This window comes from Lagopus muta, chromosome 1, assembly GCF_023343835.1.
Source record: "Lagopus muta isolate bLagMut1 chromosome 1, bLagMut1 primary, whole genome shotgun sequence".
NCBI classification, from domain to species: Eukaryota; Metazoa; Chordata; class Aves; order Galliformes; family Phasianidae; genus Lagopus; species Lagopus muta.
Genome location: NC_064433.1, coordinates 19,603,771 through 19,664,718, shown reverse-complemented (window position 1 = coordinate 19,664,718; position 60,948 = coordinate 19,603,771). Strand labels below are relative to the sequence as shown.

Genomic DNA, 60,948 nt, shown 5'->3' with positions numbered 1-60,948 from the left:
CATAGACATGGCTTTCAGTTCAGGAAATTCATAAGCTATGGATCACTGGAGCTTGGAAGTGTTTATGCTAAAAGTATTCATAAAAGTAGCACATTATATTTAATTACTTTCTTATTTTGTGCAAGTATGTGCTATGGATCTTGCTTGTCATGGGAGAGTAGACTGGGTGGATCTTTGACGAAGTGCATTTTTACATTTACAAGTGATGACATTTACTTGTTATTTTTTATCCAAAATAATTTAATGACAATTTGCGCAGTACTGTGGCTGTTACCACTTTTCGTCTTAAAAAAATAATAAATAAAATAAAATAAAATAAATGGAAAATTGACAAACTGAACTCATGAGACAGTATGTAAAGTACTGAAATACAAACACAGCAGATATACTGGCAGAGTAGACATGATCTCTAGCCAAAAGAATTATTGGTAGAGCTTCATCCTATCAGATGGAGTTAGTTGTGCATCTCCTACATAACAAAAATAACAATAATAAAATAACAATGTAAAAGTTTTAATTAAGAGTGTGGAAGGTGTGGGTTCTAGCACTGTTCTGCTGGGAGAAATCTCTAAGTTGTAAGCAAACCCTCTGTGAAGTAATACTTCTCTATTCCACCTACAGGCATAACATACCACATATCCTCCATATGAACCAGAAAGTGTGTTTTATGGAATACACATTCCCTGTGGTTGATACTTTGTAGGACAGCAGCAAGAAATGCATTCCTAAGCCATGTACTATTGAGGTGTTGTAGCTCTCTCACACACAGCTTTCAGAGCTGGTGGTGTTCATCTTCTTCAGCAAAGCCTACTTCCCAAATGTGATGAAAATCCACAAACTGGAGGTGAGGCTTCTGTTGATGCAATTATATAATATACAAAATAAATCAGATTCCTAGGATAAAAGACGCTGTTTCTCTTTCTGACGAGAAGCATGAAATCAGTCTTCCAAGACTACTTATCTCAACACAACTGTTCTTTTTTTTTTAAAGATACATTTTTATTTTGGTGCATTAGAAAACCAAGAGAAGAAGTAGACATAATAATGCATAATAATGCATTTTGATTTCAGTGAAGCTGCCTGCTAGAAACAAAATTCCCATGAATATACAGAATTACAGAAAAGAAGCACACTAAACCTCATTCAAATCTGACATGGTGAAATCCAGAAGAAAAAGGCTTTTACTGCAACTGCCAGAAATTCAAGTTTCCCATTTTTCACTGAGGCACACAATAAGTGCACTGAGCATGCTTTATACTTCCCACAACTAGCAATTTTCTGTCTTTGGAAACTTTTAGTGGGAGGAGTTGAAAGGTGCTGTGGGAGGGACTAAAATTCATGCTGAAGTTTTGGCTTGAGAGAGAGAATTGTCAGAGTAGAAGATTTCTTCTGAGGTTTTTCTTTTTCTTTTTCCCTTCTTCTTTTTTGTTTAGTATTATTTTGTTTTGTTTTCAGGTTAGGATGATAAGTATTCATATTCTGATCCTTCTTATAATTCTATTTTGGAATTATGATTGTCATATTATTCCCAGGATTGAAGAATGTGGACTTTCATGTTCTCAGGTAACCTCTTACTTGTTCTTTGCTATCTCTTAATATAGTAGTTGTATGCTGATATAATAATTGTAAACAAAGCAATAAAGGAAAAATAAAAAATATTTCAGCTGTCCTGACCATTCACTTTATGTTCCTGTTATTTCACATTAAGTATTTAAAGTGGCAATGATGACTGTTATGAGAAAATAAGAAATTGCTCTCTTTCCAGCTATTGTTGTTGTTCTTACCTTTAAAAAATTGACTTTTGTGTTTGGAAGGCAGCAATAAAACAGATTTAATTTATATTAATTACTTTGGAAATTCGATTTTTACAACAGCAGTGGTGTCAGAGGTGACAGGAGGAGGAATGGGAAGTTGCAGAAATTGCTAATTATGTTAAGAATATTGGAAACACGGATTTTCCTGTGAATAAATGGATTAAACTTAAGAAACAGTAAAAACCTGTTTTTCATTCTGTGGAATGAATATGACCGGACTATTGCATTTAATGACTTATGTATGTGTACAAAATTGGAGTGTGGATTATACCATCACTTCAAAAGCTTTGAATTCTGAATGCTTCCAAATATCTCCACAAAGGGGCAGTATGGGGACATTCTGCTTCAGCTGGCTGTCTGAAAGTTGAAGAATACAGTATACGGAAAGATATACCAGAAAATAAAATAATAGGGTATGAATAATAGGCTATCTCACATTTTCAGTCTGAATAGGCCGGGATAACTATGAAGTTGCTATGGAAAAGCAGAATTAATAGCATAAAAGAATTTGGCTGAATGTGGACTTCTGCTTGAAAATATGACTGTAGTCTGCAGTCCTTGGGACATACTAAGCATTGTCTGAACGTGATAGCAGTAGCTGGATATTGTCAGTATGTTACAGCAGTTAACTCTGTATTTTATATATGTATGCTAGGATGTATATAGAGAGATGTATGCTAGATGTATGCTAGGATGTATATGGAGATGCTTATAAAACACTGGAATTGAGGGGAAATAAACTCTCTATTTCAAATGCTGCTTTATATTCCTGAATTTAAATTTTGTGCAGTCTTACCACATTTAGATATTGTTTTTAAAATAACAAAATGTAGAGATTCATTTAGATGTAGAGATCCATCAGAGATTCATTTCTGGATGTACCTGAGCACTTTCCAGCAAATTATAATTTCCAGCAAATTATGTACTTTTGAATGTAAAAGTGCATGCATTTAAAAGAATTTACTCTCCATGGTCTGCAACAATGAGTATTTAAAAAAGACCCAATCTGAATTTCAAATTTATTTCTCTAGAGAGTGGTTTGCTCCAAGTCTCAGAACTCCGGGGCCCTTGGAAGACATCCTTCTCTGTCGTATTTTAGGTATCTATTTTAGGAAGGCTGATTCACTAGCTGCCTAAGATGTTGACATAAAGAAAGGATCCCTTTCTTTGCCTTCCAGTTATTGTCTTGCAACTTTTCCAGTGCTGAAGGTTGGATAAATGAGAAAGCTCTTTTTTTTTCTCTTTAATTTTCAAGGAAAACACTTTCTTTCCAGTGTAACAGAATCAAGTATAAACACCATTTGTGATGCTAAAGGATAGAATTCAGTTCATGTTCAGTATGTTATGTTTTTGCTAGTTGTATTCAGTAGAATCTTGAATGCATTAATGACTTTTTAAGACAAAAATGTTTTCTTACTGGAAACAACAATGATCTCAACAGGACAAATTACTGCCAGCTTAGCGTTTGCAATCCAGTGCAAAGCATTTCGAGCATTTTGAACTCAAGAGTCTCGTGACTGGGTTGTTACAGAAAACTCCTTCTTCCATTGAAACTAACATCAGTTTTTCTACATAAACCGTTACAGTTCCATGGCTTCAATCTTATTCCTACCTGAGTTACTGTAAAAAGCTGCGGTTTATCTTCTCTGTAATTCACAACTCATGGTCTTTGTCAGAGCACCAACCAGGGGTTACAGTTAATCTTTCAATGGATATCCAGTACATACCTGTTGTCTTCTGCTATAGCACACAGGTTTTAAGGTAGAGAATTAATTGTAGTTAATTGAATTAACTTCACTAGCAATTTACTTAATGAGATAATAAGAAAGTGTAATTTTAAAGGTATAAGATGCTTTCTATTGCTGTTATAAATGTCTATTATAGACTTTTTTGTCCTTTACAGAATCTTCCCATAAATCTGCGTAGTGATTTTCTCTTCTGCAGAGTCATCCTTGCGGTTGTACGGTTCCTCGTAAAGCAACAGGGAAACAGAAAGCTTTTTCATTTTTTCTGCATTTTTCAAGCTGTGGCTATTGTCAGAGAGATTTTGGGCAAGTTCAGGAGCTAAAAATGTTGATTTTGACCAGCAGTCTAGACTTCAGAGTGACAGTGTCTCACAGTGACAGTATTTATAAGCAGTTTTGCCATCCTTGGATCCTCGTTAGCAAAGTAAGGCATTGGTTACACTTAGGAGGAAAACAGCGACTTAACTGTTTTGAGGTATGTTACCTAATAAAACCTTTGCACTCAACTGTTTAGATTTTGAATCCTACTGCAACTTAACGAATCATTCTTAGCTTACTAGGAGCATTCAGCAAGGCATTTTTGCATGGCCATATACAATATCCAGGTACCATTACTATAGCACAAATTACTTCATCCCGTATAGGAAAGAGAAAACAAAAGAGCACTTCATATTAATGCAAGTATTATGCAAGCATGAAAATATACAATTGTGGTTGAATGATGGCAAAGGAACATACAAGTTTTTATTATGCATTGTGATTTTTTTTCCTTCTTCCTTATTTTAATGGCTTGCCTTTAAAGCTTGCATTATATTCTGGTATTCAAGTTAACTACCATGAGCTTGGTCTTCAGACCTCACCCAAAAGCAAATATAATTATCAACCAGGATTCCCTGTAAAAGCACAGGGGAATCCCAGCCTGCAATTGATACTGTGTTTGTGCTCTACTTGCTTTACAATCCACATTGTTTGCAGGCTGTACACAAAGGAACAAGCTTATGCCAAATTTGACTCAACAGCTGGTAAAGATCATGAGCACTACATTTAAAAAAAAAACTTTCCAGAAAACTATGAAATAGTATGTGTATTGTCTGCCTTTAAATGTAGCAGCATTTCCAAAGTTCACAAATGAAGAAGAAATGAATGAAGAAACTGAATGTGGGATTTTCCTGCAACTATAAAGCTTATTGGCAATAAATTTTTGATATAGCTGTTGCCCGTTCATGCTACTCATAGTAAAAATATGTAGTGTTTCTTGTCTGGATATTTACATAATGGATCAGACTGTTCTGACTGAATACTACATACTGCAAAACCAATGATATAATACAGCTCTCAGGCTACTAACTCAGCTGACATAAGTAGACATTCATTGTTTTTTGTCAAGGTAAGCAATTTATACCTTAAAAGTAATCTTAAGACTCTCACCATTGTACTTGAGTATCTAGTATCTGGTTTTCTCAGACTGAGATGTATCAGCATGAAGACACAAGAATGGAAGAATCACCACAGGTGTTCTTGTGTGCAAAGGTATACCCAGTGATTGGAGGACACGTGAAAAATATGAAACATATCCTCTGCTAAAATCTGCTGTTGTGCAGTGCAACCCATGAGAGCTCCCAGGCTTTCCATTGATGGAAAGCCTGGGTTTTACATCCCTGCCTGTCATTGACTTACTTGTTTGGGCCTGGTCCATTGACTTATTCGTGTGGCCCTGGTCAAGTAATTTTACCTCTACAGTTTTCACAAGTACAAAATAGTGCTGACTTTCCTGTCTGATGTGTCTTAATTGCATTTTTTAAATTTGCTGCCTTGAATACTATAATTAAATATTAAGTTTTCATTAGTCAAAGCCATACTTAAGCAGGTCTTGAATCACTGTATTAGAGTGTTATTAACCAATTTTCTTGCCTGTTCTGCTTGTAGTCAGGAGAGCTGCTGTTTAGCAAGTTTATGTGATTTGTGGTCTGTATTTTGCAGGATCAAAAATAGCTTAACAATGACAGGAATGTATTGGCTTTCATATTTCCTGCTGTTTCCTTGCCATTGGTTATCATACTATTTCCTCACCCTAGAAGAGAGTCAGATTCTCATACAAACAGGGACTTAAACTCTCAAATGTTCCTCATAGTTAGAGGATCTATTACCACTTCTTTCAGAAGAGGTGAAGAAAGGTTTGCAGTTCAAGACTTGCAAAAAATGTAGCAGTAGCTCTTATTTTTTTCTTTCTCACTTCTCCTTCCTCAAGAACTCTGGGAAAAGTTTACAAGGTCTGGAAGGAGATGAGCTACTGGAGTAGCAAAAGCAAAGGCACTACAGACAGTCATGAAAGTCTGGGACACAACTAGCTGATTTTGAAACAGGACCTGACAAGGTGTCCTGAACTTCTAATACAGGGCACTGCTACTTGTAATTCAGTATGAATTGTGACTTCTAATCATAAAATCATGGATGGTTGAAGTTGGAAGGGACTTCTAGAGATCATCTTGTCCAACTCCTCTGACACTGAAAGGAGATTGCCAGGACTGTGTTCATCTGACTTTTAAATATCTCCAAGGAAGCAGATAATTTTGCAGAGGTAGGTAGTAACTTGTTCTGGACAAGGTGGTATGACCTAGCTGGAATTCTTGCGGTGAAATCAATAATTTGGTTTAATTTGTGAATTCGCTGGAGCTGGTAGTACTGTACCTACTACTTTGTCATGTTGAGTTATACAGTTTTGTTCTGTGCTGGTGAGAGAATCAGGAGTGATCCAAAATGAGAAGAACTAAGAAGCGGTTTTAAATAATTCCTTTCTGAAAATAAGCTTTGATAGTATCCTGGCTTTTTGGTGTTTTCCCCAGCATTGAGAAGCTCCCAAATAGGTAGGTAACTTGGACCAAGGGAAGGAGGTCAAAGTTTTTTATTAGTGATTGAAAATCATTTTGGGTGCCATGAATTCCCAGGTTCCTGTAAAAACCAGGAACCCACATTTGAAGTTGTATGTGTCATGTTAACATCATCCCCAGAAGAGATGCCTGTTTTATACATCGGCACAGATCAGTCATAAAGCTATAAAACAGCCAGCCCAGATCCAGCTTTTTTGAGCAAGGGAGCCTGAATGAGATTCTAGTACCCTGTCCAATTTCATCTTGAAAACTTCCAATGCTGAGGACTCCATCCTGTTCCTGAGTAGGTTGTTGTAGTGATTCATTGTTCTCTCTGTGAAAAATTTCTTTCTTATATAAAGAATAAACCTTTCCCCATAAAACTTATACCTGTTGTTCTTTGGCTTCTCCATGTGGCGTTTTGTGAGGAAAGAGCCTCTGTCCTCTTTATAGCCATCATTTAAGTACTGGGAAACTATGAAAATGTCACTCCTGAGACTTCTTTTCTCCAACTAACTCCTTTAGTGTTTCCTTGTAGGATAAGTTCTCCAGCCGTTTAATCATCTTTGAAATGTTTCTATAGCACTTTCCTACTTTCAAGAAAACTTATTTATTTGTAAAACTTTTTTCCTTCAATTTTGATAATATCTATTGGATGGTTTTTGAAGAACAATACAGTTATTTGTCTTCTTAAAAGTTTAGATAAAACACAAACCAGAAAATCTTCCTAAACAGTAGCATGTGGCAGAGAAGGTTCCAGGGTAGCTCTGAACTACTTGTGCAGGAATGATCACAGAACCAGTAAATTCAAGTATACTCAGTTGGCTCATCATATCCCTGGCTCTGCCTTCACAGCTATCTGATTTTGCTGGGCTTGGATTTTGTGAAGTTGTGAATGATCTGGGAAGTCACAGTGGCTAATAATACTGAGCACTCTAACAGATTGCCTACGGAGCTTGTAGAGATCTCCATACATGCTAGGCAAATATCTCTCAGATAAAGGTTATTCTTCCTAAAGCAGAAGTACTTAATCCACTTAATCTAGTACTTAATCCAGTAGAGCAGATGACATCTTGAATTCTTTTCTAATCATAGTATCTCTACCTTTATGTGCAATTTTGTCTTTTGGGGGATCTAAAGATAGTCGTATTCAATTCATAATTAACTTACTGCCTTGAAACAGTCAAAGACCAGAAAGAGCCAAAGACCTGGTTTCTTGTACGTGAAGTCCTTTCAGTATGAAAAATATGGAACTCGCAATTTCACTCAGGAAATGTCTGTACAAAAATGAACAAAGATTCATTTCATCAAGTGAAAGCTAAGTTTCACTTAGCTAATGATCAGTGGCTCTTTCTCCTGCAGGAAAGTGTTTCGGATTAGTTACTTTGAATATGAGGTAAGTTTCAATACCTTCTGGAAAACTGATTGTCTTGAAGTTGTCTCTACTTGCCTACATATTTTCAGAAAGTATGAATCATGTAAACACCACTGTACAATACTAGATGTGCATTCATTGTCTTTTCTTGGAAAACGTTGAGGAAATAGAATTTATTAAAACTGTCCCTAATTTTGTTTTTTCCTTTCATTCCTATGTATGAAAACTTCATTGATCATTTTCCCACTTCCTCATCTCCCTGACCTGCTGTTCTTCCTTCTGTGACAGTGATGAATGACAGATTTATCAATTTCTTTTAAGATATTAATATTTTGTATAATGATTTTCCTTCTACTTTTTAAAAATTATTATTTTTTTTGATTTTAGCAGTTCTCACTGGAGTGTCTAGCTTAATACTGAATTTTGATCAGCAGTGTATGCTCTTTTAATTTTGTCACCTTGATTTTCATATATTATCTTTTGTAGGATATCATAGAATCATAGAATCATAGAGTCATAGAATGGCTTGGGTTGGAAGGGACCTCAAGGATCAACAAGCTCCAGCTCTTGTGCCGCATGCATGGCCACCAACCTCCATATCTAATACTAGACCAGGCTACATAGGATATAGAATATTGTTTTAGATCTTGGTTACATCTGTGTTAGCATCTAGTCTGCTTCTGTAACTTATTTTCTCATCCACCTTGGAGAAAAAGTAATGCATACACTTTAGGAAAATGTGTAGTATAGGTTGTTTTTAGTGAATAAAAGCTATCATTAAAAATGAGATGCAGGGTGAAGAAGCACAGGAAGATACTGAGCATTAGTGGGTTCACTAAGCTAAGACCGTGCCCAGGAATCATTGCTGCCTCTAGGGACAACTGCATGATCAGGAGAGTCAAGTGAAACAATGCTGCTGTTGTAAAGCTGGTGGAATCCTTCCTCTTTGGAATCATTTCTTTTGGACTTCTGCCACCTTTAATTGGGCCTGTGCTAACTTTAGCAACTACTGATCCACAAGATAAAGTTGTACTAGATTATTAGTCCTTAGTTGTCTTTTTTTTTTTAAAACCTCTTCTCCACACGATGAGTTAACTGTATAAAAGTGAAATAGACTAGGTAGTGACTTTTTAAGTGATTATTATTTTAAAAAGTTTTTTTATGTGATTTATTCTTCCTTAGAATTTCCATTTTCATTTCTTTGTTAATTATCTCAAATTGCAGATTTTTCAACTGAAATCCCTATTATAGATACTTTCTTTAGGGTTTTTCAACAGAGCTAATGCTTTCAGGGGAAGATTGCTTTGGCTCTTGTTACTTCTGGCAATACACGCAGGGAATCTGGTATGAATTTTTTGACATGGATGAAGACTTTCAGGTGCCATAAAAATATAAGTTACTCTTTAGAGTATAAGTCATCTCTCTCCAAAACTTTCAAGCGTACAACAGCAAAAAGGTTTTCATCTACTTATGCTAAGACAACTTTCTTTTCTCTGCTATGGTTAGAGTGTTTCTGTAACTCAAGCAAGCACAATAGAGCTAGTCAGATATCTTTATCATGAATTCTGTAATGGAAACATTTCATTAACTGATAATGGCACCAAGGAGGAATGCGGAGACCTCTCAGGATTGCCATCTGAGACTAATCTGCTGCGTTTAGCATGGCTTGAGGGATCATTTACATGACCTTATCTCCTTATACAACAACATAACAAGCTAAGGCTCCCTCCCTCCCTCCCTCCCTCCCTCCTCCCTCCCTCCCTCCCTCCCTCCCTCCCTCCCTCCCTCCCTCCCTCCCTCCCTCCCTTCCTCCCTTCCTTCCTTCCTTCCTTCCTTCCTTCCTTCCTTCCTTCCTTCCTTCCTTCCTTCCTTCCTTCCTTCCTTCCTTCCTTCCTTCCTTCCTTCCTTCCTTCCTTCCTTCCTTCCTTCCTTCCTTCCTTCCTTCCTTCCTTCCTTCCTTCCTTCCTTCCTTCCTTCCTTCCTTCCTTCCTTCCTTCCTTCCTTCCTTCCTTCCTTCCTTCCTTCCTTCCTTCCCCCCTTCCCCCCTTCCCCCCTTCCCCCCTTCCCCCCTTCCCCCCTTCCCCCCTTCCCCCCTTCCCCCCTTCCCCCCTCCCTCCCTCCCTCCCTCCCTCCCTCCCTCCCTCCTTCCCTCCCTCCCTCCCTCCCTCCCTCCCTCCCTCCCTCTGTGTGGCAATCTTACTGCCCACTGGTTTCATGCACTTCTCAGTGCTGTTTGTGATGCTGAGGGATCTGCTCTAAACTTTTCTTGTAGCTTCCTCTGGGCTACAGAGGTCATTATGCCATCCAGACCTTAAAGTACTGGACAGCAGTGGATGTCTAAAGAGGTTGTAGAACCTACATCCTTGAGTTTTTCAAGAAATGGTCAAATTCATGTCTGACTTGTTCTGGTATTGGTCATAGTACTGCTTCTAGCAGGAGGCTGGTCTTGGTGACCTACAGAGACCCCTTCCGCCCAAAATTTCTTTGAGTCCATTTTATCATCCTCTGTATGCGAAATCCAGTCATTCACTGAAATAACCATTAATGCAGCGTTAGATTGTTCCTGTCTCATTGTTAGACTAGAAGTGCTGATTTGGTAGATTAGTTGTTCTTTCAAGTAGCTGAGTGGTCTGAAATTTTTGACACCCTGTGTATGGGACGGTGCTGATTTACACCAGCTGAGAGTATGGCATTCAAAGTGTATTGTAATTTTACTTTGTCTATTGTATGCAATTCTGTTTTGTTAACAACTTGTTTAAAAGTTTTAGGAAACATGACATCAAAATGATTGACTTTATTTATTTATTTATTGTTGGATTTTATTTAAAAAAAAAAAAAAAAAAGAAGAAGAAGTTAGAGCACGATGTTGCTCCAAGCAAATTCCATTTCCAGTCCTGGAGCTCAAGCTCACAATAGATCAGGCAGCTTTTATTTCAGACTGTCATAGCTCCCTTTGGTCCAGTAATTTTAAATGCAAGTGTTTTCTTTGTAAGTCCTTTCTGTATCACAGGATGATTTTTATGTACAGTTCACTTAAACAAAGTACAAGTTGGGAATATTCTTCCCAGTAGTGAGACCTCAATATATGGTGGTTTTGACTGGACACTCGGTTGTAGGATGAAAGCATGGCTCTGCAAGGAGTTCCCAGAGATACAATTACTGTGCTGCTAAATTCTTCCGCTTGTTCTGTCCTGCAAAAGGGAAACAGCTGAAGGTCATGGAAGTTATTTGCACATGGCCATCCATGTGGCAGATATACGAATGGGATTCCTCTGCATCTGTACAATGCTTGAGGAAGCACATGCTGTCTTGACACGAATTTCTGTTGTACTTGAATAGTAGCAAGTAAACAAAAATCTTAGAATCCTGAAGAACTTGTGTTAGTCATATTACATTATCGAAACACTCCAAGATTGTAAGGGAAACACTGACTTTCAGTTTTGACAAGCACCAGGTTGTGGAGGATGGAGTTCATACGTTTGCATCACTGAAGTTTTACTGAGAATTATCCAGTAATCTTCAGTAAACCCAATATTCTTTTTCCTGTTTGTTCATTGTCAGCTAAATGAACAGGGAAATGTGAACATAGCATTAATACAGGCAAGAAGTTGGGCTGTTGGACATGGGACAACTCTTACCAAAAGGTGTGTAGCCTCATTAGCCCTGAGCTTAATATCCTACATTTCAGCTGTGCTTATCCTCTCAGTTTCTACACTACATTAATGTGATTGGCCTCTTCATTTTGGAATGCATGTAAAGAGAGTAAATTCTGCTCAGAGCTGGATGATACATACTCATGACTCAGAAATGCTTTGTTTTTAGCATTCTATAATAAAATCCATCTATCAGATGCTCTTGTAGAAATAGTAGTGCAAAGTAGTCAAAAACAGTGCTTTGCTGTAAGTTCTAATGCCTATTTCTTTTCTGCTTGGACATCAGTCCAATTGTTTTCTTCAATGATTGCATAGCTGCTCCCATTATATGACATTCATGTGTATCTGGTTACCACACTGTCAGTAAAAGTTGAAGAACAACCTTGCGGTTTGCCAAAAAGATAGTTTTACCTTGGCAATGAATGTAATTACAGATGACACTGAAACAAACACAGATGCTCCTTTAGAGAAAAGGTCTCTTGGGGACAATACATCAGTAGAACTAACTAAATCCATAGCAGTTATAAATGTCCATATTATGTGTATTAATTGTTATAATCCCTCTAGTTCTCAGTAAGCATTATAATTGATTCAATTGCTAAGTTCTGTAGGTAAATTATTTTTCATTTTCACTTGTTAAGTAACATACTCCTTTGCATAAGTACGCGTCCTTGATGTAATTAAGATTTTGTTTAGTGGCACAGGAATCATTATGTTATGCTTTCTCTTACTGTAAAGGATTCTCTTTCCTACATTTGGTAAGATAATACAGGTATTATTTTATACCTGTCTTAAAATGAAATAAAATAGCGTGAGAAAAATTCCCCGAGGTTTCAGTTCTCATCATCATGAAGGATATGTAAAATGCAAAGTTATTATCGCCTTCATATATGAAAACAGCTCTGGGAAATGCTACAGTATATGCAGTTGTTTCTATCCGTGAAATTTTCCCTAGATGATTTGGATATGAACATTTTGGTAAGAAATTATTGTAATGCGTTGAAAGTCTAAGATCATGATACAGCTCTTAATTTTCTCTTTTTTTTTAATCCATGGTCTGTCCACCCCTCAAAGACCTTTTTCCTCATGAAAGTGACTGAAATTGCATTAGCGTTCTCAGGTTTTTCATTAGAGACCTTGACAAATCATTTAGAACCTTTAAAAGTCCAGCATCTGTAGGCTCTGTCCAGCATCTGTAGGCTCTTTCCTCCACAAACTGAATGGGATAAGCAGATGGAAAAAGGAAAGGCTGGCAGTGGATTGCTTACATGGGAAGTGGTAAATAGATCCCTCTCTGTATTGCAGGATAGCCACCAATACAACATGGCTGAGACAATGAATATTACCACTTTATAAGGCATCAAATAAATCCTTGTTGAAAACTCTTTTCAGAACTGTACATAGCTCTGCTCACCCCATTGGGAATAGAGTAAAACAGAACAGAACAGAACATAATTAGAATAGAATAGAATAGAATAGAATAGAATAGAATAGAATAGAATAGAATAGAATAGAATAGAATAGAATAATTCTTCAAAGGTCATCTAGTCCAACCTTCTGATCTCAGGAAAGATGCGTTCACATAGGCATGAAAAGAAGGAAAAGCTATTTTATTAGAGGAGGATAAAAGGCTCTCATAGCCTTGCAAAACAAAATCCGAAAAAAGTGAAATTACTGGCTGCAGATAAGTGGAAAGTAAATTACAGGATGGAAAGCGTCTATTTAAATGAAATGCCAGCAAACACAATCAGAAATCAATGCAAACTAACCATTATTGTATTTACCTTAGAAAATAAAAGTTTTGTTGCTTCTGGAGTAACAGAGCTTCTGGAAAAGCCTTAGCATTGGAGCGGTAAAGGCCAAAACTTGAGTTTAAATGCTTTTGAAAGGGATTAGATGACTTGGCACTTGTGGTTATCAAGGGACTAGACCCAGTGGTCTGTAACATCCCTTCTAATTCTACATAGAATAAGCTGAATTTGTGTAGAGCAACCCCTCTTGACTGGAAATCAAAAAGAACTTGTTTGGATTCATCAACCTCATGAGCTTTTTGCTTTCAACTTGAGCACCAGTTTTTTCAAGACCCTGTGCTGTAAGACTACATACAGCCTCATGCTTGCTTTTTATGGCAATTAAAGAATAGAAATGACTGAATTAGAGGAAAACTTCATAAAATGGTCACGTTCCTTTTCCTCTTTTCTCTGATAGTTTGGCTTTAGGTAGGAGTATAGGTAATAGCTTTGCCACTGAGAATCTCTCAAAAGATTTACTTTACTTTCCCTGACATTAATGCAGACATCTTGAAGGACTGAATGTTGAATGTCTGACAGCCTGGCCCGAATTATGTTCAAAATATATTTTAAAGTATTTTCAGGCATCTTACTGCTCTTTTTAGAATTGTGGAAGATCTGCCATGAGCTCTTCTATGAACGAGGTATAGCAGTTAGTGAACACACTAGGAAACAAAATTTACCCCAGACTCTTTCCTGTGTTGACAGATCATTCAAGGAAGAATTTCTACAGTTCTGCTTTAGCTTCAGTGCCTGGAGGTATAAAAGGAAGTGGGAAATAGTGGGAAATCTTTGTTTCTTTTCCTCAGCAATTTTATTTCATGAAAGAACTCCTTGAGCCCTCAAATCCAAATCTTCCTCTGCCAATCTTACTTTCTGCTCTACAGTCTTTAAAAGCAAAGAATGCTATTACAGTTGAATTAGATTGAGAAGTTGCTGTGCTAGCTAAAAAAATTGGCACCACACCTCCTATTCAGAATGATGCATATTGGTGGTGTCTGTTCAGATAACCTCTAGCTACAGTTGAGTAATACCACAAGTGGGGAAAACCCTAGAGAAATAGGAAAATCCCTAACTGTTTGTACATTGTGTAAGTGTATTTTGCTTAGGCTCTTTGCCAAAACAGATATGAATCAGAGATGCTCTCTGTATTGCACTAAATTGTACCATCATGTTCAAGATTTCATTTTTGCATAAAAGACACCCACAGCATTTATGAAAGGAGAAGAAAATTTCCATTCTGGTTTTACTGTGTTATGTTTTTTTTTTTTTTTATTGCATTCATCACTGAAAATTCCTGAAAACAAAAGATATAGAAAGTGGGAAAGGAACTTGGTTCATTTATTTGAGTTCTTCTTTGAGACAAATGGTCTCTCTTTTGACTATTTTGCAAAATGATTATAAAAGAGGAAAAAAAACACCCTATGGCATTGTGCAATAAAAATAATCACTTATTAAAAAAAAGAATTGAACTGTGACCGAATGCTTGCTTTAACTGGCAAGTGTTTGAGCAAATGCTTGATTATTTATGTAAACCTTCCCAACAGCTCCTCATCCAGAACAAACCTAAGCACCCAAGAACTACAAAATATCTCCTTACAAGAACAAAAATCACTACTGGATGTATTACTTTTTCCCCATGGAGTAGATGAGCAAATAGATACAAGATGTTACTAAAAAGCAATCGGAGATTAGGATTCATGTAAACAATAGTGAAAAAGAAGAATTAATTGGGATAGAAGATGTATTCCTGCATCATCCGGCAGCCCCAGGGAAGTTGGTGATTTGTTTTCTCATTTGTAACTTACTTTATTTGCATACAATTTGCTTTTTTCAGATGTGAGAACAGGGGATCTTAAACATTGGTCTTTGAGTGTAGACTAGATGCTCTGAGTTTTTTCAGATTTTTTGGTTAGTTCAATGGAAATGTTTTTTTATTCAATGAATTTTTGTACTGAGACTATAAAGAGAGGACAGAAGGCAACTAGATTCTTCTGAGAATTTTTTACTTGCAGTTGGGATCTCTCTCAAACCACCTGACTAGAACATTTTCATACAGTTGGGCTGTAAAATGGGAAGTTAAAAGTACAAAGGTAATTTACTAAATTTTCAACCTCATTAGAGATTAATTCCTTCCAGTGAGCTGTAGTTCATCAATTTGCTGTTCCAACAGTTAGATTTTCTTAACAAAAAGCTAGCTCCCTAGCTTGCTCACTCATTGAATTTCTTGCAGTTTGTTTATTTGTCTGTTCCATTTCCTAAGGCTGTCAAGTACCTCGAGCAAAAGAGGCTGAATTCAAGTTGTCCTTCTGATTAGAAATTAATTCAAAATCAGGGCTTTGAAACTGCAGTTAAAATTCCAGTGGAGTTTTCTATGAGTCGGCATGTTCCACTGCTATTAGATTAGTGTTACATTGAGTAAGTGAGAAAGCTATAGTCTTCTTTCTATTGATGAATCTGCATTGTGAAAATCAGCAAACTACAAACAGAGTCTTTCTTCAGAACTTGTAAGTGACAAATATATCAATGAACACATTGCAGCAGAAATAAGGTTACATCAGTTACATTTTTTACTCCTTCAGGGATTCTGAGGAATTTATGAAACCATTGAAATAGAAGCACCCCACTTTTAGAACAGTTATACAAAGAAGTTTGATTTCCTTGGGGGTCCTGATGGATGAAAAGCTGGACATGAGCCCCCTGACTTGGTGTCATCTGTAAACTTACTGAGAGTGCACTCAATTCCTTCATCCAAGTCATCAATAAAGATATTAAACAGGATGGGCCCCAGCAGTGACTGCTGGGGAACACCACTAGTCACCAGCTGGTCACCAGCTGCATTTAACTCCACTCACCACTGCTCTCTGGGCCTGGCCCTCCAGACAGTTCTTCACCCAGCACAGTGTATACCTGTTCAAGCCACGGGATGCCAGCTTCTCCAGGAGAATACCATGGGAGACAGTGTCAAAGGCTTTACCCAAGTGGAGGTAGACTATTTTGAAGGCTTTCCCTCATCCACCAGGAGGGTCACTGAATCGTACAAGGAGATTAGGTTGGTTAAGCCTGGACCTGGAACTGGACCTGTCTTCTGTACTCTAGACCTGATTCCCTGGTTGTCCTGCGCATGCTGTGTGATCTCACTCAAGATTATCTGTTCTATAACCTTCCCTGACACTGAGGTCAGGTGACATTACAACTCTTGTTGTAAATAGGAGCCACATTGGCAAGCCTCCAGTCCTTTGGGACCTCTCAGGTTTACCAGGAACTCTGATAGATGATGGAAAGAGGCTTGGCAGTCACCTCCACCAGCTCCCTCAGCAGCCTTGGGTGGATCCCGTGGTCCATCCTCATGGACTTGTGATGATCCACGTTTAGTAGTAGGTCTCTGACTGTTTCCACCTGAATTGTGGGGAGGTTTATTCTGTTCCTCATCCAAGATTTCCAGGTCAGTGAGTAGAGTACCCTGAAGATAACTGGTCTGACTTTTAAAGGTGGATGAAAAGAAGGCCCTGAGAACCTCAGCCTTTTCCTTATTGCCAGTGGTCATGTATCCCAACGCATTCAGTAAAGAACGGAGATTGTCCTTAGCCCTCCTCTTACTGTTAATATATTTATAAAAAAAATTTTTGTCCCCTTTTACTGCAAATGTGTAGTGGCCAAATGTAGCCATGAAGGACAGAAACAATTCTCAGCAACTATGGGGTAAGAGCATACACATGTACAGCTACCACAGTGCTGTCATTTCACACTTTCAGAAATAAGATTTTACAGCTGTATTTATGAGGTGGACAGAAGGACCTGTGGGTGGCAGCCACATAGAAGACCAAGTAATAGTTCTTTTTATGACATGCTAGTACTCACCCAGGCTGTCAACTGTATTTGTATACAAATTGAGAACTTCCAAATGTCTACGGAGAGACTTTTGCTGGCTCTAAATCTCACAGATTGTTGGTTTACTGACAGGATCCTGAAATGCTTTAAAAGGACTAAAAGCTGCCAGTCCATCTGAGAGCAGAGGAGACAAGGTGATGCCTGCTTCTTTTGCAATTGTGACAAAAGCATCTCTGTGAATAATGCACTGATTTTAAAAGAAAGTGTAGAGGAATATACTTTATACCATACACCAGAAATGAACACTAGTAGAAGTGTTGTGTCAGAAGCTTGAATGCCAGAACAGCAGGAAAACATATTTTTTGGTGTAGTAGTAGCCTGTATTTAGAAAATGATACATAGTATTCAAAATAATATTTGTTATTTTTATATTCTACAGAATTTTGATGTGTGGTTGAGTGTTTATTTTACTTGGAAAAAGGGTGTAGTCTGGCTGAAAGGCAGCTGGAAACCTGCTCAAATCTCAATGTCAAGTTCACTTTGTCTCTTACAAAAAAACTTACTTGACATGGTAAGTATTGTGCCTGAGTAATTTCAATTTCAGGATTATGAGCCAGATAGTTCTCAGAATTAAAATGGCAAGCCCTGTTCCTCAACTTCATTTGCAGTTGATTGTAATATGTCCTGTTGGCCTGATGTGACCTTCCTAAAACTCATCTAATATTCAGAAGTGCTACAGATATCTTGCATTAAAAAATAACTTGGTTTCTTTGCCTGATTTATTTATACCTGAGTCAATAAATAAACTATTGATAATTTTTTATTTTTTATTTTTTTGATCGGGCAGTGTCTGATTGAGGTCTCTATTTGATGGAACTTTGGACTTGTCATGGTTACAACTCAGTAGAAAATACATGAAAATATGGATAACACTGATCTTGTGCCCTCAAACTTATCTGGATATCATATGAATTAGTGATGTGCATTTTCTCTGTATTTGAAAATGTGCTTTAATTTCAAAATCTATTTGTGTTAGAATGTGCTTACTTTTAAAAAAAGTATGTTTACACTTGTGTATAATGACTAAGTAATATTTATTTTTATCATCACCTCAGAAAACCTGTCATAATGTATATATTTTTTTCTGTTTGCAGGGGATTCATTGTAAAAGCAAACCTTCCAGTGAGTATACATCATTCACTTTTTACTACATTTATTTTTGAAAAATAAAGATAATTTGTTGCAGATAATAGATGCACTTTCCTGGTCACTTCAGATCACTGTGTCATAGAGTCAAAGAATCATAGAATTATAGAATGGCTTGGGTTGGAAGGGACTTCAAAGATTATATAGTTCCAACTCCCCTGTCATGAGCAAAGTTGCCTACCACTGGATCAGTCTGCTCGGTATCCCCATCAAGCCTGGTCTTGAATGCTTCCAGGAATGGGGCACATACAACTTCTCTGGATGCCTTTGAGTAATGAATTTCTTCCTAACATCTAACCTAAACCTCCCCTCTTTCGATTTGAATCCAAGTTTCCCTGTATACAACATAGGAAATTGGTGGCTGTACTAAATAATAGGTTAATAATTGTGCATTATTGGTTTTCTTAGCCATAGATAGTCATTGGGAGAATTTGCTTTGACATTTCGCTCATGTTTACATTGCTTTTATTTATTATTTTTGGCTACAGTAGCAATACAGGCTCTTTAATTTTCTAAACTCTGAAGCCTCCATCAGTCACTCCTCCAGTGTGCATACTTGCTTGACAAGGAAGTACAACACAACTGCCTTGCAGGCTGTCCCCTTTCAGGGGATGGTTGTACCTGAAAGCTCAGCTCTGAATGCTGCTTATCTTCAGCAAGCCTTTCCTGATTCTCATGGCAGAATACCCATGGGCAGAGAGAAGTTCTGTTAGTGAACCATAAGCATGTGAGGTCCTGGTGCTATGAGGTGGGGCATTGAGCTGGATGACAGTTGTCCTGAGTCCTATTCTGAAAGGATGATGTCTACCAGACACATACTGTTGAAGTGATGGCTTTGGAAGGGATGCAATTAAAAGGCCCTCTTGAAAAAGTCATTAGCCTTCTACTACTAAAGAGGCTGAACCATCAGAGACTGGATCAGGGCTCTGAATGAGCCTTATTTGGATTAGACAGCTGACCTGCTAGTTGTACAAACTGCATGGAAGGAGTCACAGAATAAGAGAGAAATTGGGATATTGAACTTTGCCGAGCTGAAGCATGCCTTCATTTCTTTGGGTAGCACAGGAGTAAACCAAACCCTATAACTATGGCCTCTAAAGGGAGGACCTTTGCAATACTGTTGATTATGAGCTAAAATAATTGCTAGGTATTACACAAATGCAAATCTAGATAGTGGTGACACTACTGGTAACAGAAGGTGGTGATTCATTCTTAGGACAAAGTGAGTTATATGCTGGGAGGAAAGCAAGAGGAGTTCTTCCTCTCCTTTGCCTGCCAAAGGTATCACCTTATGATGTGTATGAGCTTAAACTAGTTATTTAACTCTGAGCTGGATATATTCTTTGGGCCTGAAGAGCTTGTAAGCTGAAGATCCTTATCTTGCAATACAGTGTACATCAAGCAGAGCTGGTTGTAGGTTTTCAGTGCTGCCTGAAAATGGCTTATCAGGTATCTTTAATACAACTAACGTGTAGGATGACTCAGCCTTACTGGGGTGATAAAAAAACATTTTTTTCAGTCTTCATCCTAGTTGTCTTGTGCAACACTGGGTGTATACTTATTTCCATACTTCCTTTTCCGTAGTCATACTTTGTATTAATTATTTTTTGAGGTAAAATTACCTCAAAAGACCTTCAATGTGTAATACTGTGCAGTAGTCATTGCTTTTAGCAGCACCAAAAAGATGACTTTATTCTGCAGAATTTATGGATATCACCTCTGTAGTGTTTGGCAGTAGAGCTTTTGCCTTCTCCCTCCCCTTCCTATGAACTATTAGAAGTACATTAAGGCTACTGCAGTATTTAAAATTAACTGTACTTTTTCAAGATCCTTTAATTTTAAAATCACTCAGAAAATATATTTGACATAGTGTAAGACCATGCCATTCATTATTCTTGCAAGTCTGAAATACTTCCTGAACATACAACTGTGGAACTCTTCTTAATTTACTCTGCATTGAAATCTATTGTAAAAGAGAAAACTGAATTGTAATGAATTTCATAACTGGTTCAAGTACTTTTAAGTTGCAGATTTTGATATTTGTTAACATAAATGCATCACGTTGTTATCTTAGGTGAGTGTACCTAGTTTGTTTATGAAGGCTGTTGAATCATCACCATGCACAGATGCAGCAGATACTGTGGTAAATCATATGCAAATTGGTTTGAAATGTTACTGCAATTTTTACTCGTGGAATGATGCCCCTGTGAAGCAATTTCAGTGCACAGTAGATAAGCTATCAGATTTATCCGTGTCAATATCCTAAGTAGTTGAGATTCTTACCATTCTTGTAGGGAAGAAATACCAACAAAAAAGAAAAAGAAAACAGGAATTTCTTTTGGGAGCTGCCCAGGGCCTATTCTTAATGAGTTTTCTCTGCATTTTTTTTCCCTGTTATTCAATTTCATCTTCTTGCCTGGGGCTTCAAATTATCCATCCAATCATTTCTATTGCGCATTCATTGCTCAGCTCTGACTTCTATTATCCAAGGATACATAAGGTGTGTTTTGCTGTCATGACTGTTCTAGGTTGATTGCTGCATCAACAGATAAAAACATAATCTGCTGTGGTTTAGCTGATGGCAAAAGTACAAGGAAAGTGTCTACATGCTGAATAATAAGTCTTGGCTTCTTTATGCCTCCGTTTGTATCCGTCCATAATTTAGGATTTTTTTATTACAACAACAGTCCTTCTCTCATGTAGGGCTAATTACAGTTATAATTCACAAACATAAAGTTTAGGCAAAATTTACTCAGAATATGGTTTGTGTAGCCAGGTGTACCTTAATGTCTTTTGGGGTGTAGATCAAACTACTCATGAGGAAGAGGTGTGTGTCCCAGAGGAAGCTATTTAAGGGGGGAGGAGGATTAAAATATGATAAGGGAAGAGTTTACTGAAGAATTAGTCAGAAGTGAGTCTCCTTTTGTGATTACTGAAATGTGTGTGATGATTTGTGGCAAGGAAATTCTTTTCTGTAAGCTCTTTCTTGTATTATGCATTTATTGAGATTCAAGTTAGTGTCTTCATGCACTATATGATCCATTTAAATGATTTTTGACGAGTTTCATGACATCTTTTGCAATTCCCAAAATTAATGGGAAAAGATTCAAAAAAATTAAAGAAGAAAAAAATCCGAAGTGAAAGAGTATTTTCATTTTATCCAGTGTATTACTTTCTTGTTTTCAGTTTGAGTGCAAAAATCATGTCCAAGAAAAGCAGTGTTCCAGCTTACTGATGCAGTAGTTCTAAAACTGCTTGTACTGATCCACTGTTGGTAATGCACCTAAGTATAACCTGGGATTCTCCTTAGAGAGGCAAAGGCTCTGGCATCTGATAATACTATACCTCAAGCAGTAATAACTAAGGATAAAAATCAATTGTCTCAAAACAATCTCCCCTAAAAATATATAGGATCAAATAATATGGTCAAATTCACTCGGATTCACTTTGTCAAGAAGTATCACATTCCTCTTCCCTTGAATCATTTCTACAGTCATAAAAGTAGGCAAGGTAAAGCCTTGATCAAGGAATTTACACTGACAACTGAGGAACTAAATAAAATAATTTATTGGCTTATTTCAAATACTGCTTATTTTCTTATGAAAATAACATAGACTGGTTATTTAGGGTTGGTGCACATAACTGCATGTCATTCAGTGTATTCAATGTAGGTGAATCTGGCAGCCCTGATCTGAAATGGGTAGACCTGGTGGCTGAAGAAGTCCAAGAAAATATGTTTTGAGCAAACATCTGGAAAAAACTAGTCATTACATTTTTAGCACATGAGTAATAATAACTATTATCAAGTAGTTCTGCAGTTTAATTAACTGGGTGGATTGATTGGGTGTTGTAGAATAACTCTTCATCCTGAGACACCTTCAGGATTATTACACAACCCATTCTTGGAAGATGGAATAGAATGTTCACATCTGGCTGCTATGCAGAGTACTTCTTAAATCTGCTTAATCTCTGTTGAAACACATTTAAAAATGCTCCAGAAGTCCATGTACTCTTCTTATGGCCTCATTTGTGTATTTTGAATCATTGGTGCTTGTTCTTTGTTTTGCTTCTCTCACTGCTGGACAATTACCTTGGATAACTGAGAGTTGGCTTAACTGTCAGTTGAGGTAAAGTGTCATTGTTTTCTTACTTTTTCACTTACTTGAGGTTAGAGTAACCTGTTACCTCCTCAGTGTGCTCAATGGCAAGAAAACCACAGGCTAATGGAGCGGAGATTCAGGTGTTTAGTATTTTCTGACTTGTGATAATTCCTGACACCAAGTGTGAGGGCACTTTAAGGCCTGACAGAGTCAAGCCAAAGTGTGACGTTTATATCAGTCTGTCTTCATGTTCTGCAGATATCAGAATTTCGTCCCTGACAATAGGCTCCTTCTTGAAATGGGAAGTGGAAGTGCTAGAAGTGCTCTTGTACAGGTTATTATTCTTTTAGTCTCGCACTTAAAGAACTTTTCTTCACAACTGAAGGACTAAATAAGAATATGCTTTGTCCTTCCATCCTACGTTTCCTCCAAGAGAACAATGGATGCATCTTCCATCCATGCCTTGACAATAATTATTGGCTAGGCACTGAAGATTGCACACTTTTCTAATAATTTGAGGTAGAATTGTTTGAATGTGAGAAAATTGTCTCAAGCTGTGGGAGAGGAGGGACCATGACAGGTCAGGTTCACAATTGGCCTTCATGATCTCAAAGGTCAACCTAGACAACTCTATGATTCTATGCTATTCTGTGTTTTTATGGCAAGCACAGCATCATGCCATTGCACTTACATACTATGCTTTTCTCCATGGACGCCTTCTAGGAGTATGCTTAGCAGTATGACTAACAAGAATCAAAAAAGTTTGAAAATGAGAATGAGCTGTGAAATACTTTGTTTTACTTGAGTGTTTTTAACTTTCACGCTGAAGTTAGGAAGATTATAAATATTTCAAAGAAACTGCTGGCATGTAGCTGCAGATAAAACGAGGTGCGCTGCATTGTAAACCACAAAGCCAAGGAACAAAACCGAATTCCTTAGCTATTCATTTTGACAATCTCTTGAACTCTGGTTTTTGAGACTACAAACAGCGCATTTGAGATGGAGAAGCCTCAGGAATGCACTGGGGATTACATCCACTGTACTAACATAAACTCGTAAATGAATGACCAATTTCTTTGTTGATCAGCCTGGGAAGTAGAAAGAGATGAAATATGGTGATATATGGCTAACTGGTGAGACATGGGACCTTAAGTCTAGTTCTTCTTTTACATTAGAAGGCTGATGTGCAAACACATGTCCAAAGGATTTGAGGCAGGACTAAATTGGCATAAGAAAATGAGTTGAGGCATATTAGTTCTATTTAGAGGCTTCTGTTTTGTTTTGCTTTATTTTTGTTTTTCACCTCTTACTGGAAAGAAATCTTGTAGGTGTGGGTTTTTTTTTCATCACTAGGAATGCAATGGTGCCCTCTTGTGTGAAAATCGTGTTTAACATCAGCTGAGACTATCCACCAATGACTCTGAAAGTGAACTACTACCTATGAGGGTACTCACAACATGCAGGCAAAGTTTTTTGAGAAAAAAAAAAAAAAAAAAGCTTATATTATTAGTCTAGCCAAGATCTGTAGACTAGTAACTAGAAAGGTCTAGTTACTTAAAAGTGCTATTAGTCTAGCTGCACTCTGCTAACCTTAACTGTTAGAAATATGATTTCCTTTTTTGAGTTCATACTTTCCTAAGCCGGGAAATTTATTATCAAACCTCATCTGTAATGTAGTTCTTTCCCACTGCATTTCTAGCGAAGTCAATCAGCCAAGAGCTTGCTGTGGTCACGTGAATATCTTAGGTAAAGTATTGGTTTTACTGAAGACAGTGGTGACTTCCCTACCGATCTCTGAAGAGCTGGATTTTCATCTTTGGTGCTTCCTTCCCCAGAAATATCCTGTGCACACCATGACTTCTCTTTCTGTTTTATATTTGCAGGTGGCATTTTTAACAGTTTCTGCCACAGTGCTCCTGCATCTTTGTCTTCTATGGTACTGAAGAGCATGAAGATCTCAACAGTTATTAAATGTGTCCAAGGAAGCCCATGCACTCTTCATTTAAACATTAAAGGAACTCTGAGTCTGGATGGTAGGAAGCAGATTTGCTACTGAATCATTTCTGTTCACTTCTTGCTATTTTTCTGCCTATTTTTGTTCTGTAGTGTAATTCTTGTGTCCATGCTGTTTTCATGTGGTTGTATCAGATTTTTTAATTGAACTTTTTAACTACAAACCAGGATAAAGCCCTGGAATTTCTCAAAGGAATGAGAACTTAATTTTTTATATCCAACGTATTACAGTTTCCTCTGCCAGTGCCCCTGTAGTACTGCTGCTCTTTCTTTCTTGCTCTCTCACATGTGAGTATTTACACGCACACATAAGGACACAGATACCATTTGCCCTGTCAACATGGGCATGAGTGACTGCACCAACAGAAGAAACTGTATTTTGTTCTGAAGTTCCAATTCTAAGCCAAAATAAAATGAAAGCACTCAATTTTTTGGGGCATAGTTTATTTTTACCAACATCCTGCCACTCATGTACTTTGTGTGTTATTGTTTAGATATTTCCTGGTGTGCTTCACTCATTGTGTGATTTGTACTTAATCATTTGCATGACAGTTTGCATAATTAAAGCCTTAATTCATAGCAGTCTGTATTAAATCCATGGAGGCTTCCTACTCCATGTGCGTGTTATTACATGCTGTCCCCCTTTTTTTACAGAGATAAAATACTTGTACTTTTCACTTGGAAAGATTAGAATATGGTCTATCTTATTTTTCTGTTAAAGATGTTCAAATCACATTTTTGAAATGTATTCCTAACTTATTTCAGAAAATATTCGTGGGCTGGAAATATGTTCTTTTTCACTGGACACACAGCAGTCTCAGTGCACAAATGTGAGATTTGCCAGGAAGAAAAGCAAGACACTTAATGGAAAGAAGGTAGACTCATTTTTACGGGGTTGTTTTTCATTTAAATGTTTATAAACCTTTGGAAAAACATAGTTTTTGTATTTCTCTTTACTGTCTTAATGATTCTGTGGAAAACAGCAATGAAATATATGGTTCAGTAGTGTCAAATGAAGCTTCGTAACAAAAGTGTTCTGTATGTGATTCTCCACCATTTTTAGACTTCTTCCACTTAACTTTTATCAAGAGAAGATGCCTCTATAAATTCTACTTTTCAAATTGATCTTGTTTTCTTTCTTATTGTACCCACCAAATTGTGGGTAAGCTTTTGTTACTCCAATTGCTAGGAAGCACAATGTCACAGGGACCATTAAGCATTTTCTCACGTCCCACTCATATTTATTTAGATCCAGCCATGTCAATAGAATTTACACTTCTAGAAGAAAGCCAAATGCCTAAACACTTGTACACATCTGTTCTAAACTCATAATAATATTTGCAGTGGCAGAGTATGATTCTGTACTAAACTATACCCAGAAGTATTTGTTATTAAAATCTGCAGCAGGAAAAAAAAAAAGCAATCCTTGACCTACTGTTTAAAAGAGGAATTTTTGCTTTCAGCTAGTGGTGAATAACTGTTATTAATCCCATACAAAACATGTTACTTCATGTGCTCTGTTATATTGATTGCATGTGTGAAAGCAATTTCTACTCCCAAACTGCAATTGCAGTCTACACTCAGTATCATCAGTTGATGATCAAAAGTCCCTGCAGGCAGTGCAGGGCTGGCAATCAACAATTATTGGCTTTCAGACAAAGGTGAATTTTATAGCTGTGACTCAACAAATGCACTTAGAAATGTAGATGTATTTAGATTTTCATACTTTCAGTTCTGTGAGTAATCTTTTACCCTCCAAAGGCATTTGTGTCAAATAGGAGTTATATACATTTGGAAGTCTATATGGAATACAGTAGTTATTGCTACAGTTACTCCCTACAGTGAGAGAATGACTTGCTGTAATTGGATCTCAACTTTTGCCTCCTAAAATACTTTCCCAGAACCTTACTGCAATGAATAAATTTGACAAAGTTGATGCTAAATGTTTTAACAGACATATTTTCCTATTCTGCAATTGTTTGTGCTTGTAAAATGCTTACAACTCAGGACTTCTGGTAGTACAAAATACATTTTATCCTTTTTTTCAGTTCAGTGAGTTCTGTGCTTTTAATATTCTTTGATAGTTCACGGATCTTTGGTTTTCTGGAAGTAAAGGTGATGGCCAGCTCCTAGATTAGAAGAAATGACATTTTTGGAAATCCTTTAGCTAAATGGCATCTGATTCCTCTACATTCTTAATGCTACAGTATCTCAAAATGCTTAATGCTCCTGGCAAATGTAAATCAATTTAAACAAAAATATTGCTTGCATAACTCTCATAAGTAGTGGTTTTCATGCATTCTGGAAGTCACACACAAACTTTATTTTATAAACCTTTTAAACAGGTGCAGGTTCAATTCAATTGCTTTGAAGTCAACGTAGCACAACACATCTATGTCACCATGAAAACAGTACCAAATTACTGTGAAGTTAAGATGAGTCAGGAATACTATGTTGAAGGTAGGAAAACATCTTCAAACTAATGTTTTTCAAAAGACATCTTTTCAAAGAGAAAAACAAGGCCAAACAAAACAGAACAAAAAATTCCAAACAAAACCAAAATCTGAATGCAAAGGCAAGTTACATTCTGGGGTACGCTGATCTAAATGGTGCTATTTTATGTCTGACATAATCAGTATTATTCTACATTTTGGCGATTTATTTGGTGCGTGCAAATGTCTGACTTGCCAAAAACAAAACAAAACAAGATTGAACAACAACAGATACCAGAGTTTGTATTTCAAAATATTTGGAAAACTACATTATGTGTTTCTCCCAGATTGCATTCCTGTGATTGGAATGTGATCGATCTCTGCCAGCAGGCTCAGTCCTGCATGATCTCTGTGCATGAGATGGAAATGTTGCTGTCTTCTGTTAGGCTCCATGTGGTTTCAGACCTTTTGGCAAGTTTAATAGGAAAGTGTAAAGAAATAGCTTCTTTTCACTAGCTATCTGTTCTGTCACCTGTTTTTATATAAGTGAGTGAGATAAGATACCACTGGTCCTTGTTTTGGGCATAAGTTGCCTACTACATGCATATCGAAGTAGATTCAGTACAGGTGGTCCAGTGGTTCAGTGTGGCAAATGGTGGTGCAAAAAATGAACTGAGACCCCTTACTCAGCCCATTGCCTGTGCTTGCCCTGCCATCCCATTGCCACAGTCTGTGGGCTGCTGCCCTCGCCCATGGCCATTGGTGCAGTACCATCCCTTGCATACTGTATCAGACATGTTGTGTCTGCTCAAGTAAAGCTTTGGTCTATTTAAAAAGCATTTCATTTTCTTGCTAAAGCCTCTACTCCAGTTCACTACCAAAGGAGACAAGGGGAAAAAAATAAGGCTTTAAAAAGCCTAGTTTTAAACAAAGTGAAATGAAAACAAAGGAAAATGTTTTCCTATGGAAAATCACAATGTGAGGGCAATTAAAGCAAAATACTGCTCTAATGTACATTTAAGCAAAATATTTTAAAATCAAGATTTAGATTGTGAATATACAAGTATTAGATATTAGTTCTGAAGGTGTTGGTTGGCCTCTAGTTCTGGCAGGCTTCCTGGGAACTAAATGAAGGTAATTCTTTGCAAGTCTAGAGGAAAACCAGAATTGAAAAAATACAGTTGTTTTTAGCAGAGGAATGCATCTAGTAAACAACTGGAGTGAGTTTCAAGGAAAGTATAACTTGAATTGTTATTACTTATATTATTATTAACTACTGGATAAAGAAGTGCACTGTTGTATCCTAGTTTACCACCTTAAATTGCTGAAGAGGTTTAACAGTAGAAACCCCACACTGGTGAGATAGCTCCCTAATGCAAGTTAAGACACAGTCAGTGTGTGTGTGGTACCTTCCTTCACTTCCTTCACTATCTAGAAGAGGATCAAAATCTACCTTTAAAAGGGATGAATGAGATTGTTTTACTGTTGGGAAACTACTGGATAATTTGGAAGTCTGATAGGCTACATGCCTATATAAATAACACAATACTGAAGAAAATTCTGGTCTATATTTTGCAGATTGCAGAAACAGTGATGTGGGAAAGCACATTCCAGCTTGTTTGGGTGAGCTAATTGTCTGTATAACTTGAAGTTGTGGGGTATTTCTTGTGACTTCTACAGTGATATGTTTTCATAGCTGAATAAGCAGAAAAAATATTTACAACTGCTACTTAAAATTATACTTTGGGTATGTTGCAAAAATTCAGTGTTTCTCTATATTGACTTGTAAATGCTAGATAGCAGATAAAGATGTTGACAACCTATTCAATACTTAAACATTTGGAAGCAGGTTTGTGTCTTTTTCACGAACTACAGATTACAAGTTTCATATTTTGTCTATAAACAGATCTCACAAGTAGATTAAAGCGAATTGGCCGAATTGCTGTCCTGATCTTGAGATACCTGTGAATAAGAATAATAAAGAAAAAGTCCCCACATATTGCATTTGTCCAACATAGTTGCACATATTCTCAAAGAAATGAGATTTCAACCTCAGGATAATCAGCTTTTGAAGTAGCATTAGTGTGTATATTTCAGGTATTTGTACATGAACTACTTAAGATTTCAAGTAATGAGGTTGAGGTTCAATCTGTAGGTGTCTTGGCCTCTCATTATTGACAATGTTAATTAAAAATTAGTAATGTTGAAATTCATTCTTTTGAAAAATAATATATGTCATAAAGTAAGATTACATATAGGAATATCAGGATATAAAAGAATGATTTCAAATATTCTAGGTAAGAAATGTTAATTTATCTCTACACAGTTTTTAAATACATTCTGTATTTTTATAAAGCGGCAATGAAGTCAGAAATATACAAACTAATAAAGAACTAGAGACAATAATTTAATGTTTGAGTTTTGTTTTTCAGCTGGAAAGTTAGACTATAATGTAGACAGAACAAGAAAAATCATATCAGTGAATGTATCCAACTTTCTTCGAGATCAAGATTATTACATTCGTTTGTGTCACAAATGGTTTACCTGTGAGGATGTGGGACAATTTGCTGTGGTGAGTTAAGGCTTAAAGCATTGCTTTCTTGAGGTGTCTGGGGGAGAAATGCTAATTGAGATCATACTTACATGAAATGGTCTTCTGTGTCTTTGTTAACTTTATTAAATTGGCCTGGATCAGTGATCATCTTTTTCATTTCAGATAAGAGGGAAGGATTCTTTAAAATCAGTTTCTCTGAAGTACTCTCAGCTACTTCCTTGTCTTTGCATTGAGGTAACAGTTTGGATTTTATATATGCTTCTGATTAAATAAATTTTATATGAGTATGTGCTAAAAAAGGTGGGAAGATCTGTAGGAAAAGGCTCTACTGCTATGTTTTTGACTAAAGCATGTTTGACCTCATGAAATAGTTGAAGAGATTTTTCAGAAAACACTAATTAAAGATGGAGATAAAAGGAAATTAATTTATACAAGGTTAATTTAACTGAGTTTTTATAAGTAATGAAAATACAGCATGTTTAATTTGAATTTCAGCATAGCACTTGAGGTAGTTTCACATTCAAAGCTAAGAGATGATTTGAGGAAGCTGGGGTAGATAATACTTCTACTAATAGTAGAGAACTAATTCAGCTGCTTCTATTGAATGGTGCAGAGATAATGGGAAGGTAATTTAAGGATCACTGTCAGGTCTTATATAAATGTTTTCATCAGCCACAAGGGCACAAAAGGAAGGAACGTGTTAATGAGATTTGCTAGTAATGCAGTTGAATGGTATAATCAAAATAGAAGAGAATCTGAATAATCGGAAGAGAATAGAGTTCTTCATATAGGAAATAACTAAATGGGGATAAAAGTGCACTGGTGTGAAGTACAAGTTCATGCATTTGCTCTAATAAAAGCACTTCTTATTGTAAAATATGAGTCCTTGTTTGGAAAAAACACTGAAGAAAAAATATCAGAGTGTAATATTTCATCATAGAATGATTGATTAAAGGAACGTGCTTACATGATGTAAATGTGAAAAAAGATTTAGGTGGCAAGATTATCACAAGTGAGCAGGAAAATATAGGTAAGACTTTCTATGAAATAATGTAGGCAATTATTGCATCCTTATTTAATAAACATTAATAAAATGAAAGATGTACATAAGAAATCTAGAATGGTTGGGGAGTAGAAAGGCTGTCTTAAAAAGGAGATTTAAAGAAGATGTTTTCTTTAGCCTGTTAAAATATATGTAAAGAGAAACTATGGTTTTTTATTAAATACTAATCAGAATGGTTTTTTATACGAACACATTTTTTAAGCTAAAGCCATTTTTGACACAGACATGAAGGATGATATGCTCCATTCCTGTAATCACAGTATCTACACTCTTCACTGATAATTTGATAAGCAAGAAGTAAAAAGTCACCAAACTAATTTAAAATAAGCTTGATAAAATACAAAAATACTAATTTTTCACTGAATACTGGAGTAGTATTTTACTTGTGGATTAACATAATAAATGTAGATATCCATATGTAAATGCTTACCTTTTAATTAAATGTCCAAACTCTTTAGTCATTGATAATCTAGTTAATGCAGTTAGTGAAGCCTGTAAAGTTACTCAGTGGATCAAATGTAATTGCTTATTTTTGAATGAACTGATTAGTCACTGGAAAATATTCCACTTAGTATATATACAGAGAAACAATATGATTGCTGAGCAAACAAATGAGAGCTGTGAGCAATAAAAATATTTGCACATTAGTCTAAACAGTTAGGTTATACTAAAAGTCATGCATAGATTCCTGCAAGATTGAGTTTAATGTTAGTCCTCAGACTTCAAGTCTGCATCCTTAGCCATAACAAAGTTCAGAGATCTGGCATTATGATTCTTAAATGTCTTTTGTCATCCCTAGAATATAATGACACTGTAAGAAACAATGAATATCAAGTTAGAAGTCTTTTTAAATGCAATATGGTTCAAATATACAACTCAGAAATAGTAGGCATGTAGGGCTGGAAGGGGTCTCATCATCAGGTCATCAGCAGCATGTCATCAGCTTCCAGCTAGGCTGGTTCATCACCTCCAGTCCCAATAGTGTTGAATAGATATCCAGTGCAAAAAAGCCTTTTAAAAAAATACTTCCCCAAATACCATAACAGACATAACATATGTGCCTTTAGTGGGAAGGCTGGTCTTCCACATCCTTTCTGAAGTGTTAAAAACTGTTGTATCTGAAGATCTCTTGTTAATCGCTAATTTTTGGGTTTTAGGGTTGGCTGGCAATACCAGATGCCAGGAGGTTACAACTTTGTCCCTTTGAAAATGGCAAGTATTTTTTGATTACTCTTTATCTGAGTGTTTTTTGTCACAATTTGAAATTCATCTGAAATGAAAACCGTGCGTTGCAAAACTGCAAGGAAATCATTATACTAACTTGTTATATTGTGGTAGATGAAATAACTTATTTTCAGGTCTTAATATTAAAGTGTCTTTCCCTGATTACATTTTTTTGACATATTGAATAATATTTCCACTTTTTTGGTGCACAGATACAATGGCATTATGGGATAATATTGTTTATAATCCAGTGACACAAACCCTTGCTTGGGAACCAGCCTGCCCTGTGCTTGTCATTGTTAACCTGTGCAGATTAATGAAGTCTAATGACCACTGTGAAGATATACAAGATTCTTCCAAACGTTTTCCTGAGAAGGTAAGAACTATTGGGCTCTTCATTCAACTACTGAGATTGGCCATGACCAGAGCAATACAAAAAGCGAAGCTAGACTTTGGAATAAGAACAGTTGCAAATTCCTCTTTTCTTCTGTGATACTTTGAACTGTTCATAACCACAGTCTGTTCTTGTGCACTAACCACATAATTTATTCAGAAAGTTCAATATTGGTTGACTCACTATTAAGAAATAAAAAGACGGACATGACTGTGAAGCTAGTAATGTTTACTGAATTCTTTGGGGTCAATAGATTCTGCTTTTCATTTATAGTAAAGGCATGATTCATCTGCTCAGACTTAGCTGTCTAAAAATTATGTGTTCAAGTTAAAACTGTTCATCTCAGATGCCCTTTAAAGTAAGGAAATAAAGCAGACACATTCAGAGGACAATTCTTTTCATCTGACAGTAGATATTTAAGAAAGTTTGGAGGGCTGTATCTCTGATGTTTTGCATTATGACAAGTCTATTATGACTGGATATCATAACATCATAACCTGGATTTTTAACTTTAGATATCTAAAATGGAATTCAGATAAATCTAAATCTCTTCAGATCTTATTGGAGATGTAAAAATACCTTGATGGTAGTTTTATACTCCATTATGTTCTCTTTGAAGTGCCTTCCTCAAGCTGGATTCAAGTTGCCTTGAAGTTGTGGGTGTTGAGATACTGTGTTTCTCAGTTCTTTCAGCATTTATATTCCTAATCTGAAAAGGATTTTTAATACATGTATTTTGAACTGCTACATACTTCAGCCTGAAGTATCATGGGACTGAATGCATTGGATGTATGAAATTGCATAGAGTTTGAGCTTGCATTTTGAAAAGTAAATTTCAGACTTTATTGTGGAGAGAAGACAGTAAAATCCCTGTAACATCTCAAAAGGTAGATAAAATCATAAACAGATTCTTTTTTTTTGAAACATTATGAGACTTATTCTGATTACATTATGGCAAGGGGGAAGAGGATTAGAATGTTTATTTTTGTTTAGGAACTCTGGGCCAAGTGTTCAGTGATTGTTCAGATTCACCATGTTATGTGCCTCAACAAAGATTTGATCTTGGAAAAACACATAAGCTTAATTTTACACACGTGAATGGGCCTGGTGGGATTCATCATCTGCTGACAACAAGAACAACTCATTTCTTGCAGGAAAGAAAAAAACAAAGGGGAAAAAAAAGGAATCCTAAAATGAGATTTGTCTAGTAATGGTCATGTCTATTACCCAAAACATTGTCCAGAGTTGTTTTATTACAGACAATGAGTGTTTTCTTGTTGATTTCTTACTCATTGCTTTCAATGGCTGAATTCATGGACAGGATGTTTTTTTTTTTTTTTCTTTTTCCAATTTAATTGTGAAAGGTATTGAATTTTGACCATTTCTTGAAGAACATCTTTATAGTGTACTGCAGAGATTACTCAGATAATGCCAGTTTTGCCAGTAAGCACACACAGTGCCACACACTGCAATACTATGTACATGTATTGACTTAGGCCCAGATGATATGCAACTCTTCTCTTTAATCAGGCTGTGTCTTTCTTTGTCAAAGATTATGATGTCTCCATTTCTGAACAGATAGCTCCCATGGCACTATTTTCTGCAATCCTACTGCAATCCTACTGTGCTTAAGGATATTCACTGTGTGGTTATCAAAAAAGGTACAATAATGAGGTGTTACTTTGGTCATGATAGTGTGTTTTCTGTATTGGAGCCGCTGTGCTCAGGCGCTTGAGCAATGCTCTTTGTCTTAGTAAGAACACTTACATGGGTAGCAGCTGTTTATATGAGATGAGGCTTTTTATCTCCATGGGAAGATGAACTGTTGTTAATCAAGAAAGAAAAATTTTGTAGATCACTTAAGTGGGTTTCTGAAGTTCATTCTGTGTTTAAGTATTTTCTTGCATAGGGATACTGAAAACTGAGAATTATCTTAAGGCAAAAGTGATAAACCAAACTTGGAGTGAATATTCAAACATTCTGCAACATTGCTGATGAATAAGGGACTGGAAGAAAACTTCTGTGTAATCAGAATTTTGTACCCAAATCATGACAAAATCAATTAAACTCTAATGGGTTAGACAGACTACAAAAATGCTACATGTTATGGATAAATATAAGAAAATTATTCAGGAATCCAAAATAGCAGTTGTTTCTATTTTGAATATTTCATGCCAATAAGTAAACCAGTTCCTTTCTCTGTTATCAAACCAAGAACATGTGGGGTAACTAATTTTCTGAAACTACTCATTGAAACCAGCTAATGCTGAGTACTCTCTTTTCAAGCAGGTTAAGTATTCTCGTGTGGACACTCACCCAAGACTTTGCATGAAGGTAAACTAGTTTCTTATAAAAAACCTCTTTCCTGTCCTCTTTCTGAATTGGCATTATTGTTCAGGATTAATTTTTTTTTTCATAGATCTGATGAATAGGAAGTAGAAATGAAGGAAATGTGAAAGATTAAATTAAAATGAGGTTCTTTGGAAGTGCAGCAGCAACGATCTGACAAATGTCAGATCATGCCCAGATTTTTCTACTTAAGAAAAGCAGTGAAAATGTTTTAGGTCATACACTCAAACTCTGAAGTATACATTAAAATTAATGTGGAAAATTTTCCATATTAAATATATGATAATAAAAGTGATTGAAATGCTGCATTTACTGGAGCGCTGTTTATTATTGGTGAGGAAAAAATGCCATGTAAATTAATGTTGGCACATTATTATTTCATCGTAGACTACTTTTAAGTCAGTGGAACTACATGTTTCTGTAAAATTGAGCATGTGGGGATCTAATTTAAATCAAATGCTTGAAGATAGGATAGAGCAGAAAAGCTGTGTATTCATCTTCCTTTTCTGGAATGCAGTGATTATGTATACTTGAATCTGTACCCACAGACTGAAATAAAAAAATCAGTTTTCCTAACTGATTTCTCTGGTTTCAGTTTACAACCAAGCAAGGCTCTTGGGTTAAGTGTCCATTTGCTCATGGAGAATTTCCAGGTAAATATATATTTTTAGAATTACATAATATTAAATTGTGCATTGCTTTCTCCAGTAAGCAAGTTCTCTCTTCACTAATGTATTCACATAATTGTAGCCTGTAAATTATAGCAAAGAGATTCAACAGTTTGCTACTTCTGTATATAAACTTCCCAATAGGTCCAGTGTTGATCAGTATGAAAAAGTAATTATTTTCCCCTATTGTCAGCTTGGAAGATGAGAACAGCTGCAGTTGCAGATCGAATACAAGTTTTCTTCACATCTCAAACCAAAGCACACTTCTCAGTGCTGGTGTGTAACAGGACACAGCTGGCCTCATGTGAATCTGTTGGGATGCGCCATTCAGTCTCTGTGGTTTGTATACATTATTTCTTCAAATTCTGTAATACTTTCACCAAATCTAACTGCATTTGTTTATTATTTCATTTATTGCCATGCAGCTTGAAAGTGTTAATAAGCACACACAAGTACTTATTGGAACAATTACTGGAACATTTTTAAAGCATGAAGTTCTAATTCTGATCTCACGCTGATGGAAGATATTAATAAGGAGGCTGAGGTCAAATGAGTCATGTCAAAGAAAGTAACTACTATTGAGCGGAACCTTAGTATTCTTTTAACATCATTTTTGTGGTACAGTATTTGTATTATGAATATAGCAAATGTAACTGTTAGCTTTTTGTATATGGTTCATCAATGTAGCTGACCTCACAGGTCTCACATCATTAAATTTAAGACTAGAGGCACAGTTCCAAAAAGGTCTTGAGCTACTCTAAATCTCATGGCTGCCAAAACAAACCCACTTCAGCTCACAAAAAAAGGAAAGTTTTCAGACAACTTTTTCAGACAGCTGACTGGGACTGCGCAACAACTTCTGACTGCACAACTTCTTACAGCAAAAAGGAGAGAGGAAAAAGATTGTGGGAGGGAATGCTTTTTCAGTCCTTGAACCTTTCAGTATGCAGCATGCACATAGCAGGGGTTGTTGACAAGAAGGCAACTTCTTAAGCAAGCAATTGACTTCTTAAACTCAAAGGGATGGACCCTGAAAGCTGAATTTATTTTCTAATGAATCCGTTTAGATTTTTCAGTACATCCCTTGTTCTGAGTGTAGCAGAGCATTTGTTCCAAGCCGAGTTTTCCAACTTAGGGTTTTGTTACACAAGTTGAAGCTGAGTTTAAGTGAAACATGATATCTCCTCCAAGAGACCCGAGAAAGGAAGGTATATGTCTATCAAATGCCACAGATTGACAGAATCACAGAATGTAAGGGATTGGAAGGGACCTCAAAAGATCGTCTAGTCCAATCCTCCTGCTGGAGCAGGAGCATCCAATTAGGTCACAAGGAAAATATCCAGGAGGGTTTTGAATGTCTCCAGAGAAGAAGACTCCACAACCTCTTTGGGCAGCCTCCTCCAGTGCTCTATTACCTTCACTGTGAAGATTTTGTGATAGTTATGTGGAACCTCCTATGTTCCAGCTTGCACCCATTGCTTCTTGTCCTGTCGTTGGATGTCACTGAGAAGAGTAAGAGAAGCCTGTCCTTATGGAGCAAGATATCCAGAGAAATGCTGTATTACTGACAGAGATGGAGACCAATGTAGCAGCAGTTGACAAACGATATGTGTAGTGAACACTTATCAGTGTAATTTCCCTTCAACTGGCAACTGGCTTATTTCAAATAAAATCTGTTGAATTTAGACTTTTGGTTTTAAATAATGTGTGAATTGCAAAGTGAGAAGGCTAATGGTACAACACTGATAAGGCAGAGCCAGGTGTTGTACAGTGTCTATCATGAAGGGCACCGGTACATTTAGGAATGCTTTTTTTCTTCCTTCTGGTGCAAGGCTGAGATTTCCTTTGTGTACTGTGACACAGTGGGAGCCCACATAAGTTACACGCAGTTCCCGTCTCACCACTGTGAGCAATATACACAAAATTTTCATAATGACTTAGCTCTGTGTTCCCAGAAACTGATGTTCTTTCTAGTAATCCCAGTTTGGTTGTGCTTGAGTAAGAACACATTCACCTAATTTACCCGAAATTATTTTAGGAGTTTGCCACACTAAAGAAAACAGTGTGGGATGCAAAGCTATTAGTGGACTAACTAAAATTATTTTGAGCACAAACTATAAACAATCAAATGTTAAGTGTCAGAACAATCATTTAGGACAATTTTACCCTAAGGCTGAGCTTGTTCTTGGCATACAATATAATGGGAAACCCACAATAGCTGCAAAGAAGGGGTCATTCCTTCAACACATGTACACCAGGGAAAAGAAGTGAAGATGCTTGGTGCTAACATGATGTCAGCAGCCTTGGTGGGAGGATGTCCTCCCTCACAGTACTTCACAAAGCACAGGGGCATTGGCCTTCTTTCTATCCTGTCCAAATCGTGCTTGACAAAACTACCCTAGCTGCTTATGGACATTGAGAACCAGGGATATCTCTGAAAATGTGTAACCTTCTATGATGAATGTGTACTTTTATATTTTTTTACTTTAGATATTAAATTTCCAACACAGTAAAATGTGCAGTGTTACTGGCAAAGGAAGAAAAGAGATGAAAAGACAATTTTTTTAAATTGTTTCAGGATATGGAAAATAATATATTTTTTTTCATTTTCCTCCTTCCTTCCTTCCTTCCTTCCTTCCTTCCTTCCTTCCTTCCTTCCTTCCTTCCTTCCTTCCTTCCTTCCTTCCTTCCTTCCTTCCTTCCTTCCTTCCTTCCTTCCTTCCTTCCTTCCTTCCTTCCTTCCTTCCTCCCTTCCTTCCTTCCTCCCTCCCTCCCTCCCTCCCTCCCTCCCTCCCTCCCTTCTTCCCTCCCTCCCTTCCTCCCTTCCTCCCTTCCTCCCTTCCTCCCTTCCTCCCTTCCTCCCCTCCTCCCTTCCTCCCTGCCTGCCTTCCTCCCTTCCTCCCTTCCTCCCTTCCTCCCTTCCTCCCTTCCTCCCTTCCTCCCTTCCTTTCATAAGGGAGATTCTGTGTCAATCACGATGTCACGGGAAGTGTGCGGGTCAACAATTTGCATTCAGGTATGTGTATTGTGTGTATTGATTTTGCCAAGTACTGTGTACAAAATAAACAAGACATAAAAAAGAAAAAAAAGTAAAAGAAGGAAACCAGCAGGCACCCTCCCAGCTTCTTCCTCCTAGCCAGATCTGATTGCTGTGCAAATGGAGTTGGCAAAAAGCATTATTTATAGCTTGAAGTGCTGCTACCACCTCTTGTTGAGATGATATTAATTAACAGAGAAGTTGCTGTCAGCGATCCTGCTGCTTTGTAAGTGGCAGATAAATGGATATCAACAGGAAATTGTTAATCCTGTTCCTGTATGTTCCTTTGTTTCTAATAAAAGGTTAGTTAAGAGATCCAAGTAAATCATAGATGAATCTTTGAAACCTTGACATTAGCTGAAAAAGGTTAGACATATAGCTGATAGCACAGTAAGTACATTGTCTGCTAGAATTAGTGCTTCTGAAAGCACAGTGTAACCAAATTACTGTTTCACACACTAATTCTGTAGCTGAACTTCACTAAGACAACATTAATAGAAAATGAATATGAAGCTGATTGTTTTTCTCCTCTCCAGAGTTAAAAGTTCTCAACTTGGTGTATCTTGAGTCTCTTCAGTTCTTGAGTTGATGTATAAATTGTCTGCTGTGTAAATAAGACAACATCTGTCAGAATATAACTCTCCAAACATAAAAAAGCTGTTTGATTTTGACATTTAGAAACCTAAATTTAAAAATTAAAAATGATAGTGACTTCAGTCCATTGAGTGTTCAGTGTATGTATGTCCACTGAATGTACACTTCAGTACACTCCATGTACATTTCTTTAAAAAATAGAATAAAAATGTATTCAGTCGAGTATACTAATAAAGCAGTATTTTTTTATTGATGTCAACAGAACTGTTTAGTAACAGTACTGCTGAAAGGGGAATAAGATTCTGTTCTTTCTTTTACAAGGGCTGGAGGACAGATGTAGATTATTCAGTTCCACTGCAGATCTGTGATATCAACTGTGGTAAGTACTTATGATGACGAAAAAACAGGTCTTGATTGAATGGAAGAGAGCATCTCAGGTGAAGGATGCTTTCATTGGGAAATGAAGATGGGATTCATCTGACTGAATGTGGATGTCTACATCTGAGCTAGTTATGCTCAATTTTCTTTATGGACAATGGACTCCTATCTAAACCAGCCTTTAATTAGCTGCTGTAAGGGCAACTTGTGTGGCTGTCTGTTTTCTCTTCTCCGTGGGTGAATTTACCAGCCTATGCCAAACTGCTGCCACACCACACCTACATTTGCCTTGCTCTTGGTAGATGAAGTAACTAGTTTAAAACAATCCTTGGCAAGTAGGCACGCACTTCTGTCATTGTAGTGATTGCAGCATAGCCCTACTGTTAATTCTCCACCTCTGCAAATGGAACAGCAGGAGTTTCCTCCACTGAAGAATTACTGTGAGGATAGTATTATCCTCATGTCCATGTCCTTATATGTCCATTATTATGGACATAAGCCGCAGCATAGGAAGTTCCGCACAAATGTGCGCAAGAACTTCTTTACAGTGAGGTGACGGAGCACTGGAACAGGCTGCCCAGGGAGGTGGTGGAGTCTCCTTCTCTGGAGATGTTCAAGACCTGCCTGGATGCCTACCTGTGCAACCTGCTGTAGGGAACCTGCTTTGGCAGGGGGGTTGGACTCGATGATCTCTGGAGGTCCCTTCCAACCCCTACAATTCTGTGATTCTGTGATTATGAGTTCAAGCACACTCATATGCTCATGAAGTCAGAATATTCTGAAATCTCCAGCCCCTGATGGTATGGCACTGTAAAATGTAATGAATTTGAATTAAATAAGCCTCTAGGGTTTACGGTGAAGAACACAGGGTTAGGTTTAGCAGAACTGAAAAGTCTAAAAAGGAGTTGAGCTGAGAGAAAGCTCAATCTGAGCTCTTCAAGAAAAAAAAACCTCCCCAAACCCACAGAAACACTGCCCCTCCCTGTTCATTATAAACATAGCAATTCCTGTGAAAGATTTGCTCTGTGTACAGTTAACTGTAGCTTCAGATTTGGAAGCCTGACACTTGACAATTGAATTTGCAATCCAACTGCAGTTCTCTGTGCAAGCACTGACATAATGCTTGTTCAGTTTTCTTCTGCACTTAAAAACCCACGACAAGTCCACTCAAGGTGAATCAGTTAATTTCTGAATGTTGTGATTCATTCAATCTGGATACATTCTTCTTATGCACAGTTTCCATTTAACAAATGCAAAGGATATGAAAACAATAACAATAGGTTCCAGGGGTGACAGTCAGGGAATTCCTCTCTTCCTTCTAATAAGAGAGAATGGATCTATGTATTAAATGAAAATGGTGGAATACTGAAAACTGAGTAAAGAATTTTCTGGACATGTTTGATTAAAATGTGGAATTTGTTATCATAATTTCTGTTCTGATCAATAATTTCTGAGGATTCAGAATAAAAATAAATAAATAAAAAAGATAAGCTGTGCGTTTCCAGGACTTCCAAGCTTTAATATGTGAATGCTACATTTGTTGCACGGAGCATAAGTAGGATACGATTCATGGCTGCTGCCAAACTTCATATTTTGGGGTAATGCTGTCCACATTAGCAAGTGAATGATTCCACCTTTGCTGTCTTGCTAGGAGGAGATTGCTGAAACTTCCCTCGGAGATAGCTGGTGCAAACTGTTTCCCAGTGGTGGGACTCTGAACCTCATGGGTCCAACTCACTGATGTGATCCTTGTGCTCTTAACGTCTCGTCAGGAGTCATCAACTGCCTGTTTTGTCATGTGTTAGATTTTGAATGTAACAGCATTACTACTAAGAATTTTGAATTCTCAAGTGCTTATTTTCTGCAATTAAGACATCTTCTCAAGTATGAACTTTCCAAAATCAAGAGATAATGAAAGTTACTTAAAGATCTAGGGTGATAGTTCTTACACTGGGATGCTATTTGTCCTTTAACCTAATATGTTAAGAGAAAGAAAAGAGTATGAAATGTAGAATTTGTCCATAATTTGTGGCAATTAAATTCTACTAAGTGTCAAATGATTGAGAAACAATCTTATAAAAGTATAGTAAAAATATCTACTGTATACATCTTTGTGAAATAGAAACTTACATCATTACTACATTTTATTAAAGATTGCATGCAGTGTCAGTGTGCCCAAAAGAACAGTGATGTTATTGACATGCATTTTATTTCTCAAAGGCAAAACCCAAAGGAAAAAGTTGCTTCCCTTCTCAGTTTTATTATTCCTTTGCCCTCTTCTCTGGATTGCATTAGAAGCAAAATATTCTAAAACATTATTTCACCTATTTAAGAAGAAATATATCTATTCCAAATGAAAAAATAACTGGAGTCATTTAATGTGAAAAAACAAAAAGGTATGAACTGTAATGAAAACAAAATGACACTTTACATTTTAATTTGTTCCTTCAGGTTTTCGTGGACAGACATATGGTAATGAAAACCCTGCGAAGGCCATGACACACAGGTATTCAGCCATTCTCTTAAATACACTGTTAAAAAATTTTAAGAGTTGACAAAGTTGTTAATTCTCAAAACATCATTACTGTCTCTAAGGAACAGAAACAATATGAGTGATATTTTTATTTGCTGGCTGGGAATGTCCGGTTCCTATCTCTTCTCTTTCCTTGTCCCCACTGTTGGCACCTCTTACTCCATGGTTCCTGCTCTCAGCAGTCTGGCCTGAGAGGTAGCTGCTAGAGAGACAAAAAACCAAAATGTGATACAACTGCCATTCAGCATTCAAGAGCCCTGGAACAATCAGATTTACTGAGCATGGCTTCCACATTACTAGCACCTGTCTTCTGACTTTCCCCTGGCATTTATAAGGGAATCACAATACCCTGTTCTCTCACTCTTTGGATGTGTCTGCTCAGCTGTTCCAGTCTTTCTTTTCTTTCCCACATCCATTCCAAAACACTTATTCCTAGGCTGTAAAGGAGTCAATGATTAATGGAGTCAATGGATGTATGATTTGGTAAGATCCTGAGCTTCTCAAAAAGCTCTTTCTTTAAGGATGTCCTTTTGGAGGCAGCCTTGGAACAGTGGGAGCAACCTAGAACACAAGAAAGAATAGAGGTATTCTGAAAAGTCATTGTTCAAAGAAATTTAAAATATGCAGCCTTTCCAAGTTAGACAAGTCATGGTGAAAAGCTGCTGCCATCTTTGGGGTAGTCTTTGCTTTGCTAGATGATAACACTAAGAACAAAGTATCTCATTTTTGTGCATTTGTTCAAAATGACTGTGTGGTTTGGGCAGTCAAGGCATCACGCTATAGATAAATGGTTACATTTATTGCTAATTCTGACTATATAAGAATGTAATGCACTCTTTCTCAGTGCAAAGAAATAAATATCTTTCTTTTTCTGTTTCTCCCCTAGAATGAAGAGTGTGCATTCCTTGCACTGAATTTAACAGCAGCACATCTTCAACGTCCTCAGAGGCTTATCAATATCCAGTTGTACTTTGGTATAACTTGCAAACTGGCATCTCACATCTTAATAAATTCTCCTAATTCTGTGGGATTTTTCTCACGGGTGAAGAATTTAGCAAGTTAGACCTACTTTAATGTCCAAAAGAAGCTGAATTATGATTCCTCATTTCACAGTATTTCAAAACAAAGCACATCTTAGGTCATGTAGTTAGAGAATCAGGTTCACGTTTTCCTTCTAAATTAATATTTTATACATAATGTGCTTTAAATGAATAATTTCACAGTACCTATAGAACAAGAATTTCAGAAGTTCTTATTTGCAACTTTCCTTTTTTAACCATAAGAAAAAGATTTTGGGAAATGAAGAAAGGAATTTTTCTCATCTTTTTACAATATCCTTCTTTGTTTTCTGATGCCATTCTGATGACCTCATTGTGACAGACCATATTCCTTAAGTATATCTAATAACTGATTTCTGTGTTTACATTTGCCTTTCACTTGGAAATAACTCCTATTTATCAGAAGAGGTCTTCAGTTTGAAAGTTACTTAAAACTGTTATGTGAAAATCCAACCTAGAAGAAAACAGGTGGAAATAACCGAAGTATTTTTTTCCATTATATCAGTATTTATACATCACATTTGAGAATAATATTACACTTTGTACTGATTATCAAACATTTGGCCTTTGTTTCAAGGAACGCTCCTGTCAAACATCCTCACTTCCTACTGTGTAAAAAGGAAATAAAGTCAATTAAAAGTTTATTAATAAAAAATCCTGAAACCATGTAGAATTGCTCATGTGAGATCAAAAAGATGGGATGGCAGTGAGGGTGTGGAACAAGAAGTTGATCAATAAAAAATATTTTCCATCTGAATGTGTTTTTTGTTTCGTGATTTTCAGATAAGGATTTATAAAGTATAAATATGGCACAAGAGTCATATCTGCTATATGGTATATGCTATAATAATATATTATAATATAATAATGGCTATATGCTATGCTATAATAACAAGGTTTCTGATGGGCTCTCAAGAGGACAAACACTGCCTGGCTCCTCTGGTATTAAAACTCTACAGATGTGTAGAGCACACATCTACTAGATATATTCCTATTCTGTGCAGTGCTATGGCTCCATAAGCAGAGGTGGGAAGGCAGCCCTTGTGCAGCATTTATTTACTTACTTTAACTGTGAAATAGAAGCACTGATCTATTCAGATATCTGCTTTTCCTTTAATACCCTCCAGACCGCAGCCAGAAACAACCTGCTCAACTGAGGGAACATTAACATTAATTACTCTTTAGGGGAAAGAGCACTTTTCCTTACTTTTCTGTAGGAAAGGCTGATTTTTACTGATTTTTATTGCAGCTAAGTTCTTAAGATGAACTTTTTGCCTCTGTTCTTAGACTGAAAATGAATTCAGATTATTGTGGTGTGGTAGGATCCGAAAACCAAAGTGTAGCTAAGATAAAACCACCTCCAATGACACACTTCAGTGATAATTACTTCTCAAGCGTATTTTGTTCTGACTAGACACTGATGTTAGAGGTAGTCTAGACAGCTCAGCCTAAATGCTTACCATTAAGAAATTCTTGACTATAGCAATGTTTGCAAATAATTCCTAATTGTATTTCTGTACTTTGTCTCAGATCTGCCTGTTTGTATTTGTATAGCAAATCAATGAAAATTGATTCTGATTGATTCCTGAGCTGAACCTTAAGAATCCTGTTTATAATACACCACTTCACGTAACCCTTGTCCCTTCAGATCACAAAATTCTTGCTCAATCTGAGACTAGTGCTTCCTGCTCCTTCAAATTGGAATGCCCTGGAAGAGAGTTCCATATGGTGCTTTTTCTTGAGAAGTTAGAGTTCTGCATCGCTCAGCTAACAGACACTAGTGTACTTGTGACAATATAGACACAGATATATATATCTCTATATGTACTTTTTTCCATGAGACATTTCAAACATTGATAGGGAAAGAATCAGATATAAAATACATTCTAGCACTAAACGTATTCATTTCACTCTGCTGAACACTGAAACATTTTCACTTTCTCACCCAGACTGTGCAATAGTTTTGCAGTTTTGACCAATGCACAATACTGCAGTAGAAGTCAAATCCAAAAATCCCATGTGTGATTGCTTATAGACTTGTCTAATTATGTGGTGCTTTCATTTTTTTTAATTGAAGGAAATACCTTTCTTGCTGAAAATTGACCCAGTTGGATCACCCTGTCTTGAGACAATTCACAGTTATTTGTTTTCCACTTCATATGGATATCTTTTATTTGCAGCTGTGGATACATCTCATTGATTACAAGCTACAGTTGAATTGCATGCATGAATTGCCACACCATAATGAGAAGCTGTGTGTTTTGCTAAGCCATAGTAACTGCCACAGCAGATCCAGTCCAATGCTTTGCAGGTTGTTTTCCTGACCCATCTCTTTTTTGGCCTGCTGGTAAACTGCTGAAAATTGCTTTAGAGAAATAAATGGGAAAGGATATAATCACTGCTCTGTAAAAGCTAGAAGACTTATTTATTCCTCTTGCCAGGGAAGTCCTTCAAAGCAAACATAAGACTTGTATTTAGTGTAGTACTGGAACACATCCTTCAGCACTGGTGGGAGCAATTACTCCCTTCCTTCTTTTGATTTTCTACTGAAACTCCATTTTCTGTTGACATAAATACATTTCTTGTGAATTTTGAAATGGAAAGTATAGGCTTGCAGTCAGATAATCAACTCAAAAATCTTTACCAGACCTTTATAAGACCTCTATTACAGTATAAAGATACCTCTCACTTCATAAGGGATAACTGCTGCCATTGAACCATCCTGATGCAATAGTTTCACAAAAATAAGGTCAAATATCCCACTGCTTTCATGGTTTTGTTGCTCTCTCTCTCTTTGTTTTTAAAACTGTTTTTTAATTAAAAAAAAAAAAAGTTTTATTACTTATATACATTATCTGTATTATCTATTTTACATGCAGCCCAAGACAATTCCTCTTCGCTCCATGCGTCCCAGGCAAGCCAAAAGGTTGGACACTCATGTCCTAATATACACTGATACCATAAAACCAGAATGGTTTATCTACTGGAAACCAGATGATCATTTATTTATACCACATCTTTAAACAGATGGATTTTGTACAATATGTTTCTTGCCATTAATTACATCCTGACTAAGGAAACCTAGAACATTCATTAGTACATTCTCTTTTTAAGCTGTGTCTTGGATTGTGGTCACGTTCCTTATTGCTGTCTGCACATCAGTGCAGTACAGTTTTGGACATTTCCATACTGTAGCTAATATACTAAAAAGTCTCTCACCTTTGAGACAATAACCCATAGTCATATATATTACTTAGCTTTTAATATATGCTAAAGTTGCTGAAATTCTGAGGTTTCCCAGCTTTGCCCTCACAGATTGTGCACTTTCTGAATCTGGGTTTGAGCTTAGACAATAGTTGTACCATAAGAAGTAGCATAAGTAATCCTGTTCCTTAACAGGATTTATCTGGAGAAGAAATGATGAAAAGCAAAAGAAGGCCAGAAATATGATGACTAACTATAAGATGGGAAGAATGTGCTTTGAGCATGGGCAAAGGTAGAAAGTAACATTCAGTAGGAAGCCATGTATATGAAGCCTGCAGGTGGAAGCCCATAAATGTTGAAGAGTGAATTGGACATGTGAAAGCAAAGGCAGGGAGGAGGAGAGATGAGGTGGGAAAGATGTACCAAAGACTGAGTCAGGAGAGGAGAAGGGAAAGTTAAACTAGGTATGATTCACAGTTCTGGGTCAGAGCTACTTCTAACTAAGAAGCTCCAGGAAAAATGGGAATGCAATGGGACATGAACCAGATGTGCCCTGCTCTGCATCCAGTACATCCAGCCCTACCTGGTTGCTTCTCACCTTTCCTGCTGCCTTATGCTGTCCTGCCTCTTCCTTCATGAAACACAAGATCATGGTGAACAGCAGGTGAACAACAGTCCCAGAACATCCATATCTGGAAGAATTCCTTTCAGTGCTTTTGGGGGCTTATCTGCAGGGCTTCAGAATTTGTCAGGTCCTCAGCAAGTCATCTTACACCTCAGCTCCTAAATGCAGGGCTTAATTTAATAGAGGTGGCATGGAAATAGTCTATTATGTTTTTCTTATTCAGTAATATCAGCTTGTACAATGGGGAGAGAAAGCAAGGGTGTAATTCAAAGTAGTGGAGAAACAATTACACAATAGCACCATAGCTATAGATTTTTTATAGCCTTTTGGAAACCATTTTCCCCTTTACATGTTTTAGCATTTGATAGGGCTGTTTTTTTTTTTCTTTTTTCTTCTTTCTTTATTTTTCAGAAGCAGAATTTTCACCTTCTTTAGTTACTTAATATTATCATGAATATCTTCTCTTGCAGCACTGGACATGTATGGTGGTCACGTTCCTCTTCAGTGGTTCTTCTGCTCGCTGTTCACATTTTTTGCCAAATCCAGTCTCTTCCCACCTCTATGTTCCTATTCACTGATTTTTTTTTTTTTTTTTTTAATCTGCAAGACCCTGGCCAGCTGACTGCCTTTATATTGCACTGTTTTGGTTCAGTCTGGAAGATACCAAAAGTCATAACAAACCTTAAATATTCTGCCAGTTGTACTGGTGTGTCCTTTTATCTATCCAGTTTCTTATCTATGCCTTATCCAGATTAAACATGACAAACCTTACAACCATGAGTGTCTGAATCTCTTGGAGTATTTTTAGGTCATGCAAAGTTTTCTGTTGGTACTCTAAGATGGCTGCATACTACAGTACTGGCAGGGGAGAACAGTTTGACCACAGCACTGCTGATTCAAGATAAGGCATCCTTCTTTTAAGTTTGTATGAGTTAACAATGAGCAGAAAACTGTCTTAAGTATGTAATCTGATTCAATTCCTTTGACTAGTTTTCAGGCTGCTTGCTACTGTGGTGCTTCAAGACCCTCATATCTTTCTAGAGGCACATTTCAAGCTCTTGAAAGGTCTGTTACAAACTACCTTTCTTTCAACGTCTCACAGTGATCAGACAATCTTCTTTGTCTACTGCCAGGGTTCCATAAGCTTCTTTCCACAAGGAAGACCTGCATCATGGCTTCCCAGTGTCATGGTTTTGTGATTTTTTGGTTTTCTGCATTCCACATCATAATATCAAGCAGTGCATGGGTAATACTCCAGTTCCACGGACTGACAACTTTCTGGATACCTGGCTTTCAGAAGAGAAGAAGAACTAGATATCCCAGGGGACCTTTCAAGTGTGAGGCAATGTGATAAGTCACAGAAGGAAGTCACGGGATTTTGCTCTATCTCCCTCTCTTGCTGCTGCCTGACAGAGGATGTGGCTGTGCTTCCTTCAGCTCAGTGCCTTCAGTTCAAAGTAGGCTCTTCAGTTTTGGAAAACTCTCTCTCTCTCCTATTTTACTTGATTTATTAATCTCAATTTCAATTATATTGTATTATATTGTATTATTTTGCATTCCATGATGTTCTTGATATCATAGTTAGAAAGATAAGTTTTCCTCCTTAGATCATTGCCACTGTTCTGCTTTTCTTCCTTGAGCCCAGCTGCCATCTCCCTACCCCTTTTCCCTTCTCCTCCCATTTTTGGGGACTGGGGGGCCCATGGGACTACTGCCCCTCTGTCACGGGCATGGAATTGATCTAGTTAACTCTGTGACATCCAGTCTGTCACAGAATCACAGAATCACAGAATCACCCGGGTTGGAAGGGACCTCAAGGATCATGTAGTTCCAACCCCCCTGCCTAGCAGGGCCACCAAACATACACATTCAGATCAGGTTGCCCAGGACCTCGTCCAATCTGGCCTTAAACACGTCCAAGGACGGGGCATCCACAACCTCCCTGCGCAGCCCGTTCCAGGGCCTAACCACTCTCCTAGTAAAGAACTTCCCCCTAACATCCAACCTAAATCTTCCCTCCTTCAACTTAAAACCATTTCCCCTAGTCCTGCTGTTGTCAGCCCTTTTGAAGAGTTTACTCCCCTCCTGGGTGTAGGTTCCCTTCAGGTATTGATAGGCTGCAATGAGGTCACCCCGCAGCCTTCTCTTCTCCAGGCTGAACAAGCCCAACTCCCTCAGCCTGTCCTCATAGGGGAGGTGCTCCAGCCCCCTGATCATCTTAGTCGCCCTCCTCTGGACCCTTTCCAAAATCTCAATGTCTTTCTTGTACTGAGGGCTCCACACCTGGACACAGTACTCCAGGTGGGGCCTCACAAGAGCCGAGTAGAGAGGGACAATCACCTCCCTGTCCCTGCTGGCCACCCCTTTCCTGATGGAGCCCAGGATCCCATTTGCCTTTCGAGCTGCCAGAGCGCACTGCTGGCTCATGTTCAGTCTCTCGTCTATCAGGACCCCCAGGTCCTTCTCTGCCGAGCTGCTCTCAAGGACCACTCCTCCCAGCCTGTACAGGTGCCTGGGGTTCTTCCGGCCCAAATGCAAAACCCTACACTTTGCCGTGTTGAACCTCATCAGGTTCACCCGAGCCCAGCCCTCCAGCCTGTCGAGGTCCCTCTGAATGGCATCCCTTCCTTCCACCGTATCAACCACACCACTCAGCTTGGTGTCGTCAGCAAACTTGCTCAGGGTGCACTCAATTCCCTCATCGATGTCATTAATAAAGATGTTAACGAGCACATAAAGATGTTAAAGAGCACCATATCTATCTGTCCATATCTACTGAAGTCAAATCCAAACAATGTTTTCCTTCTACTTGACTTTATGTCCTTCAGCTGTTACTGCAAAACCTTCTTATTACATTACTTTTCAATTTTGTTTGCTAGTTCTCATTCCTGGTTGCTGCTCCATTGCATGCTCCATCTGGCCTCCATATGAAAATCAGCTCACAAGTTCTAGTATTGGGTACTTTGGCATTTAGTCCTTTGTGGAGTGCCCAGAGTCTGACAAAGATCAGGTGCAAATCAAGCACGCCTGCTTTCACAGCTAAAGCCTATATTTGTTCCTCACCAAGAAAAGCTAACAGTTGTCTTTTTTTTTTTTTTTCTCTTTTTTTTTTTTTTTTTTTTTCCCTGTGAGCAGAGTTCCTGGAGCTCAGAGTGAGAGCTTTATTCCTTTGCTTTTCTTTTGTCTAGAAATGACAGTGGAGATCTATGAATTATTAATCAGTCTTACTCTCTTGTCCTTCTATTTTATCCATTTGTAGAGCTAGAAACTTGTCTTTTCTCTCCATGTAAAATCCTGTAGATATTTTCCTGTAAGGTGGAATGTATCTGAGGAGGCAGCGCTTTCAATTCCAGCCAGCTGGACCTAACTTAAAGGGATGCTTTGCAAAGACAAACACCAACAGGACACTGAAATAAATGTATTCCAGTTGCAACAAAGTTCTTATCAGGAACTTAGAAATGATAGAGGGATAACTATCTGGAAACCAGCTCTTGAGAGGCATTATGAAAGAACCCACAATTTTGGGGGAATGCAAACATCTTTGATTTTTTTTTTTTAACTTATCTAAGAAAAAAACTGTAGTTCCTATGGTGAAACTTTGTTGTTACAGTTTACTTCAGGGTTCTGATCATCTGCATTTTAGCTTTCTCCAAGACTTTCATTTGTAGCAAAACAACTTTTCCCATATGAGACAAAGCTTGAGTACACCTTTGGCTCCAGGGTGTTTTCCTTCGCCTCAGGAGGTGTAGAGATAGTCAGTCTGCTCTTGAAAGAGCCCTGGAATGCTCTATATACCACCTACTCTGAACAAGCTGAACTGCAGACTAAGATTTACTCCATTGCAAAAATGAAAAAGATAGTGTAAATGTATTTGAGAGAGCTGTTTATCACTCATCATTATCTCCTTTGTACAGAGAAGTTGGGTATCATGGCAAACAGCTGCCATTGTGTCACTGCTGAAGATGAGAGAGGACACTGAGATTCCAGAATGGGTGCTGTACTCCAACGTAGTACGGCTCTGTCATCATTAGAAAGGAAATGCAGTCACTGTGTTTAAAGAATATAAGCTACCATCTATGTTTCTGGTTATTTCTAAGACTCAGGTGCTACAGATTTGTTTGATATAGATCCTTACTAGATTTAATTATCTTTCACTGTTAAATAACCCCAAACTAGATGATCTTGTATCCTTTCCAACCTTGTGATTCTATGATTCTATGATACTGCTTAGAGAAAAGGAGAACTTTTGCATCAGGTCTTTCCTGGACATAGATAAGAATTAGCACTTCTTTATCTGTACCTTAAGGTTTGTATAGAAACTTCTTTTAAATTTAATAGGACATTTTAAGGAATTCTGAAAAACTCCAATGAAATGAAAAGGGCCCTTAAGCAATGTTCATTATAATATAGTTCACAAGCACAATTCTCATCCCTAATCTGTCAGTTGTGAATTATTGTGAAGCTTGTGTGTGTGCATGCATGTGCATGTGTGTGAGTATGAGACAAAGGGAGAGAATTATATTCACTGGGAGAAACCATCTCGTGACTTAACTGCTCTGTGAACCACTGCTTGACAGCATCAGTTGCTGGGCCTGCCAGAAACAATAGCATTCACTACTCAGTATTGTCATGAAGAAAACAGCCTTGGTCCAGCCCACAAAAGTATGCCTCTGATCTGTAAGTCATCTGTAGTAATTACTAATAAACCTCAGTGAAGTATGGATTCCATTTGTCTTTTGTGGCATTTTTTCTTTTGCTTGGCAATATATGCACAATACTGGGTTTTGTTTCCCAGAAGAACAAAAGTTCTTAATTCTACAAAGTTGTGCAGTGATTCATTCCCAGGTAAGTGGAAAGCAGTGCATTTTGAGACTGTGAAACATACGGAATATCTTCTCAAATGTGAGTAATCGTAGGTTTTTGTCCAGGGGGTAAAAAATATATGTGTATAGTAATTAAGTATGAGAAATCAAAGACTTTTGCTCAGTAAATGAGCTTTGATGGGCATTGTTTTTGGACTTTATGAGCTTCCATACTTTTGCTGGCATCCTTTCTGGGTTTATCTGAAGGCTTAACTTTAGTTCCCCATTGATTTAAGTCAGGGCAGTGTGCATACTGACTTCTTGTGGGGGTCACTTTGTTGCAGTTGCCAAAGCTGCGTCCTGTGATTAATCTGTTCCTCCTTCAACCATGTTGTGTCATTTGATGAGACTAGTGTCTTCCCTTTTGCCATCTCCAAATCAAATTAATCCTGTGGAAGAATTGTCATACTGGCACATACAACACTGCATCTACTCTCCTGTTCTGGGAGCCCATGAATAGATGGTATCTGGGAATCTGAGGTTTAGAATCACAGAATCATAGAATCATCAACACTGGAAAAGACCTCCAAGATCATCTACTCCAACTCACCACCCTCCACCAATATTTCCCACTAAACCATATCCCTTAGTACAACATCTAAATGCTTCTTGAACACTTCCAGGGACAGTGACTCCACCGCTTCCCTGGGCAGCCCTCCCCAGTGCCTGACCACTCTATTGGAGAAGTGTTTCCTAACATCTAACCTGAATCTCCACTGGTGCAACTTGAGGCCATTACCTGGTCCTATCACTAGTTAATGCCAGTTAACAAAATTTGAAGGGCAAAGAGATAACTACTGGAACTCACTGTGTATTAGACAGTATAACATAAATGACCTGTAATATTTTCCTGCAAGATAGATAGCTTTGGAAAAGCTTTGCAGCCTGCTCATTATGGATTATTATCATTTTTTCTACAAATCTACTGCATTAGTAAGCCAGAACAGAATGTGTTCTGTATGTAGCTACGGCTTGATAGTACAGGTAGTGATTGTGGTATTGATGAAGTTTTTTGTAGCTGCTAAGCTAAGATTGTGTTCTTTTTTTCTTTTTTTCTTTTTTTTTTTCCACACATATAACTTCATTTATCAGCATTCTGTGTCACCTACCAATTTCTTCTAGTTGTTCACTGTTGTGAAACCCATTTCAATTTGTCATATTTGGCTTGAATACCTTACGATGATCATCAAGTGGTTTATATCAGTACCTTGACCATTTATGAACCTGTTGAACAACTGAGAAACTAACACCAACATTTCTCCAAAGCAGTAAAAACTCACATCACTATTCCTTCTTAAGCTATTGGATATTTTTTACATCCCTTTATATGATTCTGATCCTCTTCTTTTTTTTTTTTTTTTTTATTAGTAGAAGATATCAGAAGGTATCTCTGTCTCTGGCTAAATTGCTTAATAACCCAGTAAGGGCTGGGTTATGAAAATGAAATGAAAACTGTAGAATGGAATTGCACTGACTTGCAACTGGCCATGGAATGCTCAAAAGGGAAGTGTCTCCTGGTATTTATTTCTTAATTTATGCAGATTACTGTTTGCTTTGGATTAGTCATTCTCTTTCACCTATTCAGCTATGAATTTTATGAAGTGTTTCTTAACAGCTCAGTAAATTTAACATTTATTTGATTAATTGTGAAAAACAAAACATAGCATTCAACTGTAATGACTAGTAGGGAAGGAGAGTATCTATTGGATGTAGTAGCTTTGCTGATATGGGAAATTTCAATCTATGTTGAAATGTACTTCACCAATCGCACAGTTCTTCCAAAACTGCCTAGAAAAATTTTCCAGGCCATCTAGTTATTCTGTTGTTCCTCTCTTCCTTCTTTGTCATCCTTCATTTCCATCCTTCCTTCACTGTCATCCTTCCCTCTGATTTTTGAGACAAGGCGTGTAGAACATTTTTCTAGACACCATTTCTCTGTGTTTTTTCAAAGCCTAGTGGGACTCCTCAGCAGCAATTCAACCTCTTGTTCCTCTTAAAAGTGGCAAAGAGAAGAAGAAACAGAGACCATTGCTCTCGTGGTGCACTTGTGTATTGAAGATTATAGTATAACAGGAGATAACTTATTCCATAGGATGTGCAGCTAGGTGATAATGGCTAATGCTGGGTGAGTTTGAGCTGTGGTAGCTGACCTCATCTACAACTTGACTTTTCGTGTTGTCCTATCTCCAGACTGGGAATTACACAAAATGCCCTTTTGGTTCTGGAAGAAAATAAGAGGAAGAAGAACTCCCATCCATCTATGCAATAATGAATATAAAGTAGGAACTTGAGGTACAGTGAGAAGAACAAGCAAGGCTGGAATTTCCCCCTGGGAAGATGATAAGACTTAATTCAAATTTTTTATGGTCAGCACCTCAACACTGATGTCTCTTGTCTTGCATCTCAGTAACTCATGAGAAGGAACAGGAGCTTTCAGTCAGGGCCAAAAAGCTGGTTCCTAAATAGATGGCTGTGCTGTGGTACCTGTAAGTGCAAAACTGCGGCTTTGGTGGGAGTGACCCTTTAGCTGTTGGGAAGTACAATGTTTTTGCTGTGTATACTGAAAACAGACTGCAAAACCTGGGGTCTGAGCCAGCTTGCAGACTGAGAGAACCTACTGTGTGCCAAGAATTCGTCTCTGAAGCATTTATTTGGAAAAAAAGATAGATAATTGGTACATAAAATGTTCTATCTTCCTGTTTTAACATGCATTTCATAAAAAGCAAACACGTATGCATGTGATGTCATTTAACACAACGCACAGGAAGGAAGCCCTGGTGTGGCATTCTTTGAGCTGCTGCTCCTAGAGGAGAGCTTGTTCATCACAAGGTGGAGGGATTACTTCGGAGGTGACTTCCATTGCAAAAGGAATATGGCTTTGTGAAAGCAGATGAAAGTTAGTTACAGATTAAACAGTTGTACTGAAGTGGGTCATGTTACTTTTTAGTGGTGGCTTTGCTGTAATGGCTGCAGGACATGGCTACATTTTCCATATATGTGGCTCCTCTGTTTCCCCAATCACTCTACATATAGCTTTCAGAAGGAAAAATGAGCACATGGTGTTGAATCATCCATCATATAAGTTTTGACATAGCTTTAAATCCACAGTTCCTTGATACTTTTCTGCAAAGATGTCAAAGAAAACCTCTCAGACCTCTTTTTTTTTTTTTTTCTTATCTCTCTTCAAACATTCACTTCCCATCCACTTCTATCTACTGTAGATCATTCTCAGCAGTTCTCTTTTTATGATGCTTCAGTTTCAGTTCTAGGATTCCCAAAGCATTCTCCCAGTCTGAACATGAAACCGCATTCAGAATAGCAAGTACTGCTGTTTACTTCATAGTTTTGTGGTATAGCAATGACAGATGTCCCGAGGAGGTTCTTCCAGTTTGCAGAGACAAGAATGGGGAATTGAAGGCAGGTTTGCAAACACCTTTTTAAATTTTTTTTATTTATTTTTTTCCGATAAAAATCTCATTTCCTCTTAGGTGCAAGGGGAACAAAAGAAAAATGTTAAAATGATACAAAAGAGAGCTATGTTCAACCTATGACTAATTTGGTACCTTTGGAAACAAAGTAGAAAGGATCTATCTGCTGTCAGATTATCCCCCCCTGTGAGGTAATGACTGAGGTATGAATTGCAGAGGCAAGCCTTCAGGGACAACACGTGCACACATTAAGGAGTAATTACATACTGAGGAACGGGAATAGCTTGACTGTGAATACTGACTTCAAACATCAACTGGCTTTGCTCCCTCAGTTTTCCTTATTATAGAAGAACTAGTTTATACTAATACTTCTCCCAGTATTACACAAATAATTTTCTCCTGGTCTGTTCATAACCCAAAGATTTGCTCCTGTCTCTGCACACTTCCTGGCTTTCTTCTTCTAGCTTCCACTGTGGGAAAAATGAGCCATCATAATACTTTTTTATTACATTGTGATGACACTTTCCTTTGTTTAACTTTTATTCCTTTCCTCCTTTACTTTGCCAGAGAATTCCAAATGTTTATTTTATTCTATAAATGCCTTGCATTGAGAAACTGGCTTCAGGAGTAGTTTCTGCTTTATCTTCTTATCAATTATCTGTTTCATTGTAGTCATTTATGTCCTTCAACTGTTTATGCAGAAGGGCAAAAAACATTGATTATGAAGGGACAGAGTATCTGTGTTTGTCTTTTAGGTGATTTTTTTATTTATTAAAAATATATTTCAGAATTGCTTTGTTATCAAGCAGAATCAGCTAAAACCTGAAACCTTTTATCATTCTTTTATCTCTTTCCTCATTTACTTTCTTCTAAGCCTGTCTGAAAATTGTTCCAATCTTTAAACTGTTAGCTTCACGCTGAATTCATGGATTTATTCACCACCAAAAACAGCCATTCCAATGTAAAATCTCGTTCCAGAGTTTGATTTTTAGCTTCTGCAGGCGGTATAAGAGGTATAAGAGGATCCTGGAGATAATTTCAGGTGCTCTTTCAAGAGACCATGTGAACAGGAAAACTGCCAAATTTCAAGGATGTATTCCATAATCTGTGCCATAGTGGCTGTATCTCTGCAGGGAACAGCCTAATGCTTCTAGGTAATAATGTTATCTGGAATAATATTATCAATAATAACAACATTGCATGTATAATACCACCTTCCAGGTAACAGTTTTTTCTGTGCCTGAGCTCAGAAACTGACTGTGATCTGTCACACAGCCAACTGCAGAGTTGCTTATTCTTGTCCACTCTCCAGTTACAAAATAGCTTCTTTTTTATTTATTTTTTGGTCAGAGGAAGTAACTCAAAGAAAGTAACTGGCTGATTCTGAATCCATAATCTGCACTCAGTTGTCCTGCATGGAAAACTGTGCAAATGTATTGTAGACTGTAAACCATGTAAGTTTGTTCAAAGCTGAGAATTTCCCCTCAGCAACAATTTCTGAAAACTGGTGCAATAATCATGGATGGTGAATTCTGTGCATAGTGATAACAACAGGAATGATAGTTTCCAGTAAAACTTTTGTGATACAACCAAGTTAGTTTGTGCTGGGAACTGCTAACAGAACGCAAGAACAGCATACTGTGACAAAAGGAGAAACTACTGCACAACTGCAAATACCACTAGTGTCAATGATTTTTCATGTGGGACTGTGAGGAAGTGTAACTTCCTCTTCTTTACTGATTATGAGTTACTTTGCATGAGAAAACCCCTTGGAATTTACATAGATAACACTGAGCAAACCATGGCCTTTGAAGGCTGGGATCCTCCTGAGCATCTTCGGGGCAATGCCCTTGCCCAGGCTATGCTCAACTGAATGGTATGCACTGCTTTTTTGGTACAACTGGAAAAAATCACTGCACCTGAGGAAAGCATAAGATCAACCTGAGAGGTCTAAATCACTGTTATTTGCCATGCTAACAAATCCTGTTGTCATTATTATTAAATGCTAGTAATTAACAGCTACTCAAATTACAAGGTAATGAAATGAATTAAAGAAGATTAAAACTCTCTACAGAAGTTTTCTTAACATTGTCCTAAAAATACTCAAGATAAGGAACCTCTAGAGGAGGTCAAGGATATGGCATCCCAACTCCTTGGGTATGTGGGACATCTGGAAGAAGAGGAAGCCCTAAGTGTAGTACTGTCTTGCTGCTGGAGACTACCCTTTCCAATAGGCTGCTTTCTGTATGAGGTAGGTAGGTAGTAGGCTGCATAACCTAGTGATAGTTGCCCACTCACATTTAACCCTGCTGGCATTTTGAACTGGAAATCTGGAGTTTGCCAGTAGATAGTAACATGTGGAGTTATTACTCCTAAGCTGCAATCAGGAAATACCTTAAGTTTCATTTTCCATGGATACTCAGGGACCTCAGAGAACTGGGCTGCCAAGGACAGTCATGTGGAATGCACTCCAAGCTGCGTGATTTATAAATGCTCCTCTCCTCATGGATGTGAACAAATATTTTTACTTGTAATGAAGCATATTATCTGTGTAAGTTGAGAAAGGGAGAATGATCACAGTCTGGATACGCTCTGCTTGCTGTACATTTTTGCTCTTTTTGAGTTAGCATGTGCCAAGTTGTTGGATGCTGATCACAACTATGGAAATATTAACAGGAACTTCTTTCTGATACATGTTAAGCTAGATGACTGTAAGCAAATCGATGTGATAAGAAATGACTACTTCATCTTTTGACTATACTGCTCAGCTTTCATTTGTTTGCTGAACTAATTTTGCAATCCTAAGCATTAGAACATGTTCTTCTTTGGCTAATGTACTGTCTAATTACTTGTTTGGTGAAGAATGACCTGTGACTACATCAGACGGATGAGACCTATCTGAAACATCCATGACAAATTTGTGCTAAACAGGAAAGGGAAGGAATTTTTTTTTCTTGAGTTTGAATCATGACAGACTTGATCACATACACAATACCCATTTCAAAGCTGGTGTAAAAAGGAAACAGTGCTGGTTTTCCCAACTGAAAGTCCATTTGAAGTGCACTTTCAGATCAGCTGTTGTGGTCAGGAGTTCTCCCTAAGCCAGAAGGATTTATAGCAGCCCTTTCATAAAGGATCCTTACTGCAATTCGTTACATAGGGTCAAATAAGGAGTAAATTTCTAGTAAAAGTCTTTCTCAGTCAGGAGGAGCCTCATCTCAGGAGCACGGGAAACTCAACAACTTCAGTTGTTATACAAGCAATGAAAAGTCCTCTGGAGACAGGAAAATAAAACTAGAGGTTAAGGCCATGTTTATGTCATTCACCAGGCTCTTTAACAACCAAGTACAATGTCCTGGTGTTATGGTATAGATAGCAGTGCCTGTGAAACAAGGAAACATGTGCCTCTGAAATGGCCTTACAGAGCAGGAATAGATGGGTGCAGGCTTGGCTCTTGGAGAGCAAATAACACTGTGCTGCCCATACCAGGAAACAATTCCTTCTGGTAACACCAGTCCCTCGTGCTGTCCAAAGGTTTCATATGGATAGCCTCAGGCCATCAGTCATTTGGTGTTTTATACCTCTGCTCCGGGCTCATCTCTCTTGCTGTACCCACTATTTCCAGAAAGGAACTGTCTCCTGCAGCAGGTATTTTCTCACCAAATGACAAGGTTATTTACAGATTTTTTTCCCTCTCCTCTCTCAGGAGCATAGTATCTCCACTTCCTTGTCAACTTTCCTTCCTTTACCTACTGTGGAGTTCAAAGAAAGATGTTCAATTTTTGCTTATTGTCAAAATGAGAAAACTAATATTTTTAAAACGGAAAACGTGGTTTTGGGGAAGAAAAAAAGACAAATTTTCGTTCTAAAAACTGAATTGCAGGAAAATTTGAGACATTTTAAGTCATGCTAGCTAGTAACTTTGATTTAATTTAAATAATGACTAATAAAACTGAATTATGAAGACACAATCTTGTGGGATTGGTGAAAAAAAAAAAGTGTGAATGGGGATTTTGTGGATAAAAAAGAGGTAAAGACAAGTTATTTGACAGGTTGTGTTTAGCCATGTCCTTCTGGTGTTTGGTTTCATGCAGCTCATGGTTGCTCCCATGTCAGCAGAGCTACACCCTAGTCAGTCACTTCCCTTCCTTATTAGCACTATAAAGTGCCTAGAGTCAACTCCTTTTTAGTAATGCAGGGATGATCTAGCTCATAAACTCATCTGGATTGCTTCTAGTTTTATCTTATTCCCAATATTTTCATAATGTCATTTATTCCTAGAAACTGAACTATTTATGTGTGACTTAATTCCTCGCATCAGCTTTCACAGAATCACAGAATCACAGAATTGTAGGGGTAAGCTTGTTTTTGGTTATTATCACCAAGTCAGTAAAACTCTTGAAACTTCTTTTTTGTGTATTTCTGCTGGTCATCCTCTTTACCACGACACGCTGTCTGAAAAGGGGACCTTGAGGTCAAAACACAGAGGTGGTTGATGGATGGCAGTGAGTGCAAAGTACTCTATACTCAGCTCCTTGTTGGCTCTACTGCCCTGTGACTCTGCAGTTTGTAATCATATGTCTTCACTAATGTAGCAGATCTGGTAGCAGATAAGGGATTGACAATGAGGGAATATGTGTGGGACTAGGTACTGAATCAGTCTACGAAGGGTGGGAAGTAGTACTTGTGCTGCTAAGGGGAACTGATATCATGTATGCTGAGGATTAATGGACATTCTGAATGATATGTACGAGAAGGCAATGCAGTGGCATGTGGGGATTTCAGACATAGAAAGACCTGAAGTTATCTGGGGAAATGGGGTAAGTGAAGGCTTTGATACTGGAGGTAAATGTCTATGAGTGCCGGGCCTGGCAATAGGAGACCCTACACACCCACTTTCCAGCCTAGGTACAGGGTAAGGCCCTGGCATGGGATGGGATGAAAAAAGAATTTATCTTCATTTAAATGACAACAGATGCTATCACACAGATCCAAAAAGATTTCACACTTATTACACTGTTTATTGCTACTGCTTTGAAGTACAGTTTTCTGTGAGCAGTTACCAGTCAGCCAGGAGAAGATTCAAACATAAAAGACAACGTGTAACAAGAGTGACTCCTCAGGGTGCTTCCCAGCAGACCTATATCCACAAGCTTTAGTGTAGAGTCTTGGTTATTGTAATTAGTGCTTTTACAAAGACAGTGAAAATAGCATGCTGGAATTTGGCTGTGAAATACCAGTCCACCTCACAGATTTATTGGTCCACAAAAATTAAAGGCAGAAACCAAGACTGTTTTTGGGGTTTTCTGAGATCCTTAAAAGAAAAAAAAAATCGAACGCTATAGAAAAGTGATATGATTTGTGACCTCCCTGAACAGTTACCAAAAATACAAAAAAGACTGAATCAGGGCAAACCAACTCAAATTTAAAAATGCTGTCTATGCTACTGCCAAAAAATATAAAATCATGCTTGAGTGCACAGCCTTATTTTATAGCACATGCCTGGAGATAAATTTTATGGTTCAGATAAGGCCTTCTGAAAATAGACATGCATGAATCTTTTATTATAGGAAACTCTTCACTAGGCACTACTCTAATAAAATCACATCTCTGCAAAGCAGATAATAACCTCATATTGTTACCATGCAGCAGAGTATTGTTTTAAAGCCCAGGCACAAATGAATGCAAAAGTGTTCCAGTTCAGGTCAGCACATATTTAAGTTATCTTCTGAGCAGAAATTGTGGGTTCTCTTCAACTCCAGTTTTTTCTAAATTTGAAGGTGAAATTTGACTTGATATTGGAATGTTTTGCCTTTAGGGAATCTGAGAGTTAACCATGGTTTCACACTTGGGTTCAATTCTCCAGTCCATGGGGACTTCCCAAAGATGATGACAGACAACTGTTAATTGTTTTACGAGAACCTGAAGGTGCTGTTGCTGAATGCACAAGGACGAAAGGCGGAGATATTTTCACCATCCTCTACTTAGATGTAGTTTCACTCTTTGGCTCTATTACAGACTTCCCAACCTGCTGTAGCTCGGATGAAGCCCTAACATAGTTCTAGGGACCACTCTGGGCTCTTTTCTCAAAAAATAATACATAAGCGACTATCCTGCCTCTTGCTCTCTTCTACTGCGCAGTCTTTCTACA

The 60,948-nt window shown here is 37.6% G+C and overlaps 1 protein-coding gene across 4 annotated transcripts; it reads left to right on the top strand.

Annotated features, from left to right (window-relative positions):
- Positions 1-1,352: 1,352 nt before the first annotated feature.
- IL17REL (interleukin 17 receptor E like) lies at positions 1,353-43,425 on the top strand. 4 transcript variants are annotated; one of them, XM_048940801.1, is made up of 17 exons: positions 1,353-1,563; positions 18,230-18,257; positions 24,265-24,414; positions 25,160-25,269; positions 26,740-26,854; positions 28,405-28,449; positions 29,259-29,398; positions 29,543-29,614; positions 31,601-31,655; positions 31,880-32,043; positions 34,351-34,395; positions 35,006-35,063; positions 35,272-35,417; positions 38,035-38,094; positions 39,031-39,088; positions 41,539-41,593; positions 42,507-43,425. In XM_048940801.1, the coding sequence occupies exons 1-17, from the start codon at positions 1,462-1,464 to the stop codon at positions 42,532-42,534; spliced, it is 1,431 nt and encodes a 476-aa protein (XP_048796758.1). In that variant the 5' UTR covers positions 1,353-1,461; the 3' UTR covers positions 42,535-43,425. The 4 variants fall into 4 exon arrangements, with proteins under 4 accessions (XP_048796758.1, XP_048796673.1, XP_048796832.1 ...); XM_048940716.1 differs by having other exon boundaries at positions 34,348-34,395; XM_048940919.1 differs by lacking the exon at positions 1,353-1,563 and adding an exon at positions 6,063-6,137 and having other exon boundaries at positions 34,348-34,395.
- The last annotated feature ends 17,523 nt before the right edge of the window (positions 43,426-60,948 follow it).

Excerpts from the sequence above, each read along its gene's own strand:
- IL17REL (XM_048940716.1), top strand. The coding sequence starts at position 1,462 with ATGATAAGTATTCATATTCTGATCCTTCTTATAATTCTATTTTGGAAT. Across the intron at positions 24,415-25,159 it reads AGGAACTCTGAGTCTGGATG|AAAATATTCGTGGGCTGGAA; the intron begins GTAGGAAGCAGA and ends AACTTATTTCAG. Across the intron at positions 38,095-39,030 it reads GGTCAACAATTTGCATTCAG|GGCTGGAGGACAGATGTAGA; the intron begins GTATGTGTATTG and ends TTCTTTTACAAG.